This window comes from Enhydra lutris, unplaced genomic scaffold (assembly GCF_002288905.1).
Source record: "Enhydra lutris kenyoni isolate GAN:26980312 unplaced genomic scaffold, ASM228890v2 scaffoldscaffold2, whole genome shotgun sequence".
In the NCBI taxonomy this organism is placed as follows: domain Eukaryota; kingdom Metazoa; phylum Chordata; class Mammalia; order Carnivora; family Mustelidae; genus Enhydra; species Enhydra lutris.
The window spans coordinates 74,772,475-74,844,563 of NW_019154086.1; the positions used below are offsets into that span (position 1 = coordinate 74,772,475).

At 35.5% G+C, this 72,089-nt stretch overlaps 2 protein-coding genes across 3 annotated transcripts; one reads left to right on the forward strand and one right to left on the reverse strand.

Moving 5' to 3' along the window:
* The first annotated feature begins 8,318 nt into the window (after positions 1-8,318).
* Positions 8,319-23,623, forward strand: LOC111151077 (POU class 1 homeobox 1). Of its 2 annotated transcripts, none has more exons than XM_022508838.1 (6): positions 8,319-8,463; positions 10,831-10,980; positions 18,950-19,174; positions 21,600-21,764; positions 22,490-22,550; positions 23,413-23,623. In XM_022508838.1, exons 1-6 carry the CDS (start codon positions 8,322-8,324, stop codon positions 23,621-23,623), a joined length of 954 nt encoding a protein of 317 aa, XP_022364546.1. In that variant the 5' UTR covers positions 8,319-8,321. The 2 variants fall into 2 exon arrangements, with proteins under 2 accessions (XP_022364546.1, XP_022364537.1); XM_022508829.1 differs by having other exon boundaries at positions 8,322-8,463; positions 10,909-10,980.
* A 4,801-nt stretch (positions 23,624-28,424) lies between these two features.
* On the reverse strand, positions 28,425-56,425 carry LOC111148914 (charged multivesicular body protein 2B). The gene is made up of 6 exons (XM_022505705.1): positions 55,920-56,425; positions 43,113-43,204; positions 38,970-39,164; positions 34,549-34,651; positions 30,301-30,407; positions 28,425-30,116 (listed from the first exon to the last, which is right to left on the reverse strand). Exons 1-6 carry the CDS (start codon positions 55,951-55,953, stop codon positions 30,006-30,008), a joined length of 642 nt encoding a protein of 213 aa, XP_022361413.1. The 5' UTR covers positions 55,954-56,425; the 3' UTR covers positions 28,425-30,005.
* Positions 56,426-72,089: the final 15,664 nt, after the last annotated feature.

The window sequence follows — 72,089 nt, forward strand, 5'->3', positions numbered from 1 at the left end:
CACTCAGAGATCATTAGAATTACACTCATTTAAATAACATGTTAGAATAACATACTTCAAAGCACTCAGGACAAATGGGTCACAGGGTAGATGCTCAGTAAACACTAATGGAATCTGAATTCATATTAGAAATGTCTTATTATCAAAAATAGTGTTTTCTAATAATTGAGTACTAAACAGTATGTGTGCCTATGTGCCAAGAACAGTTTTCATCATTATTATTTTTTTGAAAGACTTTACTTATTTATTTATTTGTCAGAGAGGGTGAGAGAGCAAACACAGGGAGACCAGTCAGAGGGAGAAGCAGGCTCCCCAGGGAGCAAGGAGTCTGACACTCAGTGGGACTTGACCCCAGGACCTGGGATCATGATCTGAGCCAGAGGCAGATGTTTAACTGAATGAGCCACCCAGGTGTCCCCTCAGTATTATTTTTAAATAATGTCTCCTCATTACTGGAATTTTTCAATGCATTTAGTTATGCTGCCACTTAATTCTCCCACATCCATCAAGGCATTCATTTTTTCCCCATTTGAATTATAGAGAAACATTTAGCCATATATGATTCAGAGTCATAGATTTATGAAAGTTTACGTCATTAGATCCTCTACTCCTCAGGTGATCACACAGAAATTTACAAAGATTTCATCTGCTGGTGGCAGTCTTGCAATATAAGTAGGAAATATGAAAGCAGCATAAATTATACTTTTAAACATGGTAGTAGAAGTAAACAAAGGATAAGTGGAAGAAGATACAAATGGTATAGATAACATTTTAGGATAAGGAGTGTTAAAGCAGAACATAGTATGACTGTCTTCTGAAAGCCTTCTCTTTCTTCACTGTGATCTGTAATAAGTCTTGCTTGCCTTCACTTTAATGAGAACATTGGGAGTTACACAGAAATGACTAGATTTTTTTAGTTGACATATTCTGCACCCCCACCAAAAAAAAAAAAAAAACAGCAAAACACTGAGGCAATCCCAAATAATCAAATGTAGCCTTTGATCTCCACCAGAGGAAATGAAACACCTTTCTTTCTCCCACTTCACACCCCTGTTTACCTTGTCTCCCTTCTACAAACCCTACATTAGATTATCTTGTATCATGAACTAAGCCATAGCCAGATGATTATAATTAAATAACCTCATTGCAGTAACTAAGGAAAGCATTCTGCTTCTTTCATCTTCAGAGATGCCTAAATGAAAAAAGGAGACACACTCCCTCAGCACAATATCAATTAATTTGCTGTGTTCTGTATTTATTTCTTGTTACACCATACGATAGGTGTGTGTCACTCAGACTGCTAAGGAGCTAATCATTTTCTTTCCATCATGAGTTTAAGGAATAAAAATATCACTTCTAATTCAGGTACCAATAGAAAACATCTCTTGTGAAAGATTTATACACTTCAAAATATACCTCTGTGCATCGTGTGTAAAATGCCGTCTAATGAAACTCAGAGCAAAGAGGTTTCCCAACTAAATTAATTCAGGTGTGGCAGTCCATTGTTTAGACAAGACTTACTCTCTTTAAGTGAGGGAGACAATGATAAATCTACCCATGAACTGTAGTACCGTGGGGATACGGCCCTTGTGGACGAGCATCACTCCTAAGTCAGTGTCTCACCTTGACATTTATTATCCGTAAGTAATGAGTTTACCCTTTAGACAGCATTAAGAGAGCATTCATCTTCGGGAAGGTTGGAAGCCATTGACATTATCTCTTCCTTGGGCAATAAAGAACCTTGATTTCTGGATCTGAAGGAATTTAAGTAAGAATGAGCTGAATAATGCACACAGTCATCACTGTTTTCACAATCAATAAAGAGCCAAACATGGCGTGCGTGACTGATGTGCACTTTAAATAATGTCTGCTTCCAGTGTGACGGAGTTCCTTTTCAAGCCATATGGTTGTATAATCTTTTCCTTAAAACACTTCTTTGAGTAAAATTTATCATCTTTTCAAAAGTTATGAGTTGTGGGAATTCTATATTTTATTGCCACTAAGACTATCTGAATAAATTAATTTAGATTCATTTTCATATCCTGATGGGAATCCCCCATCTCAATTCCTTTTTCCCTTTTCTCTCTCCTCTCAGCATATATATCTGTATATAAATACCTATAGATAACCTATAACTATATACAGTTATAGTTAACTATACAGTATTTACTATATATAGTATAGATACAGATATATTTATATAAATATATATATATATATATATTTATATATAATGGCTCAGGTCATGATCTCAGGATCCTGGGATCAAGTCCTGAGTAGGGCTCCCTGATCAGGGGGACGTCTACTTCTCCTTCTGCCCCTTTCTTGTGATTTCTCTCTCTCTCTCAAATAAATAGATGAAATCTTAAAGTATCCACAAATTTGATTCAGTTTGAAGTGCTTTGAATTGTAAGTTGAAGAAAGAATTATTAATATCAGTTAAACACATTATTAGATAGGGTTAAATTATTCAGCAGTGTTAGTCCTTTGCCCTGTAAGAGGCAATGTCTATATTATTCTTGTAATATACCTGCATACTCATATAGGTTTATACAACAATCTGGATGTTGAAAAGATAGAACACTATATCTTTTAAAGAGTTATCCTTTTTCCTGTGTTTTCTCTCTGAAGCCGTGTGACAAACAAGAAGTCTGCATATAGAGGTACATGGAGATAGAGAACAGACTTAGATACATCTCAATATCAACATTTTCCTTATATAATAAAAGGCAGTATTATGTAGCTTGCTCAGGCTTCAGATGGCTTGAATTCCTACACCAGCTCCACTATTTACTATATGACTTTTAGTAAAGCTTTAGGCTCTCTATGACTCAGTTTCTCAGTCTGTCCAATGGTGCCTATCTTACTGGATTCATGTGAGGTTTATGTGAAATACCCATAACATATGCAGACTTAATAAGCATAAACACTATTATAAAAAGTTACTTATTAATGATTACTAATATTTATTGAGAGCTTATTACACACCTGGCATTCTTCTCAGTGAAACGAGTATTAGAATTGTCTCCATTTTATGGATAAGATAAACTGAGACACTGAAAGGGGAAGCTAACTATCAGTCATCACATAGCTGCTAAGGTGTAAATCTTGAGTTCAAGGCCAGACAGTCTGGCTCCAGAATCTGTCTATATGTCGTATCATTATTCTATAGTTTTCAGCTCAAACAAAAACAGAGAAAAATTAGCTATTATTTCTTAATAGCATGTTTTCTAGATTTGTATGTTTTTCTCAAAATATGATCATTCTGCCAAAACTCAAACAGTATATTTAAAAAAAAAATTCTTGGCTGAACTGAAGAGGAGGTACGATGAATGAACAAAACTAACAAATCGGCCTGGCCAAGATTTCAGCTGTATTTTCCTTTATTACTTTAACCTGATTAGACTTTTTATTTATATGATAGTTTTCAAATTATGCTACAGTATTCATTAGTATCTAAACAATTATAAGGAAACTCTAGAAACATCATGAATATGGCAACTTAAAACGTCAAAAGGAATTTTTAAGGCTCCAAAATAAAATACAAAACAAACAAATATCTGGATAAGTGGAGCCTGGGTAGCTCAGTCATTAAGCATCTGCCTTTGACTCAGCTCATGATACCAGAGTTCTGGGATGGAGACCTGTGTCTGGCTCCCTGCTCAGCAGGTAGTCTGCTTCTTCCTCTGATCCTACCCCCAAATCATGTTCTCTCTCTCTTTCTCTCAAATAATTTTTTTTTAAATCTTAAAAATAAATTTAAAAAACAAAAACAAAAATTACTGGGCAAGAGAAAATGTAAAAAATGTAAAAAATGTAAAAAGTTTTACATTAAGAAATGTAAAAAGAAAAGATCAATGTATTTAGTTCATACCTAACCTATTATGTATGTCAGTGTCCAATATAAATTTAAAAGACAAACAAGAAATTAGGAAAATTTCAATTAAAATAAAAACACTAAAAATTAACATTCTTCATATATTTTAAAACACACTAGTTGATAATAAAACAAAAAGATATTAAATAATGGGGTGAAATATATTGCTAATCAACAAAACAATAAATATAAATAGCTAATACAGATATAAAAAATAGCATATTAGCAATAAAAATGTAAATTAATTAGTAAGATGCCATTGTCTTAACAGACTAATATTTAGTATTAAACCTAAGTATTTAGTCTTTTATTACTGACATGGAGAATGCAAGAAAATTGTCAATTTCACTCTACTGGTGCTTTTGTAAAATTATAGAATAGCATCACTCACTTTTAAGAACATCTTCCCAGATAACATTCTATTCATCATCGTCTGCAAATGCCTGACTGCTTCCAATGCAAACCAATCCATTCATAAATTTGGGCACCAGGAACAATGTTGTACTTCTAGAACATGTACTTAGCCATGGCCAATCAGGATGTTTCTCTCATAAATGTAGACTGAAAAGCTTTCGCCTGGCTAAAAGCTTTAAGACATGATCTAGAGATAGATGGAGAATCAGTCAGGCAGGGAGTAAGGAAAAGGAGATAGACAAGTCAGAGAGATTTGGCAGATGGCTTCCCATTTTCTATTTAGCATCTCCCAGTGGCCTGACTTTCTTTTTTTTTGTGAGTTCCAAGAAACCCCATGTCTCTTAATAATAATTATTTTTTGCTCAACTTGTTCCTGATATTTGAAACCAAATAATAATAGAATAAATTGCTTGAAAAATTAAGCCAAAGACTGGAAGAAAATATTTGCAAAAGAGATATCTGAAAATGGATTGTTACCCAAAATATACAAAGAGCACTTAAAATTCAACAAAAAGAAAACTAACAACCCGATTTAAAAATGGGCAAATTACCTGAATAGACACCTCACTAAAGAAGACATACAGTTGGCAAATTAGCATATGAAAACATGTTAAACATCATACGTTATCATGGAATTACAAATTAACTTAATGAGATACCACTGGACACCCACCAGAATGGCTAAGACCCAAAATAGTGATGATGCCAAATGTGGAGCAACAGGAACTCTCATTCATTGCTAGTGGGAATACAAAATGCTACAGCCACTTTGGAAAAACCAGTATTTCTTACGAAACTAGATATGCACCTACCATGCAATCCAACAGTCACATTCCTTGGTATTTACCTTAAGGGACTGAAAACATGTCTACACAAAAATCTGCACACAAATGTTTTTAGTACCCTTATTCATAAATGACAAGACTTGGAAGTAACAAGATGTCCTTCAGTAAATGAATGGATAAACCAACTGTTGCACATCAAGACAATGGAATATTATTCAGCACTAAAAAGAAATGAGCTATCAAGGCATGAAAGACCCAGAATTTAAGATTCTTAAATGCATATTACTAAAGGGAAATATGCCAATCTGAAAAGGCTACATACTATGAAATTCAAACTATATGACATCTTGGAAAAGGCAAAACTATGTAGACAATAAAAAGGTAAGTGGTATCAGAGACTCAGGTCATGATCTTGGGGTCCTAGGATGGAGCGCTCAGCAGGGAGTCTGCTTGAGGATTTCTCTCCCTCTCCTTCTGCCTCTCTCCCCTATTACTGCACACTCTGTCTCAAATGAATAAATAAATAAATAAATCTTTAAAAAAATAATGGTGAGTGGTACCAGAGGTTAGAAGGGAGGGATGAAGAGGCAAAGCACAGAAGATTTGTAGGGCAGTGAAACTTTTCTGTACTTTTCTGACACTACAATGGTAGATTCAAGTAATTACACATTCGTCAAAACCCATAGAATATATTATAAGAGGGAACTGTAATATAAACTGACTTTGGGTGATAATTCTGTGTCAATGCAGATTCATCAGTTGTAACAAATGTAACAATCTGGTGGATGATTTTGATAGTGGGGAGGACTGTACATGTTTGGGTATAAGGGGTAGATGGGAACTCTCAGTACTTTCTGCTCAATTTTGCTGTGAACATAAAGCTATTCTTTTAAAAAAAAAGTCTTTTTTGAAAAAGCAATTTGGGAATGTTTTTTAAGACCTGTAAAAACCTGTTAAGACAAACTTAATAATCCCACCTCTAAGAATCTACCATCAAGAGGATATTTAGATTATATTTTGAAATACAGATTATATTGTGAAAACACATTGTGTTAAAAAATGTATAAAAACATTCATTGCATTGTTATTTATAAAAGCGAAAAGCAGGTGATACAAAACACCCAACAATAAGGAGATGGTCAAATTATAATACATCCATACAATTCAATATTATGCAAAATTATAATTGTTTATGAAACTGATTTTAAAAACTGATAAATTAACTGTTAATAGTACTAAGTGAGAATACTGTAGTGGAAAAGTCTATTTTCTGGCTTTGCACAGTTTTAACTGGAGCATTCTCATTCGCATTTCACGGCCCAAAGAGTTAAAAATTTTAAAACTGTTATTAAATGATGTCTAAGATTCAACTGTAAAATTCTATGTAGTATGACAAACTGCTGGGAAAGCTTTTTGCTTTGTCCAGGGAGGTTTTACAATGCCCCTCATTACCTGCCACTGGGTTGATACTCTTTATCAGCATATTCCAAGGACTCTATCATTTAGCTTATTTTTTTTTATATTCAATGCCCAATAAACTTATTTTTATTTAGTTTTCTTAGGAAATTCTCTGCATACATACATTGAAAAACCTGTAAAACCTTTTGTTTCTTTGCTTATGTGGTCTGAAAATTATATAAATTCTGCAAGTGTGAAATACATACTTTTGGTTACCTGTAACTCCTTCTCTCATTTAAAGAAAACAGAGCTTCAAAGATATAGAATTCAGAATGAAAAAATATGTCACTTTCACAATAAATATTTTTCAGGCAATATTTAACGATTTGGGTAATCTTATATTTTCCAAAAAATATCAACTGGTTACTAACAAAATGCTCAAGTTGCAAGTTTTTTGAGATAGTATTCTTATCAACACAAACATTAGGTTTAGCACAAAACAGCCAATTCCAAGTTATCTGGAAACATTCCATAATACAAAATTTCAAAAAAGCTAATGGGGCATGGCCCTTGCTTAGAAAGTCAGGAATCTCTATGACCTATGACTCTCAGTTTGCTTCTGTTTTATTATCCCCAGCAGACATTCTAAAAATAGTATTGCATTCACTCATTTATTTATAGAAATCATGGTCATTGTATTTGATGCTAATATATTTATCTTTGAATGAACTATGTAGTATATATATATATATGTATGTATATCCATATATATATATATATATATATATGTATATCCATATATATATATTGTTTTTCCCCCCCATGCTCACGTGATGTGGAAGGTTTGCACCCAGCGCTGCCATAGTTACTGTAGGCTCTGGGGCAGAATGGTTAAGATCAGGGGTTCTGGAGGAGTTAAGCATAGTGAGGACAGTATGGCAAATAATTCACACGGATGTGAGATTTGCATGATGTGAACTATAGAAAGTGCCTAGGATAGTGTCAGCATCTAGTAAGGGCTTCTCACTAAGCCCTAAACTAAATGTTCGTTCTTAATGAGTAAATTGAAATCAAGGAAAAATGATACTATCAGTCATGTTTGTCTTCTCTACACAGTACTACAACTGTATTCAAAATTTTTCTATTTTCTACTTATAATATATAACAAATTAGTTTACATGATTTTTCACAATTGCATGTTAAGTCTGAATCAGTAGTTGGCAATACATTCATTCTCAGATTGAGTTTTCTATGCATCTTTCAATTTAAACTTAGAGTTTTTTTCAATTACAAACTCAAATACAGTTTCTTAAATAGAGTTTCTTAAAAATTGTGTAATATTTGTTTTATGCTGTTTTGCAGATTGAATGAGAAGTTATCAAAAATAATCTCCTGTATAAAAATTTGTTATTGTGTTAGTAACCCAGAGGCACCTAGTATTTTTCAATTCATTTTAGGATTATTTCTTGGAGGGACACTTAACTTCTGAAGCTCTTGAATCCTTTCTAAAAGGTCTCAATCACGAAAGTTCTCCACTCAAGTTTCAGATTTCTCCCTTTCCCTCCATCTATACCCCAGAACCAGGGTCCCTCTTGGGCATGGATTAGGTTCCGGGGAGAAGGAAGACGGTTCACATTGATAAAGCAATACCCCTGGGAAAAGACGATTAACATGTATAAAGGGATTTCCCTGCAGTATAAGTACCAAGCACGCGCCCTCCTGGTGCTCTGGGCCTTCCTGATGTATATATGCAGGGAGTGAGATTTGAAACGGCCCTTGGAAACAGTAATAGAATAAAAGTCTGAGTTGGGGAGCAGCAGTTCTCAGCTTTCTACTGTCTTGTGGGAATGAGTTGCCAACCTTTTACTTCGGCTGATACCTTCATACCTCTGAATTCGGAGGCTTCTGCAACGCTGCCTCTGATCATGCATCACAGCGCTACCGAGTGCCTCCCGGTCTCCAACCATGCCACCAACGTGATGTCCCCAGGTACGGACTCCCCTACCAGTCTGCCTGCGGCCGGACGGATGCTTTCCATCTTGTTAGTTTAGAATCTCTTTGCTTCTTTTTTTTCCTCCTTCATTTTAATTCCCTTTACGTTAAATATGAAGGCTATTTAAAAAAGGCCAAACTACCTTAGATATTTTTAAAGAATATTATTAAGCGTAGTAATTTCAATTGTTGGCTTTATTGTAAAGAAGATCTATTTTCTACAAAAGTAAACAGCAAACCTGGGTGTTTTTAATCCAGAAAACGTTTCTATGTAAATATTTATGGGTGAGGAACAAAACTAAAGGGATAGCTGAAATAATTTAGTGTTTAAAAGGTGTTACTTATTTATCTTAGAGATTTGCTTGGTTTTACTACGTCCAAGAACATCCATAGACCTTGTAGTAAACACAACTGAATGATTCCCAATACCAACAACAGTGGATTTCAAAGAATACTGTAATTAAGTGATTTTAACAAACATTATTAGCATCATTCAAAACTCAAAAATCAAAGCTAGAAGCAATATGTAGCATTTAGAGCCCACAAACTGAGTTAAAATATCTTAAAACTGAGTTCCAAAGAGTCTTCAGTCTCTCTAACCAAGTTTTAATATTTTCTTATGTAATTTTCTAATGTAAAAAGTAAGCTTGAAAATTGAATATATTGTCTCAAATGCAATCAAATAGGTATGTGTTGCTAATGTGTCCTTTATGTGGTAATGAAGTAGCTTTATAAATTGACAAAGTCTTGGATTGAGTAAATTTCTTTCATATGTAAGTTTGGGATTAATCTGCGGCTGAATTTTTAAAATCTAGAAAGTGGATATCTGGATTTGGGTGAAATCATTAAGGTAGACAGTTTTTTGTTTTGTTTTTCATCTACCAAAGAGTCTCATAATTTAAATAAAAAGAAAATAATGGGAGTTTCCCCAAACATATTTTTTTAGAAAATAGAGTATTTTAACCAAATTTTGTACTATAAGTAAATTTAAGCAATTATCACATAACTGTTTATATATTTTAAATAATAGATATGTCTATTGTAAATAGACAAATAATAGTATTTAAATACATGATAATAGCATCAGTTTTATAATTTTTCCATCAAATTATAAATTACTTAGTAAGAAACTAGAAATATTGCTTATAGTGAAAAGAACATTTGGACATTACATGGGTTTCTTGTTTATTTGTTTAATTTTAGATTGCATAGTAAGATATTTACATGTAATCATTATAATATAAAATATCATTATACTATAAAGTGACTTCATTTCTTTCTACATGTCAATTGTAAAATGAAAATTTGTGCAAGTATTTTAAAATATTGAAGATTTTCAATATTAAGAGAAAATGTTTTGCTCTCTGAAGTGAACTCAAGTCTTTAATCACTGGATAGCATCTCAATATTGTCAAAGGATTCTAATTCTATACTTCTAATATCTCATATTTATTCAAGGATTTATGATCCTATTATATTTATGAAAACCCACCATTATATTCAGGATATGAAGGAAAACTGAGAAAATAGAACACATAAATGATGGTTTTATTGTCAATACCCAAACTCTTAGCTGGTGATTCATGTTTAAAGCTCGATTAAAATTTAGTATTTTAAATTTACTTTCATAATATACATTGATTCCACAAGGCAAGTAACTATGAATGGTTATGTTTATATGCTGGGTTCAACATTTATAGATCTCAAGTCATTCAACAATCAATTTTTTTTTACCAGCTTTTATTATTTTATTATTGTAATTGTTGAACTGATTGTGTACACGCAGAAAACATACCACCTCTTGGTTTCAGCATCAACATAAATGCATCATGCACTGTCACGGATTTTTCATAAACCTCTGAATTTACTGGGATTTTTATGATTGTATCCAATTAGAAGCTAGTTGCTTGGCCATTTTCTTTTGGATAGAAGAAATTGTTAGGAGAATAAGCAAAAATAAAGATTATTCAAGAGTTGATTTCTCTATTCATTCTTCCAGAGAAAGACCACTCCATATTACCATATTACATAAGAATTTAAAGAGATTATTCCTCTAGTCAGTTTATTGTAATGTTTATATGAGATGGAACCTACAAGAATTCTGCAACTCCCAACTGGCCAACATCCAAACTGGTCAGTCACCCCTTCACAGAGTGCAGCATAATTAATGAATGCTATCATCCACACTGATGATTTATGATCTGATTACTTGAGGTGAACTTTGATTCCTGCTTTTAATCTACTCATCAGAGAATTTCCATTAAGAGAGAAACGAACTATGCCATATAACTTTAAGAATCACATAAATGTGTGTTTTTGCAATGAAATGAATGTATCTTGAATCCTCATACATTTTCTTACCAGTCCCGTCTATTTTGTCTTTGATCCAAACTCCTAAATGTTTGTGCACATATTTCTCGGTGACAACGTTGGGAAACACAGCAACGGGACTTCATTATTCTGTTCCTTCCTGTCATTATGGAAACCAGCCATCGACCTATGGAGTGATGGCAGGTAAGAAAAATTATCTGCCTATAGAGATTGAGTTTGGGAACACTTAGATGGATTTCTTGGGTCTGAGGGAATCTTGACCAGAGCGTATCATGAAATTCTCATCTCTTAACTTTGGAAATTGCTGGTAAACCACTATTTATTGAAATGTTCCCTGATAGTGGGATGCATTCAGTGATCATAATGATTAAATCTCATTGCCCCTGTTCTCCATAGACCTGAACTTCTGTGCTTAACTCTTTTATTTGCTTTGTATGATTTTTACTCTAATTGATGACTATCAAATGGCTGACTGTCACTTGATGTTATCAGTGGATTCGATTCAGTAATAATACAGCAGTGACTAATCTCATGTGGTTATTTCAAATTTTTTTATTTAAATTCAATTAGCCAACATATAGTATATCATTAGTTTTTGATATAATGTTCAATGATTCATTAGTTGTGAATAACACCCATTGCTCATCACATCAGGTGCCTTCCATATGCCCATTACCAGGTTACCCCATTCTTCCACCCAACCCCCCTCCAGCAACCCTCAGTTTGTTTCCCAGAGTCAAGAGTCTCATATGGTTTACCTCCCTCTCTGATCTCTTCCCCTTCAGTGTTCCCTCCCTTCCCCTAAATTATTTAAATTTAAACATAAATTAGCTCAAATAAAGTCAAATTTAAAATTGAGTTCCTCTGTTGCACTAGCCACATCTGAAGGGCTCACTAACTTCCTGTGGCTACCAAAGCAGACAGCACAGATTTATAAAACGTCTTCAGTGCAATATTTCTTCTGGATGTGTGGTCCAAAGATAAATAAGACATTGAAAGCTAAGAGTCAGTTGCAGTGGGTTCAGTGATATTCATTTGAAATTCTGGCAGCTCAGAGTTGTCTTAAATGAGATTGAAGAGTTAAAGTTACTTATGTTCCTCCTCTAGATAAATAAAGCATCAGTAGATCAAGGTTAATTATCTATTGATACTTGTATGAAGGCAGTGATAACACGTTCCTTAAAGAAGAGGAAAATTTGACCTAATCCATTGAGAACAAAATTTATAACTCAATTTTAGGATATGGCCAGAAAAAAAAAGATTTTGATGGTTTAATAAAGTACACAATTTTGTTCACCTAATTTTTTTTTTTTTTTTTTTTTTTTTAGCTATTCTTTGATGTTTTATATTCACTGCTACAGCAGGGAGAGAAACTTGATGAGTGACAAAAAACTACTGGGGCTCTGTGAGAAAATAAGTGTGTGTGTGTGTGTGTGTGTGTGTGAGAGAGAGAGAGAGAGAGAGAGAGAGAGAAAAGCTTTAGATAAAGGAATCATATAATAGGGAAATCTTTTCTCACCGCTGTGTCTTGTTATCATCCATAATAAGTGATAGGAAAAAAATGGATCTATGACTATAAATTTGAAATAAAACTGAATAAAAAATTAGTTCACTGGCATTTAATTTCTCCATATTTTTCAGTTTGAGACTAAATAAAACACTAAAACTTTAAAATTAAAATATTCCAGAATAAATTAGCTTCACTTATATCCTACCATGCAGCATTCTTTTATAAACTAGTGTTCTCACTTTTATAGTAAAATGAAGACTGACCTGTAAGTCCTAGTGTCTCTTTTTTTTAATAATTATGAAATAGGGACAACCATATTTTCCCCTTTGAAAACTGATCATTTATGATTCATATATTTAATAGCTAATCAGTATTCATGGTTAATGAAAGTAGCCCTTTTTGATGATAAACTACTTTCATTATAAAAATAGTAAATTGTGCATTTAGCCACTAGAGGGGCAGGAAAAATGCTTCTTGTGGCCCACACTACATTTTGATTATGAACATAGGAATGACGAGCACGTGGCCGTGTGCTGCTGTCTCTTGGAGGGGAGTCCTTGCTATTCATTCACAGTAATTCCCACAAACTCAGCTCTGCATTTAGGCTCCTTCTAAACCCAGTGACAGGCAGCCATGGATTGAGGTTAGCACAAAGGTAACATCAGTCACAGTCCAAATATCTTTTTTTTTTTTTAAGAGAGGGAGGGAGAAAAGGAAGTGGGGGTTGGTGAGAGAGGGGCAGAGGGCAAGGGAGAGAGAATCCTAAGCAGGCTCCGTACACAGTGCAGAGACTCATGTGGGGCTCGATCCCAATCCTGAGTCAGGAACTGAGCCAAAATCAAGAGTGGGACACTTAACTGTCTGAGCCACTCAGGCACCCCCCCAAATACTTTAACATGGTTTTTGCTACCACCTCCCTCCCCACCAGATGAAGGCCACTGGCTATTAGCCTAGTGAATTTGCAGCTGGCCTGAGAATTCTGACATGTTTCTTGTTTCTGGGCCCGGGTTCACAATGAGAGTCTACGGGCAGCTCGGGCTATATTACCAAGTCCTCTCAGCAGGCACTCAGCAAACCCACTTTCTCACTGCAGCTGGAAAGGAGAGGCCCCCAGAAGAGCCCTTTAAAGTGCCCCAAAGCCTGGGTGGTTAGTATCATGAGGAGCAAAAATGGTTATCCTAAGATTTGAATGTATCACCGTAGTTCTAAAAGCAAATATATGTTGTCCCTGGAAGAAAAACTCACCATGGCAAGCATAGAGATGATATTTGAATATTTTTTGAGAGTGATAACGCTTTATTATTGGTTAGAATGTCACTATTTTGACATATGTTTGGTGTGAGAATTTGCATCATAGCAGATTAAACCTCAGAGAATCTGAACTCTCCTGTCTTTATCCCCAGAGAGGCTATACAAATTGAGTTATAAAACACAGGAATCCAAATATAAGAGAGCAAAGGTATAAAATACACAAGAGAAACCTGGTTAATGTCATTAGAATTTTCCAAGAAGTCTCAAAGCATTCATCAAATCAGCCACTGCCACACAATTCACAGAAGTATCTTATCATCTAAACAAGGACAGGTTCATTGTCACATATGCCATATGAAAGGAAAGGTACAGAAAGACCTATATTTCAAAGCGTATGAAATTGCTTTATTTTAATGTGGCAACCTTAGAACCTACAGTCTGATGCTTCCATTAAGCTTGAGCATTTCCTTGAATGAATAAGAGCTATAACTAATTTTTTGTTAAGGTTGAGAGAGAGGACTTTGCAGTTACCAGATGAATCCACTGTGTCTTATAGTCCAGGAGTGGACACACTGAAAAGAATGACTAATTGGGAAAAATGAATTAGTCGCACCATGAACTAATTAGAAACCTTGTTCAAGTCCCTTCACCTCTCTGAGTTTCCGTCTCTCTCTTTCTTTTTTTTAGACATACACCCTTGTGTTTCACATTGTTTTTATTAATTTTTAAATATATCTTTCTGTTCTTTTTTGACAACGTATAATGTGTTCTTTGTTTTGGGGGTACAGGTCTGTGATTCTTCAGTCTTACACAATTCACAGCACTCTCCAGAGCATACACCCTCCCCAGTGTCCATCTCCAGAGCATACACCCTCCTCAGTGCCCATCCCCCCAACACTTCCCGCCCCTCCCCTCCAGCAACCCTCAGTTTGTTTAAGTCTCTGATGGTTTGTCTCCCTCTCTGGTTTCATCTTGTTTCATTTTTTCCTCTTTTCCCATATGCTCCTCTGTCTTGTTTCTTAAATTTCACCTATCAGTGAGATCATATGATAATTATCTTTCTCCGATTGATTGATTTCGCTTAGCATAATACCCTCTAGTTCCATCCTCCTCCTTGCAAATAGTTTCAGCCTCTTCGTGGCTGAGTTGTGGTGAGAGCCACCACTCCGCTGAAGCTGGCTTGTGGCAGATTTGTACCAGCTCTACCTGGTTTTTCCTATGATCTTCTCTTTCGATACACTTCCAACTGAATGTCTTCTATGCCTTCATTCCTGAGAATTTAGACCCTTCAACAGCCTAGAGTGAATTAAAAATGCTCTTCAAAAGTTCTTCTAGATAAACACGCATTAAAATAACAACAACAACAAAAAAAGCCCTCCGGAAACTCTAATTCTTGGGTATCTGAAATTGATTCTGTTCTCTGGTTTCCGAAGGTGGGTGAAGTTGGGAAACCTGCTCAGCGGGCTGCCCACCCTGCCTGCCCATAATCTCAGAGATGTTGGCAGTTACATGGGGCAAGGCCCCAGTGTTGAGCCAGCCACCTCTGCCTCCCCATGGCCTGCTTGAAAAGATTGACCTCTTCTCCCACTTCTGCCACACAGAAGTATATACACACCATTGAGAACGGCTTTGGTGGATTAATCCACAATGTGAACATATACTTTGGGCTATAAATAATGTGCAAACGCTTCCAGGCTCTTTCACTGCGTGCTTCTCTGAGGCTTACAGATAATTTTGCTTTATCAATGTTTTGGAAATGGTTTACGAGACCTCTACTGCACAGGACTCCCTGCTGCTTTTATCTTCTTCTTCTTTTTTTTTTTTCTTTTTCAATAATCCATGCCTTAGAAAGGTTTTAAAACTATTTTGCCATAGTTACCATACCATAGTCACTCTCCACTCTCCCCCAAATACATGATCACGGGATAGACACTGCCATTTGTTTGGCTGTGCCTGTGACTGTCATGAATTTCTGTTCAAGGCTGGTTAGCTCCAGGAAAACCATGTCTGTGTGCATAACTATGGATATAGTCACTGAATGAAAAATACAAATGTATCACACATCGTGTTTTCCTTTTTGCTCCGGACACCAAACCTCTGAACATGGCGTCTTCTGTGCTCTTCTCATGGACTTGTGTTCAAATTTATTTTTTAAACGTTGATTTTTTTTTTCCCCAGAGTGTTTACAATGTATAAACTACATTTATAATTTTCCAGAAATAGAGGTGACTATCTTCTAAGATTTTAATAATTATAATATTTTTGTCTGAAATCATCTGTTTAATGTAGCCAAATGTGTTTAAACTGCAGATGTCTTTAAAAGAAAGTCATCTGGTTTACCTGAGGACAGACTGCCGGAAAAATGAATGAGGTTTTTGTTTTGATGTGGTTTATTGAAGTGATCATTGGACTTCAATTCTGGTTTCAACTATATCGTTGACTCATTGTGGCACCCAAGGGAGGTTATTGCCTTTTACCTAAATTTTCTAAATTTTAAGTTGTGAATGAAAAAAAATTCTTTCTAGCTTTTATATAAGGCTAAGAAGATGACAAATGTGAAATGAATACAGCACAAAGTATCACATGGAAGATTCGTCGTGGTGTGTGACTATGGTCAGCAAGAGAAATTGAAAATAGTGACCAAGATTGCTAACAACTTCAGAACTTATGGCTTATCATATAAAAGATATGTAACAAACTACTTACGGACAATAAAAATAATTTGACATAGGTTAAATGAGTTATCTAAAATGCCTTAAAATACATTAAATGTGCAAAAATCAAACAGTAGTGTGCACATATATAGAGAGAGATATTACTCAGCCTTAAATAAAGAATGAGAGGGAGCACCTGGGTGGCTCAGTCGGTTAAGCATCCAACTCTTGATTTCAGCTCAGGTCATGATCTCGGGGTTGGGAGATCGAGCCCCAGGTCAGATGCCATGCTGGGTATGCAGCCAGCTTCAGATTCTTTTCCTCTCTCTCCCTTTGCCCCTCCTCCCCCTCTCTTGATGGCCATTTGTGATAACATGGATGGACCTAGAGGGTATTATGCTAAGTGAAATAAGTCAGAGAAAGGCAAATACCATATGAGTTCATTTATATGTGGGATCTAAAAAGGAAAACAAATGAACAAACAAGGTAGAAACAGACCCATAAGTACAAAGAACAAACCGATGGGGGCCAGAGGAAAGTGGGTGGAGAAACAGACAAAATGGGTGAAGGGGAGTGGGAGATACAGGCTTCCAGTCATGGACTGAACAAGTCACAGGTTGGAAAGGTACAGCCCAGGGACCATAGTCCACGATACTCTAATGGCATCATCTGGCGATGGATGGTAGCCATACTTACAGCAGGCAGAGCATAACATAGAGGGTTGTTCAATCACTATGGCGTACATCTGAAACTAATGTAACATTGTGTGGCAACTGTACTTCAAATTAAAAAAAAATACAGTAAGAAAGAGAAAAAACCCAGCAGCCTCATTTTTGCTCACTGCTTTTAGTCTTTCTCAGAGTAGCTCATCGTTAAGTGTCTTAAGTGGCATGTGGTATTTTTGAATCATGAAAGAAGCAAAGATTTTTCATATATCTAACATCCAAGTCTGAAAGCCTAAGTGAAAACAAAATCTTGAGATAAATATCAAATAAACGCTAAAATAAATGTGATCAGTGTTCTTTTAATGTAGGTTAGTCTTTTACTTCAACTAGCAGAAATCCAAAATGAATAGAAAGCTGAAAATAACCCCCAAATTAATAATAACCATTTTCAAAAGTTAAACTATGTAATGAATTAAAAATTCAAAAACTTCTCTTAAAAATGGTATCTGGCCTGATCAATATACTACCCACTAAAGCATAAAATGGACGATTAACTGACTTTTAAAAAGTAAAACAATAATATTGGTTTGTAAAAAGTAGCATGGATTTTTTTTTTTTAGACAGAAATGATTTCTTTCACATATTTTTCACATCAGCTGAATTTATTTTGTGCTATTTTGTTTAACCCCTCACTTGTATATTTACTTTTCTTCCAGAAAAAATATAGTCTATTGGAAAGGGGTATACCTTATAATTACATATTGTCATATAAATAATACAAGCCAACAATTTGCTGACTTACACTATTCTTTGGTCATTACATATTGATATATTAATGTAAGATTTATATATTCTGGAAAACTACATTATTACTCATGTCTTTGATTCGTGAATTAAAATTTATAGAGAAAATTTATAGAGAATTAATAGGTAGCATAAACTTGATAAATTTTTGCAGTGTTTTCAAGAATGATTATTGCCTATATCCTATAGCAATTTATTTTTAGTTTAAATATTTATTTATAATCATAAGAAAAATGAATAATTACCAAATATTCTATTTATATTAAAATGTGTTGGTTATACAAGTGTCATTTAATATAAATCAAAGTGAAATCTCTACCAATAAAAATGTGATATATTGATGAGGAAAACAGAAATAAAATGTATGGAAATTTGGCTTATGCTATCCTCTAGCCAATGTCCCCAATTGAGAAACTCTTCTTTTCTAGTAAAGAATGAAACCTGGAAGCAATTTTTTTAAGAATTAGATCTTTTTTGGTCATTTATCATTTAACTCAATCAACTGATGTAATGTTTCATTTATGGGTAAATGCCCATCATATCTAGAATTACACCCTTCCTGTCACTTACTTTTGTTTCTTAAATAATAACCAAGAAATGATTCCATTATATTGTATACTTTTAAAGAAATCTTGATGCTGACTTTTTAATAGAACTTTAGAAATTACTTTTTTCTATTCACTCCTTGAATCTATTTAAGCATATTAGTGTACTTTATGTTCTCATACTTTTCTTTTTACCTGCCTTCATTCAATTTTTAAAAAGACATGATTATTTCCCCTTGAAATTAAGCACTGGCTGATAAAACCATGGAGTTTCTTAATATCATAAAGTCCATTTTCGAATCCTAAGAAAACTTCCCAGCATAGCACTTAACCATATGCCTTGATTATAATAAACATCACAGATTGTGTAATGAATTAAAACAGAGGTGAAAACATAACATCCGGGTTTCAGTTGAACCTCAGATTCACAGGAACAGGTGTCTTTTAAGAGAAAACAAAATAATGGAAAACATACTTCTGAGAGAATTTGCTCTTTGGCATTATTTTTGTTTTCACTGCTCTGAGGAAGGTGGAAACGAAATAACCACATTTATACTAAGCTACTCTGACTTCCATTTCAGACGGCTGAATGTCAGTTAACCTTGTAGAATCGTGATGGCTGCAGGGGAATAATGGGTTCTAAGGTGCAAAACTTTTGCTTGTATAGAAATGGCGGATAATTACAAATGGCCCTTTTCTTTCTCTTTCTTTGTTTATTCACAGGTAGCTTAACACCTTGTCTTTATAAGTTTCCTGACCATACCTTGAGTCATGGCTTTCCTCCCATGCACCAGCCTCTCCTGGCAGAGGACCCCACAGTCACTGATTTCAAGCAGGAACTCAGGCGGAAAAGTAAATTGGTTGAAGAGCCAATAGACATGGATTCTCCAGAAATCCGAGAACTCGAGAAGTTTGCCAATGAATTTAAAGTGAGAAGAATTAAGTTAGGTATGCACTTCTTAAGGGTAATGGGCGTACAACTTGGTCTGCAAATCCTTGATAGTACTGGTCAGTCTCTTATTCTCTGCTCAGAAGTCCACGATACTTCTCATTCTACATCTGTGCTGTGGATTTAAGTTAGTCCAATTATGAAAATCCTACAAAAAAAATCCTTTATTTCCTCGTTAATTCTATATATCCTAAATACATAGATTTTTAAATTGATATTTTTTTCAATTTACCTACCTCAAGATTAACTTTGAAGTGCTTGTTTTTCTCCCTATTTTGTTTGAACTTTTTTGAACAGATGAGCCATTCATATGATTCAAAGGCATAAAGGGTATAAGTGAAATGTATTTTTTATGTTTGTCTTTCCTGTTTATCAATGTTGTTGGTTTCTTTGCATCCTTCCAGAGATACCGTTTGCACATATAAGCAAATACTTATATATCTTCAGATTTTTTTTATTTAACCATTTATCTGATAGAACTTTCCTTATTAATTTTTAGAGAGATTTTTTAGATAGGTCTATCAAATTCCATTTCATGAATACATTATTTAACCAGTCCCCTACTGATGATAAATTTATGTTGTCTCCAATCTTACATTGTTAAAAACCACCCTACAATGATTCATTCCATTGATGGCATTTTGTACCTGTATAAATACACACATTTTTTTTAAGATTTTATTTATTTATTTGACAGACAGAGATCACAAGTAGGCAGGGAGACAGGCAGAGAGAGAGGAGGAAGCAGGCTCCCTGCTGAGCAGAGAGCCCCATGCGGGGCTTGATCCCAGGACCCTGGGATCATGACCTGAGCCGAAGGCAGAGGCTTTAACCCACTGAGCCACCCAGGCGCCCCAATATACACAATTTCTTAAAGTGCACGTGTATTTGTAATTCTGATAGATGTTATCAAATTGGTCTATATAGAGGTTATGCCAAATTTTACCACCACCGTGAGTGTCTCTTGGCAAACTCCTTAGAATATAATTTTTATGAAAGCAGCAGTTTTTTCTTTATCCATTTTTATTTTTCCTTAAAAGCATATCCACAGCACTTAGAACAGTGACTGGCAGCACATAGAATAAATTATTGAAGGAAAACTATGGTCTAATCTTTTGGATCTTTGCAAATCAGATAGGTCAAAGTGGTTCCTGCAGTAGGTTTTTGGGTTTTTTGTTTTTGTTTTTTGTTTGTTTTTCTTGAGAAGGGAAGAGAGAGCGCGTCCAAGTGGTAGGAGAGAGGGAAAGGGAGACAGAGAATCTTAAGCAGGCTCCACATCCAGTGCAGAGCCCCACATGGGGCTCCATCTTGTGACCCTGAGATCATGACCTGAGCCGAAATCAAGAGTCCAGTGCTTACCTGACTGAGCCACCCACATGCTCTTGTGGTTTCATTTTAAATTTATGAGTGAAGATTGAAAAGTGTTATTTCATGTGTTTTACAGTCATTTGTAATTCTCTGCGAACTGTCTGTTCACACACTTTCTATTCAATAGTGTTTTTAACATAAAATAACTATAATTATTAACCTTGACTTGAATTCATGAAGTAGTGTATCTTTTAAATGGATTGAAAATGATAGTTCCACCGTCTGCACTTGTGGCATGAAGCACAGGTAATTTTGTAATGATATTTATTGATGGGCATTGTACGTAGCTGTTTTATGCATACAGGTATATATAGCTTTAGGCCCTGAATTAATATGCAGTTACTATATGGAATAAACAGAGCAGTGGGCATCTTTGTAAGAGCCATTTTCAGTTTGCTATTCATATGGCTGTATTTCAAATTCTGTGTTGACGGTTGATACTAACCTGTACTCTAAAAATATTTTGGGACAATCTGAACAGAGCTTCGGCCTGAAGATAGAAGCATTACCAAATGATAAAATGAATATGCTCAGAAATACATGTAAATTATTGGGTGATCCCACTGTCATAATAAACACATTTTCAGGGAAAGTCAGCATAATTCTTATTTTTATTTGGTACCCTTTAACAATATAGTTGAATTTTATACTCTTACAGTTGAGATAAAAATATTTATATCATTGTAACTTATGCATTATATTTAATATACTATATTGTTGAGCATGTATCAGATATTTAATAATAGTAGAAAGAATTTATAAGTATCTTATATATAACATGTTTATGACATATCTATCCAGTTTCACTAAATATTGTGAATGGCAGGGGTTCCTGTCTGAATAATTTTGACTTCTGGAAAAAAATAACGAAGTCTTTTTTAGAGTACTGAGCAATTCTGCACTGCACTTACTAAGCAATTCTAAATTGCCAATGAATATATGCTTTAAAGCAATATGTAATAGTTGATGAAGAAGGACACAATTTCTGTGATAACCGGCCAAAATGAATGCTTCTAGAAGAGCTCAAGCTAACAGATCTCTCCTGCCCTTTCACAGGCTACACCCAAACCAACGTCGGGGAAGCCCTGGCAGCTGTGCACGGCTCTGAATTCAGTCAAACAACTATCTGCCGATTCGAAAACCTGCAGCTCAGCTTTAAAAATGCATGCAAGCTAAAAGCAATATTATCTAAATGGCTGGAGGAAGCTGAGCAAGTAGGAGGTACTGAAGTTATAGGCTCTGTGATGTCTTAACCTAAAAACGATGGCTACCTTGCTAGGATTTCAGCTAAAGCAGAGAGGTTTGCAGTTTAGTTGGCTTTTTTCTCTTTCAGATGAAAAATAAATGTTTCATATTCCCGAAAAGAGGGAAGCTCATGCATGTACAGAAATGAGTTTCTTGAGAAGGTAAATATAGTGAGAAAAGAAGCTGCATAAGGACGCTTTCTGGATAATGTGGCAGAGGCGTGAAGTGGTGAAATGATTTTTTTTTTTTTTAACACATCCAGATTTTCTGGCTCTGTTCGTACTGTAGTGATCATACATGAATTTTTATAACCCGATATTACTGTAACCAGAGCATTTGTGCACACCAGTCTTCCAAGTAAGTACAGAAGCAATTGCTAATGTAATAAAATTATCTACTCAACTAATGAGAAGGCTGGATAAAAAGCAAGGCTTGAAAGCATTTAAAGCAAGTGTTCCAAGAAAAGTATGGTCAGAATATCACTAATAGACAGTTGTCTATGCAAAGTTAATATTTCTGCATTAACATTTGTATCTTGGTCTTGTACTATAAAATAATGTAGAGTGTAAAAATCTAAGACAAAAATGTATAGTGACTTTATTTTGCATCGCTTTACAAAGAAAATTTGAAACTCAAATCTGATTGTTTTTATTTTGAACCTGCTTTGTTTTTGTAATCATTTCTCTTTTCCCACATTACAGCTTTGTACAATGAAAAAGTGGGAGCAAATGAAAGAAAAAGGAAGCGAAGAACAACAATAAGGTATTGAGATATTAAAACATTCAGAGGAGATGGAATATATAATATAAACAGAAGAGTGAGGATAATAATAGGTAACAAAACATAAATGTATGGTGAGTAGAGTCAACTGAAAAAAACAAGATTGGTGAAAAAGCATAATTTAGTAATTTAGTAGTGAGAAAGGGAGAGCTAGTAATTCTTAACATTTGATAGAACAGTAGGTTATTTGATTCAAGAACACTTGCTCTACAAGTCTTAGATAAAATACAAACTGAACAATCACTTTTACAAAGAATGATCATTTCTGCTGTCCTTTTCGATACATCTTGCTCTGGCAACTTAGTATCTATGTTATTAAAAACAGCAAAACTAGTCATCAGTGTTTCAGTCTCTTAAAGTCCAACATGATACCTTGCATTTCATACCAGAAAGATTGTTGATCTTTTGGTAATTTGTGTGAAAAGTACAGAGGAAATTCTAAAATACAGGTTTTGTTTTGGTCAATGAGTTCACTGAACACTTTGTCTATTGTAAATAACAAATGATTTCTGAGAGACATTTAGAAATGCCTGCACCAGTGTTCATTTCCTTTTCAGGAAATCAGTGCCCTCTAGTGGCACAAAGTGGGATAAATACAGAAAGCCCAGAACACCTTACTACTTTCCTCTTGTTACTTGGCTCAGCATACCCTGCTTAAGACAAGCATCTAAATATTCTACAGACTGCATATTTAGCTTTGTTGACGCTTTGGAAGGGTTTTCAAAGTCTTTAAACGGTATTAATGTTGATATTTAGTATATTCAACATTACTTAATTTTGATCTGCCAAAACATCATAAAAACACTATCATCTCACCCTTCTTTCTCTACGCCCCTCCCCTCAGTATTGCTGCTAAAGATGCTCTGGAGAGGCACTTCGGAGAACAGAATAAACCTTCCTCTCAAGAGATCATGCGAATGGCTGAAGAACTGAATCTTGAGAAAGAAGTAGTAAGAGTTTGGTTTTGCAATCGAAGGCAGAGAGAAAAACGGGTGAAAACAAGTCTTAATCAGAGTTTATTTACTATTTCTAAGGAACATCTTGAATGCAGATAAAATTTATTATTGTGTGACAGCCAATTTTTTGTTTTTCATTCCTTTCTCTTCTCCAACGAAAATAGAAATTAGTTATTTGGTTGGCTTCAAAAATCATTTTATATCAGTAACTTTTACAGAAGCTTTTCTACTTTTTTAAGAGAATACAACTTAAATATTGATGAATTATTTTCTTTAAAGGAATTATTCTCTGAAGCCAAACTGTGCATGTTTCAACCAAAGATACCAACAGGAATAAAACAGTGATCCTCTCACATTCTTTCTCTCTCTCCCTCTGGCTCTATCTACAGACACACACATGCACACGCACACACACAGTGTGCATGTGGTCTTCTAGTCTGATTCCTTTTCCAAAGGCTGTTTATTAGCTTTTTAACATTTCAGTCACAATGCCAAGTAAAGAATATCACAACAGAAGATAAATTAGAAAATTGATTAACCAATGTCCTGCTTACTATCAGCTCTAATAGTTTGAACTGAATAGTTTGCACTTAAGAGCCAGAGGTGCCTTTGAATTTTATTCGTGCATTTAGAAATAAATCTTTTTTTTTTTAAGATTTTATTGATTTATTCAACAGAGAGAGAGAGAGAGATCACAAGTAGGCAGAGAAGCAGGCAGAGAGAGAGGGGGAAGCAGGCTCCCTGCTGTGCAGAGGGCCTGATGTGGGGCTCGATCCCAGGACCCTGAGATCATGACCTGAGCTGAAGGTAGAGGCTTAACCCACTGAGCCACCCAGGCGCCCCTAGAAATAAATCTTAATCAGAAGCGACACTTTTTATCTTTTTATTCTTCCCAGAGATTTAGCTTTTTTGATGTTTATTTATAGAAAATATCTTTTATGGATTCTTGAACCCCAAACAGCTCTTCTGTAAGCTACAACAGCGCAAGAATGATACCTGGTTTGTTTGTCTTTGTTCCTCCATTCCCCGGGAAAGTGTTTGCGCCTACTGGGCATACTATCTTTGTTAAATCAACAAAGGAGTGGGCTGTTAACAACTGCTATGAACTTGAAGGGTGCCTAACTTAATAACATAATTTAAGTCTCACAACCCAGAAAATCATCTGCAATCCTATCAAAAAAGACTATCATTTTGGTTTAATTGGTTAGAGTATGATTTATTATTGATGAAAAAGCTTGACTTATTAAGTATTTAAATTTGGGGAATTAAATCCAAGGAACATATTTATTTAATTTATAAGAATGCACTTCTTTGAAACTTGCAAGTAAGTAGAAGCAAACTATAAGGTAATATCTAAGTGGCCTTTTTTGCATTTAAAATAATCTGCTGGCAATGTTTATCTAACTTATTTTATATAACACAAATGGAAATAATTAGACCAACTTTTATTACTGATTTAGAATGCGTACTGAATAAGTTATACTGTCCAGTATCATGGTTTTTATATTAATTTAAGACCAAGCATTGTACAGGTCATAATCTCTATAGATCTTATGTGTTCATGCACACATAATCACCACGAATTGGAAGACGAGAAATTCTGATGTGTTATTAACAAAAAGAGATCTTTTTCAGTGACTTAATCATCTATGCTTAAGTATACATCTAGCACCCAGGAAATGCTGAACAAAATATATATATACAAAAACTTATTATTCAAGAGTAAATTCCAAATTATTCAGCCATGTAGATATGTCAGTTCCTTCTCTGTATACTTCACCAGCTTACCACACACACTGATTGCAAAGGGATTCTTTAGTTTGCAAATGGGAGGGATAGGATGTATATACAAACATATATACATCCTATATACATACAAAAAAATGCAAATATGCATGTAGAAACAAAATGTAATGCAAAATAAGAGTAGTGACTTTTTGCTCTTTATGAATCTGCTGGAAACGTTTAATCTTTAATCAGAAATAAGCATGTATGTATGCTGTTATCATCATCACATATATATATGATCATAATCTTATCAGACATTCACCCATAAGGTCATTCCAGTTTAGATACAACAAACATTGGGAAGTAATTTTTCTCCTTAAAAGGAATTATTTTGAATCAATACTTAATATTGAAATAGCAAATCTTTATTCACAAGTTAGTTTAAGTGTACTGGTATTTACTGTTCACGTATTTGTATTAATGAGATATTTTAATAGATATTGATCTTTTTATAAAAAATAGGTAAGTTATTTAGAGTGCTAAACTGCAATTAAACAAATAGCAAATGTAATTTCCGAGGCAAATTTGGGAATATTATTTGAGAATAAATGGCAAAGCTGACTTTAGTCATAGTCTTGCCATTCTATGTTGTTGTGAACTCTTCAGTGGTAAATCTTCAGGAATTTAGTACAGTCCATTAGAACAGATTTGTCAGTTATACAATTCATACATTCAGTTTTATCTGGTAGAGGTGGTTGTCACTCATTCATAAATTTACCTTTCCATCTCTAATGGTGGAAAGATTGATCTAGTAAAAAAATGTTTTCATTTACTAGATCCATCAGGATTTTTTTTTTTTTTTTAAAGATTTTATTTATTTATTTATTTATCAGAGAGAGAGAGAGGGAGAGAGAGCAAGCACAGGCAGACAGAATGGCAGGCAGAGGGAGAAGCAGGCTCCCTGAGGAGCAAGGAGCCCGATGTGGGACTCGATCCCAGGACGCTGGGATCATGACCTGAGCCGAAGGCAGCTGCCCAACCAACTGAGCCACCCAGGCGTCCCCCATCAGGATTTTTTTAGTAAAGATTTTTTTCTAGTAAAGATTTTAGTAAAGATTTTTTTTACTAGATCCATTTTCATCCATCAGGGATGGGAGCAGTGTGTCTGTGTGCACCTGCATTCAAGTTCTGGGAAGTGTGGGGGGGCAGGGCGGAGTAAGGGAACTGTCTGTTGTGTGGTGCTCCAACAATTAGAGTGCCTTAAATCAAACTTTACAATCCCCAGGCTTCCCCTAAGGTGAATCCAATCCAATTGACTTTTTAAAGGAAATAAGTATGGAAGAACGGTCTTAAGTCCCTTGACAGGACTCAATTTCTACAGAGAGGAAATTGAAAAGCTGATCCATTTTTCTGCTGCTCCAAAAACCTAAATAATGGCATCAAAGGAGGAAGCCATCATTGGTCTCTAGACACACACTGTGTTTTAACAAAGGAGTATCTAAAATAGGAGCACATATTTAAATTAGGCCCACAGGGATCAGGCTAAAAGTGTGGCTACTGAGCTAGTAAGGGATGTACTTGGGGCTAAGGGGAGAGTACAGTTCTCTCCTAAAGGCACTCAAATGCAAGTAATAAAATATGTATCACTGTGCAGGTTGAATAAAATAAAGCCCAAGGCTACCAGATTATCTCTGGTCTTAAAGGGTCACAATCTTGAACCCCTTTCCACTGGGCCTGCCATTGCCAGGGACTCCTCTCAAGAGCACAGAATGTAGTCTACACAACACAATCATCTGACAGATGGTCATTTTATGTTTTCTAAGGCTAGCTATTATTATCATCAGTACTGACATTTTCATACCACATTCCACTTCTCTGATACCCTGAAATCTCCACCACCCGTGACTTTTTTTTAATCTTTTTTTTTTTTTAAGATTTTATTTATTTATTTGACAGAGAAAGATCACAAGTAGGCAGAGAGGAAGGCAGAGAGAGAGAGAGAGAGAGAGAGAGAAGCAGGCTCCTTGCTGAGCAGAGAGCCTGATGCAGGGCTCAATCCCAGGACCCTGAGATCATGACCTGAGCCGAAGGCAGTGGCTTAACCCACTGAGCCACCCAGCGCCCCTCACCCCTGACTTTTATACCCAGTAATAGAGTGTGACACTGGGCTGCATCCTTCTTGATAACAGAGGCATTGCTCTGCTCTCTTACACTCTATTAGCAACCTCTTGTTTGACAACAGTTGTTAAAGTAATCCTTTTGCCAAAAAAGAGAAGTTAGGGAAAGCAAGGCCAAAAAAAAAAAAAAAAAAGTCAGTGCAGTTGACCATTGAACAACATTGGTTTAAACTTTGCAGGTCCACTTACATGCAGTTTTTTTTTCAATAGACAGTACCATATATATATTTACTTTTATGATTTTCTTAACATTTTCCTTTCTCTATCTTACTTTATTGTACAAAATATAATACAGGTAACATACAAAATATGTGTTAATTGACATGTTATTGGTAAGTTTTCTGGTCAACAGTAGGCTATGAGTAATTAAGTTTTTGGGAAGTCAAAAGTTATGTGTGGATTTGTGACTGCATGGGGTCAGTGCCCCTAACTAGTAACACCCACATTGTTGAAGGGTCAACTATATTTTCATTGAATTCAATGTATAATAATTCTTGTTTTCTAATTTAAGGACTGAAAATAAGTTTTATTTTTAGTAAAGGATAGTGTAACAGTATAAAATTTATGACTGTGAAAATGGACCACAGGAGCATTTTATAAATATAGCCAAATCAGAATGGCTCCCCTCTCTCCTTTGGGTCCCAAAGCCTTCTATAGTATCCATGCTTGACTGAAAATAAAGGAAATCACTAAGACTTACCTGTTTAAAAATAATATTTAAAAATGTTTATCCCCTGCAAGTTCTAGAAAAGGAGTCATCATATCAATTTCATGCGAAACCACCAATTCTTAGGCTTACTCCATTCATAAACATCAGTCCTGTATCAGCTGCTAATTCATAGAAATGACGTTTGTTAAAATGTAAAGAAGACAGTTACCTAATTTTCTTTCTAGGAAAATAATAAAAATCATTCTTTTGAAGAATTACCAGATATGCATAAAAATGTTAATTTAGCAGAAGCCAATAATAGAGTAAAAGATAAGGGAAAAAAGCATAATAGCAATAAATCTTTATTGGAATTTTTTTTAACAAAATAATTTTTAAAAACAAAAGCCCCTGCATGTAAACAAGAAAGTAAATAAAGTTAGTTGGCATCATTAAGTACATCCAAGAATCAAAACAAATTCTGGCTTAACATTCTATAATCCAGTAAAATGTTTTGACCCATCAATGGTCAGGGAAACTATTTAATACTACCAATAATGCGACCTGATCTTTAAACATCATACAATGGTTTATGAATTATAAACAATATAAACTTTACATTCTTCCCACCAATCCATATGCCACATGTAGACCCTGTCATAAAATGGGATTTACATTGTCGATATTAGACCAAAATGTCCATCCTCATTAGCTGACCAAGTTTACACCTATCTGATCTCTACAGTTTTTATGCTAGAACCCATATATTACAATGTGACTTTTTTAAACAAATCTAATCCTAAATTCTATCCCTAACTAATCTGCCATTTTCTTTTTTCTCACTTCCTATACATACATTAAATACCATAGCAACTTCACCTTAAAAAATACTGCTAATACATTAATACACATTTAGGCAATAATTTCTGACAAAGTTGTAGTTTATTTACCAAGAAAAAAAATGCTATTTTTTATTTTAAAATTTAAGTCAAGTATTGTCATAGTAATGTCATAGTAGTGTTAAATTAAAAAGGATGGCTTCCATTCAGAGGGTTCAATATACACATTATTGATCAAAATTAAACAGAGATTAAATTATATCTTATATGGGGAAAGTTTTCTCAGTTCTTGGAAGAAAGACCAAAATACAGTTTTATTACTATAAAATGTTATTAATTCAGTGCCTGTTTTTGCTAATTCATTCAATTCACTTTCATAAGCTTTATAAAAGAGAGCCAGGATAAGTTTTCTAAGAGGCCTTAATTTCGGTTTAAAATTTAAGTCTTTTCTGTCCATTAAAATAACTTAAAGATGTGCACAATATATTTGTGCTGTTTAAGGCAAGTGCCAAGCACATTTTGAAAGGTAATAAACTTACCAACTAGAATGTTCTCCCAAAGGAAAAAAAAGAAAAGAAAAGCTCATGACTGTTTTTAGGACAGATGTTTAAACAGCACTCTTCTTTTGGATCATTTAAAAATAATTTGGCAGCTGAACTGCCTATGGCCATACTACATATCGCTAACAAAGGACAAGCAACAGATACAGAATTAATGATATATTTCTAATATTTTTACATGTCTCTTTAGTTGGTGCCTAGTGGCTTTTAACAAGATTTTTGTATTCACTGCAAAAAGACAGAACATAAACACTAAGTAACGAATATAATTTCTCTATGCCATGCAGAAGAGAAGTCAAACATTTTACACATCATCACTTCTAAAGAGTTCTAATTAAAATCCAAACTGTTCCCATTTTTGCATCCTTGTCATTCTTTGGTAAAAGATTCAAAATAGTCATGGGTTAGAAAACAACTGTTTGCTCCATGGTCTTCATTTTTGCAAATAAATGTGTTTTGTAAAAGGAATCTGTACTGTGCCTGGTTTATACTAAATAATTATAAGTAAGCAAAATATTATGGTTTTTCTGACTAATCTACTCCTAAAGCTTTGAGTTGCCGTTCAATCTCTTCATCGGAGATTGTAGCCTTTGAAGTAGAGGCAGATGGTAAGCTTCGGGCAGCTGATGGAGCTTTGGCCATCTATATTAAAGGAAAAGGAAAAAAAAATGTGCATTATCAAACATCTGGGCAAGGACACAAAAGATATACTACAAAAACGTTTGTCATTCAAATATATAAAAAGATGCCTCTAACAGCAAAAGCTAACTTTAAGTGACAAAATTGGTAGAATTGATTTCTGACCGAGGATGGAAGACATTCATACCTTTCCAGAGATTTCAATTCCAATTTCATCAAGAACTTGATTTACAATATCTTGGCTTTCTTCTTCATCATCAGAGCCATCAAAGATGTCATCAAGTGTGTCATTGACTTGAGGGAAAGGGGAGAAACAAAATTACAGTTACTATCAAACAGATTTCAAGTTAGATTTGCATTTTTATTTATTTATTTTTTTTTTTTTTTTAAAGATTTTATTTATTTATTTGTCAGAGAGAGAGGGAGAGAGAGAGCAAGCACAGGCAGACAGAATGTCAGGCAGAGGCAGAGGGAGAAGCAGGCTCCCTGATGAGCAAGGAGCCCGATGTGGGACTCGATCCCAGGACGCTGGGATCATGACCTGAGCCGAAGGCAGCCGCTTAACCAACTGAGCCACCCAGGCGTCCCTAGATTTGCATTTTTAGAAGGTGGCCCAAGTATGTACACATATTTGTATATTACTCCAGGGCAAACTTAGCTGAACCAACAAACTACAAAAGTCATTTTCAAAAGTTAGTGAAGTTCACTTACACATTTTTGAGTTACGAAATCTGGAGAACTTTTCATTGCAACATAGATTATCCTATAATAAAACAAGTCTACTCTGATTTTTAAAAATGTGTCTTTAATAAACAACAAAAGAAATTCGCAGCCAAAGTTTTTAAGTAATGATTAAAATTAAAGTTATGATAATGATAAAAATTAAAATATTATTATTAAAATAATCATTATAATATAAATATATGTAAATATATATTTATATATATAATATATATAAATATAAACCATTATAAAAATGATAAAAATTAAAGTTTTTAAGTAATGATTCCAAAAACTATATTCATTGAGCAAGTTAGTAGCTGTTTAATCTGACCATGGAATAATGTTCAAGAATCAAATATCCTGTAAATATTAGGGAGACAATTTACTCTTTTTAGATCTATAATTATACTTTTAACTTAAATTTACATTCAACATGTAGGCAGAATATTCTAACAAAGTCCAAGGTTCAATGTTTTATTAAACTTGTCTGAAGAATGACATCCAATTTAATCTTGCAAAGATTATTACTACTATATCCCTTTCTTCCTCCTTTCCTTTCCTTCCCAAAATATTTATGGGAAAGGTTCTGTATAGAAAGTATCATGTTAGGATTGTCATATTTACTTCTGAAACAAAGTGCCTGGGCAACTGTAGTATAGTACAACTGCCTGGGCAGTTGTAGTACAACTACAATTAATGGACAGAGAAAAATGAAGACCTCAGGTACTTTACATTTAAGCAGAAAAGAAATTAATAATCAGTATAAATAAGAAAGATGATAAAGGGAAGAGAGTACATCCAACTGGGAGGAAGTACATGTGAGGTGCTCCTTGAAGGATGCACAGGATTTGACCAAACAGCGATAGAAGAGTACAGAATGAGTAAAGACTTGGTGGAAGACAATAAGGATTCACTCAAGTAGGGCAAGTTCTTCTGTTGTGTTTTTATTTAAGGAGTATGAATGGAAAAGGCGTATCCATTATTCTGGGTCAAAGAGTTTATGTTTGAGATGGGAAAAAAGATCTGGGGAATCATTTGGGATGTTCCCTGTTTCACATGTACATTTTAACTGCTTGTGTCCTTGATATAATTAATAAAGCTTGACACTGGTTAAGATCTCTGGTTAGTATGAGCATGACTGGACAACCTGATTTTTTTGTGTTAGCTCAACAGCATAAAGTACATTTGGAAAAAGCTATATTATGTTCAAGGACAAAAAAAACCCATAGTATCATCTCTGAAGAAATAAAAGCAAATGTTAACCCTTCAATTAGAGTTTCAATTCTTCCACTTAGTGTAGATTCAACTTTTGGAGAAAGTCATTTTACTTCTCTGGGCCTCAGTATGTTCACTGGCAAAATAAAGGGGCCTGACATGAAAACTGCTTTTGATTTACATGTGGGGGTTTTACTTTATAGTCAGCAAGAAGCCACTAAAGGAATCTCACTGGAATCCTCAGAGGTAAGTTTCTGGGAAAATAATTTAGATGCAATTAAAGCAATAATGAGGGTAGGGAGTACAGGTCAAAGTTTATAAGGGACTCAGTTAAGAAGTAGCTGCAGAAAAAATGAAAGAAGGGGATAGATGAGAAAAGAACAGGGAAGTATAATTAGGGATTAACAAAGAAGGATGCTTTTGGAAAAAGTACAACAAAATTAACCATATTTTATATATATATATAATTTATGTATTTGAATTTATATATATGTACTTACATACATATACATATGTATATAAAATGTGTGTGTGTATGTGTATAAAATACAGATTTTTCAAAGATCCTGTTTCCAAAATGGAATGTGAACAAGTTCTGGAGTAGTACTGTACAATATAAATTTCAATTAGAAATAGATATATCCATTTAAACCTTGAATTTACCTTTGGATGAAAATACTAATGTTAATGTACTTTACTACGTCATAGAAGAAATGAGTAATCACCAACAATTACTACTCTTTCAGACCCATTTGCAAAGTACTAAAATACAAATGAGAACTATGACAGAAACGAGTTGTTTGAGCCTATTGATCCTCTTCATTATAGCTTAATGGAAAAATTAATTCCTCTAAAATCTGCTCACACCTGTGCCATCACTGGAAATCACATACACGTTAGATACTGTGATCATTATATAAATGACAATCTCACAGTCATTAAAAATTCACTAATGATGTTTCAAAAAAGTCCTATTTTTCAAAGCAAAGATTCACAGTCAAAGCTAAAGAATTGCTGAACTATCAAAGACACACATACACTGACATTAACTCCTAAAAAGGAAACAGATATTCTGAAATTGAATACTTGAACAGTGGTGAGTTTAGTATTCCTGGTAATTTAATTAGATACTATTTAATTGTACACTATTTTGTTCACCAAACGCCATTAAATTAAAATGCTGACAGCTAAGCAGAGCTAAACTGGCATAGCTCTACATAGTTGCAAAACAATAAGACAATAACCTTTGAGAAACAATGATGTCAGTTGTGACAAACGATGTTAAGTAATGTTGACCAGGATTATTCATTAGCAGTAAAATAAAGGTTGGGATAATCTTTCTGGGAAGAATGTGGTATGAACCAAAAGGCTTATAAAAGTTAATACTCTAAGAATATTTTTAAAATGTAGTAAAAAATAATATAGAAACATTTATCAAAGGATTAGCAAATACACAACAAATTTTAAAACAATGTTACTGACCAATGTAAGAATGGTTCAATAAATTAAGACTGATGTTATTTAATATTGATGTTATACAGTATTAAAAAAAAAGACTTCAGAGAAGATTTAAGGTCATGAGTACATGTGTATATCATACTATTATGTTTTTTAAAATTAGGATAAGGTTCAAAATTGTACATGTAGTATGATTTAACTAAGATATGGGAAAATACAGGAAAGAAACATATAACATTAACAGTAATTAAATAATAAAATTAAATATTTGGGTGGTGGGGCGCCTGGGTGGTTCAGTGGGTTAAAGCCTCTGCCTTCGGCTCGGGTCATGATCTCAGGGTCCTGGGATCGAGCCCTGTATCAGGCTGTCTGCTCAGTGGGGAGCCTGCTTCCCTTCCTCTCTCTCTCTGCCTGCCTCTCTGCCTACCTGTGATCTGTCAAATGAATAAATAAAATCTTTAAAAAAAAAAAATATCTGGGTGGTGTGATAATAGATTTTTTAAATAAACTTTGTTCCTTTGTGTTCTCCATAGTTCCTCTACAAAATGAAATTAACTTGAAATCAAAAAGAAGAAAACTAAATATTAAATAACTCCGGGAAGGAAAAGGAAAAAATGAGAACAGAAGCACTTCATTATCTCTACCTCCAACAGAAATAGGGATCTTCTCTAGTATGAAAGAATCAACACAAAACTCTGAAACTACCAAATTCATACCATGAAGAGTTCTTTTATTCACAAGTTGGTTTTGGTCCCCTCATCAATGAAGTAAAACCGCTGGGGCCAATATGGCATAAAGATATAGCATATCATATTTTATATTTTTCTTTCCAGTAAAGTTTGATAGGATTTGAGCCTTATATTTTGCAAATTTAAAAATACACTGGAGTTATAATATAGACATCTTTTCAGAAGGCTGCTGTATCATTGCTTTTTTCAACATTTGTGCTTTTATGGATTAGAATACGAGGTTGCTAGTAAATAAACTTGGCTGATTTAAAGATAAAAAACTAAATTTCATCACAAGTTATTAAACTCACTCATTTCTTCAGTCATTTCCATTTTCATGTTTTCCTTCTGGAAATTCTGCATTGTTTGTAATGTCTTTTGTGGATCCATCTTCTTGTTAACTGCCTGCATTGTCTTTAAATATATGAAAAGATTCATGTTGGCTACATAAATGTGACATTTTTACTATGAAATAAGTCCAAAGAGAACAAACCAAATTAGATACAGGCTTTCTAAAGATATACAAACTGCCATAATCAAACATAAGACTGTTCAGTATTCTAGAAAAAATGAAATACTCACTTGGAAACCATCTGCTTAACATTTATGTAATAAAGACCATAGTGAAAGAACTCATATGAACAGTACGCCAAAAAAAAAAAAAAAATTAAAAAGCACTGTCAACAAAAAAATCCATTGCTATTCAAATGGGACAACTACATTTGCCTACTCTATGGCAAGCACGTAATGCCTAAATTGAAAAGAATCACAATTTAAATTTTACAAAATTTTTTCATTAAGCTTTTGATGTCTAAACTAAAAAGGGGGACACACAGTATACACACTTAATCCATTCACATATTTTAAACCATGTTTTAAAGAAATGAACAGAACACTGAGTTTTATAGAAATAATCTGAAAAGAATCCTCTTATGTTTTATATTCACAAGTTATTTCATTAAAAGAGATTAATGCTATCTACTATGGCCAAAAACACTATACAATAGAAAATACATCAGTTTCAAAGATACTAAGCAGTCTTTTCCCAATCTTTTCCCAATCTGTATACAATCTACTGCAAAAGTAACTTTGGTTACTTTGCTAACTTTGGATACTACAAAGTTACTTTGGTAACTTTGCTAATACCAAAGTAACTTTTAAGTGTAACACTGGATTTTCCCCATCCCCCTCTAGCCCACACAGACATTGAAGTAGGATTCCATTGTTCTTGTATCAAAAGCCAAAATCTGTAATTCACTGTGAGACCAAACACCACTGAACTCTAACAAGCTAGTCTTATGGTGTACACTGCCCTCCAGCCACACTGATCTTCCACTTCCTTAAACGTTCCATACTTTCTCTTGCTACAGGACCTTTGCATATGTTGTTTTACACATGCTCTTCTCCATTTGTTTTCATTATCAACACTTCAGATTTCACCACTTTCCTAGGGAAATCGTCCCTGACACCCCTGATTAGAATAGATATTCCTGTTAAATCCTCCTCACTACTGATGGAATTCCCTATTTACTGATGTAAGTTATATTACTTCTCTTGCAACTTATAGTATTATTGCAATTAATACTAATAACAATGATGATAATAATAATAAAGCAGTAAATGCCTATAGAGTCTTAACTATGTTTCAGACACTGCTCTAAGCACTTTTATATATAACATTTAACATTAAAAGACATTTATTCAAACCTGACAAATCTTTTTTATGTGCTAGGTGCCATCGCTGTTCCTGTTTTAAAAACGGATAATGAGGGGCGCCTGGGTGGCTCAGTGGGTTAAGCCTCTGCCTTCAGCTCAGGTCATGATCCCAGCTTCCTGGGATCAAGCCCCACATCAGGCTTTCTGCTCACCGGGGAGCCTGCTTCCCCCTTTCTCTCTCTGCCTGCCTCTCTGCCTACTTGTGATATCTGTGTCGAATAAATAAATATTAAAAAAAAAAAAAAACGGATAATGAAGGCACAGAAGGGCAAAATAACTCGCCAAAAGCTAATGAATAGAAGTGAGATTTGAACTCAAGTAATATATATTTCTAATTACCACACTAAACAACCTCTCAAATGGGCTGTTTTTGAAATAGACTCTACAGGGGCACCTGGATGGTTCAGTTGGTTGGTTAAGCGTCCAACTTAACTCTTGATTTCAACTCAGGTCACGATCTCATCAGGGTGCTAGGACTGAGCACTGTGTTGGGTTCGAAGCTTAGCATGGAGTCTACTTCTATTTCTCCCTCTGTTCCTCTTCCCAATTTCTCTCTCAAATAAATAAATAAATAAAATCTGAAATAGACCGTACAGTTTAAACCCTTGCCTGGTTTTGCTTTCCACTTCATCCCCATCATTTGCTGTACTTCCTACCTATATAGGGTCTAAACAAATATTTGCTGAATTAACAAGTATCTAAAAAGATTAAGTGAAAATTCTAGTTCAGATATCCCTTTAAGGTAGGACCATATTCCGTACCTTTTCCTGGCCTACCACCTGCAAAAAACAGCAAAATAAGTAGTTCTCCCCTTAACATTATTGAAAGGTTACCCATCTCAAGTATGTGATCATCACATACGATCTTTTCCTCAATTAGATGTTTAGTTCCGTTTGTGAAAGAAAAAAGGAAAACAAGTTTTTGTCCTTAACTATATTTTTCTCTGTAAAATGACAAAGATCCATCAAGAGTAAGTTAACTGACAGAACTAATATTGAAACTTCCTATTTTTGAAATGTCCTTTATTTTTTTAAAGAACATAAGGTGTCACTGCACTTACCGCAGCTAAGATGAATAAATTCTATTTTCATGTGCTCTGTAATCTACAACACAATTATAGTTGCTCCTCATTATTTCTGGATTCCATATTTGTGGATCTGCCTACTCACTAATATGTATTTGTAACCTCATACCAGTATCATAGAGCTTTTGTGTTCTTCTGTGGACAAGTAGAGAACAGCAAAAAATGTGAATTGCCGAACGTGCTTGTTTGCAGCTGAGGTCTAACAAGGTGACACTGTGTTGCCTTGTCTCAACCCTCATACTGTAAACAACTATCCTTATTGTGGTCTACCTACCTTTTGTTGGTGACTTTGCCTTTACTAAAATAGCCTCAATCATAGTACTAAAGTGTTGTGTAGTGTTCCTAAGTGCATGAAACTATAATGTATTCATGGAGAAAATACATGTTAAGCTTTGATTAGGCATCAGTTCAATGTTAATGAATCAACATTTATTAACTGTGGTGTCTTTCAACAGAAACATATAAAACAACCTTAGGTATAAGCTGGTTGACAAAAACATTGTGACCAAAGGCTCACAAGAACCTAACCCTCTATTTCCCCTAGGAGTGATGGTTTGATATTCACTAATCGAGTGTTTCCAACTTAACAAAACATTAACTACTTCAAATAATGAGAATCAACTGTAGATACCATTTTTCTAATATGAACCTCCTACTTTCCTCTGCGGCTCTCTTTTCTCTTGGTCTTCATATTCATACTCCTCCTTCCTTATATTTAACACCTAGTGGTAATTTTTTTTTTAAGATTTGTATTCATTTATTTGACAGAGATCACAAGTAGGCAGAGAGGCAGGCGAAGTGAGAGAGGGGAAAGCAGGCTCCCCGCTGAGCAGAGCCCGATGTGGGGCTCGATTCCAGGACCCTGGGATCATGACCTGAGCCGAAGGCAGAGGCTTTAACCCACTGAGCCACCCAGGTGCTCCCACGTAGTGGTATTTTTAAGACCTAGGTCTTCTGCAAAGTCTTTCAGATCATTCAGTTCAAAGATCTGTACAGTTCACTGAAACTTAGCACACACTTAGCAATGTTGATATATGTAATAGGTAGTTTCCCTGTCAGATATAGCTTAACCTCCCACCCCATCCCCAACTGAACAATAAAATCTGTAAGAACAGGGCTTTTGTCTTAAATATCTTCTTATTCCTTATAGTACTTCATATCTATCCAGGGACTCATTATGATTTTTTAATAAAAAATCAGGCACCTGGGTGGCTCAGGCAGTTAAGCATCCAACTCTTGATTTCAGCTCAGGTCATGATCTCAGGGTCGTGAGGTCGAGACCCATGTTGGGCTCCATGCTGTATGTGGAGCCTGCTTAAGATCCTCTCCCTCTCCTTCCACCCCAGCACCGAACTCTGCCTCTCTAAAAACAGTTCAGAGTCCTTTAAATTCTATACAGATTTTTTTTTTTTAAATATAAAGACTGGAAGTTAAACATAAGTTCCTGATAAAATTAACTGATAAATACTTCTGACAGAAATGATGTGTCCTTCTGACACAAACATAAAAATGAATCAAGAGCAAATTACTAAGTAATTAAAACTTACAGCTTAATGAAATAAGACCAAAAATCTAAGAATTTAAGGGAAAACAGCAAACAACATTTTAAGTCAATTTAAAAAATTTAGATGCTACACATGATCTTGGAAAAATCAGAATGTCCTGAAATAAGAAATTTTAATGTAAAACATATCAATAAAGAATCTATGTACATGTGAAACTAATTTAATGTTGTAAGGTAATATGCTTCAATTAAAAATTCTAGAAGTAGTTATCTGGATTACCTCATATTATAACTCCTTTTACTAAACATTACACAGATTCTGTACCACATATACATCAGGAGGTACTTTTAAATCTGATTTGAATCCTTTGAATCCTTAAATGTCTTAAATAAAACCATAAATGTATGGATATAAAATTTCCACTTACTTTTGCTGTAGTAGACATTGCTCCTGCCATCTTCATCTGGGAATTCATCACTTTCGTTTGTGTCGACATAGAAGTGACTTTTGAACTTACAGCAAAAGTTCTTGTTTTTTGTTTCCGTAGATGTACAAGCTGTTTGGCTAAAACTCTGCAAGCTTCTTTATTACCAATCTTAGCCATTTTCTTAATTTCTAACTCCTAAGAAAGGAAATAAAGAGAGTATTAGGAATAAAATCATTGATAGGTAGGTAATCCCTAATGATTTACTTCAGAAAAAAAAAATTAAAAATCACACACACATTATATACCTTTTTCTCCCTGATCATGAAGAAAGGAAGAGGCAGTCATAAAGTCACAGAAAAAAACAGTTTTTTTGAGTGGGCAATTTATTCCACATGTTTACAAGGGACTTTGTACCTTCATCTACGAATATAAAGCAAGTCTATAAAATTGTATTTACAAAGAGCCCGAAAGAAAATGAGAAAGTTCAACCCAAAAGTTAGTAGAAAAAAGGAAAAAAAAAAAAAAAAAGACAAAGAATTGGTGGGATAGAACAAAAAGAGCACAGTGGTTGATTTAAAGTGAATAATAAAGACAATATACCAAGTGAGAAGGTTCACCTAAAACCTCAATAAAAGTTGTCATTTTATGTAAGAATATAAACTATACTGTATGTTATGTCAAGAAACCAACTTTAATTATAAAACCGAACCTACGTAAAAGGACAGAAAACATATTCCCTATAATTACCTACTAAAATCTGAAAATCTGGAGTGTGCCCATTAACATCAGATAAAAAAAATAAACAAACAAAAAAAACCATGAGAACAAGGAATACTACCAGAAATAAAAAGGGGGATTTCATAATGACAAAGGAATCAATATATAAAGATTTTGTTAAAACAATCCTCTACATGCATGCACCTAAGAACAGTGCTTCAAATATGTGAAGCACAACTGACAGAACTGAAAGGATAAACACACAATTAGCATGAGGTATTCAACAACTCCTCTCCAGTACACTGCTATAATTGTTAGAACAAGTAGATAGAGAATCTGTAATGATACATATTTACAAAAAATACTATGATCAACCTGACCTAACCAACATTTATAAAAACGCCACCACCAATAGCAGAATACTTTATAAGTGTACACTAAAAAAGAAGGAAATCACCAAAACACAATATATTTTGCTCAGAAAACAAGACTCAATAAATTGAAGAGGACTGAAAGCATACAAAGTATGTTCTCTAACCACAATGAAATTAAACTGGAAATCAGTAAGGGAAAGGAAGGAATATTATAAATAAGCAGAAATTAAACAACATGGTTTTAAGTAAGTCATGAATTGGAAAAAATCTCAGGAGAAATAAGATAGTATTTTGAATTTAATAAAATGAAAATGCAACATATCAAAATGTGTGGGTTACAGTTAAAATAGCTCTTAGGGAGAAATTTATAGCATTAAAGCCTAAATTGGAAAAAATAAATATCTCACAAGCTTGAAAATTGAGAAAGTAGGAAAAAGTAAAACAGTAAATACAAGTAAAAAATAATATAAGCAATAAAAGAAATCTATATAGTAGGAAAGAAAAATATAGAAAATTGATGAAATCCAAAGCCATTTTTCGTAAGAGACTGATCAAACTGGCAGGCTATTAGCCTGGGAGGGAAAATGAGACAAAGAGAACACACAAATTACAAAGATTAGGAATGCAAAGGAGGGATGCCTGGGTGGCTCAGTAGGTTGGGCATCTGCCTTTGGCTCAGGTCATGATCCCAGGGTCCTGGGATCAAGTCCCACATCAGGCTCACTGCTCAATGGGGAGCCTGCTTCTCCCTTTGTCTGCTGCTCTCCCTGCTTGTGATATCTCTCTCTCTCTCTCTCTGACAAATAAATAAATCTTTAAAAAAAAAAAAAAAAAGAAAAAAAAGTGATACAAAACAGGGCATCCCTTCATGTCCTAAAGATGTTAAAGGATAATATGGGAATATTATGAATAACAGGTCATTACATTTTAAAATTTAATAGACATTGACAAATCACTTGACAAATGTTAACTACCAAAATTCATATAAAAAGACAGTTATCCTGATCCATTCTGTATCTGTTTTTTCCTAAAAATTGAATTTGTAGTTTAGAAACCTATCCACAAAGAAAATTTCCCTCCCAATCGCTTTACTGATGAATCCTATCAAACATTTAAGGAAGAAATACCCAAACTCTTCCAGTAAAGGAACAGTAAGAGAAACCAACTCATGCTTTAAAGTCAGCATCACTCAGATGTCAAAACCAAATAAAGACACCGCATGAAGAGATGACTACAAATGATTATCTTCCACGAACATGGATGGAAATATTCTTTGCAAAATTTCAGCATACTGAGAAAAAAATATTTTTTAAAAAAACATGTCTTACCAATGGAGCTTATCCTAGGAGAAAAAGCTTGATTCAACATTAGTAAATCAATAAATGTAATTCACTACATTAACAGACTAAAGAAGAAAAACTACATGATCATCATCTCAACAGATGTTGAAGTGAGGCTCTACCCTCACCTGATAACACAGTAAAACTTAATATGGTTCACAGTCCTAAATATAAGAGCTAAAATATAATTCTAGAGGAACACATAAGAGAAAAACTAGCAACTTTGGATTGGAGAAAGCTTTCCTGGGACACTAAAAGTACTAATCACAGAGAAAAGGGATAATATATTGCACTTGATTAAAATAAAAATCTGGGGCGCCTGGGTGGCTCAGTCGTTAAGTGTCTGCCTTTGGCTCAGGTCATGATCGCAGGGTCCCGGGATCAAGCCCCACACTGGGCTCCCTGCTCAGCAGGAAGCCTGCTTCTCGCTCTCCCACTGCCCCTGTTTGTGTTCCCTCTCTCGCTGCATCTCTCTCTGTCAAATAAATAAGATCATTAAAAAAAAAAAAAAAAACTTTAAAAAAAATAAAAATAAAAACAAAAATCTTCTGTTCTACAAAAGACACTATCAGGAAAATAAAAGAACAATAACTGAAGAAAGTATTTGTAAAATATATATTTAGTAAGGTACTTGTATTTGAAATATATAAAAAACCCTAATAAATAAATAAACATTCATAAAAAAATGGGTAAAATATTTTAATAGACACTTTGGCAAAAGACATATAAATGGCAAAAAGGCACATGAAAAGATGCTGAACATCACTGGTAATTAGCAAAATACAATTTAAAATGACAATCCACTATACACCACCAGAACGACTAAAAGTAAAAAGACTGTCAACTCTAACTATTGGCCAGGATGTGAAACAACTTTACTTTCATATACAGCTGGTTGGAACAGAAAACATTACAGCCAATTTGCAAAACTTTCTAGCAATTTCTTACACAGTTAAACATACATTTACCCTATGATCCAGCAATCCCACTCCTAGGAATATACCCAAGAGGAACGAAAACATATGTTCACACAAAGACTTCAATTGCATCCTTATAGCAACTTTACTCAAAAGAGCCCAAACCTGGAAATAACCCAAATGTCCACTAGCTGATGAGCAGATAAATAAACTGTGCAACATCCATACAATGAAGTAAATAAAAAAAAATTAATACTGATTATGTTACAATACTGATTAATCTCAAAATTATGATGAGTGAAGGAAGCCATATTAAATACACATTTAAAAACATAACATAAAAATATTTAAAAATGGACAAGATAATCTATTTTTTAAAAACTACACTCATTATCACAGACACAATGATCACCAAAAATCAAGTAAGATACCTATGAGTCCACATAATTATTTCTTGTAACCCTTTCTTGCTATTCAGGACTATTTTGTCTTTGTTGTTAACTGAGAATGAAGTAGCTGTGTTTTGAGCAATACTTCCTCCTAGGCATTCATGACTTCTACAAACTGAAGAATAATTTGATTTTATAACCAGCAGAATTCACAGAATCCTGATAAAAGTGAGCAGAATGACACAATAAACAAAGGTAAGCTGAAAATGCAGGAAGACGGTAAATGCCATTTCTTAGTAAATCACTTACCACCTGCCATGTGTCTTTTTCTTAGTTAGCTAATTATTCTGACACTAATTTCCAAATTTGTTTGAAAAGTTAAACTGAAATTTAATGTTCTACTTACCAGCTGTTTTTCTTGTTTCTCTAAAGCTGCTCGATCTCTGATTATAGCCCTCTGTGTACCTCGTAATTCTCGATTCTGTTCCTTTATTACATCTAAGAGAACCACAAAAGACACCTAAATGTATGAATTCCAAAATTTTTTCAATAATAATTGAAATATTAGACTTGGAGACCTTAATTTAAAAAAAAGAAAACTTGATTTACTAGATGTTAAAATTTTTGCATTCAATATACTAAAAGATTAGTCAAATATTAATACTCGGATTATAAATATTAATTATATAAAGAATTATAAAAGTACAGATATGCTATAGTCAGAAGTTTAACCAAAAGTATATATAAATCACAATAAAATACTCCCTTAGAGAACTGATTGTATGCAATGTTTTATGTGGCACACATATATGTCTCTCTCTCTCTCTCTCACTCACACACACACACATTTTTCATCTCTTCTTACTCTAGTATTTTATGAAATTCCAGGAAGGAAGACAGATCATGTGTTTATTAAATCCTTTTTTCTACATTAAGTTATTATATAATAGCGTGAAGCAGCAGACCTTCTAATGAGGCAGACCTGGATGTGAATCCTCCCTCTACCATTGGCTCATTGCATGATGATATCTCGGCAAAATCAGTTAATATTCTAAACTTCAAATTTCTTATTCATAAAATAATGACAGTTGGAAAGGTATATTTAACATACATAATTGCCCTGATACACTATTAAATTTCCACTCAATCATAATGTTTTTCTAATTTATTTCAACTCATTTGGATTCATTACTCCCATCTTTTGAAGAATTAGTATTAGTCTAGGTCTCATGGATCATAATTTGGGTTAGTTGTTACTAAATAGTTATTTCTTTAAAAATCACAGATATTGATGGTAATTCTTGCCAAAACTGATCTCTCATTATCAGGAATCTTGCTAAGTGCTGTACATGCATTATACAATAGTCACAATAATGTTATAGAGTTGGTTTTTCTATTATTTTATACTTGAAGAAAACTGAGTGTTAGGAAGTTTAAATAACTTGCCAAAAGTCACAAGGTCATAAGCAGTAATGCCAGATTTGGATCCAGTAATCTTAATTACTTCATTAGAGTTCCTTTCTAGTCAAGAAGTAGATTTAAAAATAGAAATAACAACAACACAAAGAATACTCTCTTCATCAAATGGCACTGGGACAACAGGATATCCACATGAAAAAAAAAAAAAAAAGAAATTGGGCCCCTACATCACAGTGTATCTAAAAATTAATTAGGGGCACATGGGTGGCTCAGTCAGTTAAGGTCCAACTCTTAATTTCGGCTCAGGTCATGATCTCGAGATCAGGCTCCATGCTCAAAGTGGAGTCAGCTTGAGATTCTCTCCCTCTCCTTCTGTCCCTCCCATTGCTCATGTGCCCATGCACAATTAATAGTAATTAAGAAATAAATACATAAATAAAGTCTTTTTTTTAAAAATTGACGCAAATATAAAAACTGAAATCATACAATTCTTAAATACATAGGAGTAAATCTACATAATCTGGGACTTGGCAACAGATTCTTAGATATGACTCTAAAAGCATGAGCAACAAAAGAAAAAATAGACACTTCATGCAACTTAAAGGCTGTGCACCAAAGGACATTATCAAGTGGAAAGATATTCCACAAAAAGGGAGAAACTATATACAAACTATACATATGTTAAAGAGTCAAGCATCTAGGATATATAAAGAACTCTTAATAACTTAAAAACAAAACAATCTAATTAAAAATGGTTGAAGGACCTGAATAGATACTTATCCAAAGGAGATACAGAAATGGCCAATAAATACAAGAAGAAGATGCTCAGCATCATTAGTCATAGGGGAAATGAGAGACACTACACACACACCAGAAGGGCTGTAATGAAAAACAAAAATGGAAAAATACAAGTGTCAATAAGGATGTGAAGACTGGTACCCTTATATATTGCCAATAAGAATGTAAATTGTTTCAGACACTGTGGATAACAATTTGGTGTCTCCTCAAAAAGATAAACATAAAATTACCATATGACCCAGCAATTCCACTTCTAGGTATTAGAGAGATGGAGTGTAAAAAGAAAGGGAGTACTAACACTCACTACAACGTGAATATCCAAAATCTCCAAAATATCATACTAAGTGAAAGAAGCCAGATATAAATAGTTACATTCTATGACTTGTTCATATGAAATACCAAATTATATAAGTCCGTAAGGACAGAAAGCAGACTGGTAGTTTCCAGGGGTTGGGGAGAGAAGAGAATGCTGAGCACTGCTTTACTTGTACAGGATTTTACTGTGAGGTGATGATAATGTTTTGGAACTAGAGGTGATGGTTATATACCATTGTGAAATTACTAAATGCCACTGAACTGTTGTTCACTCTAAAGTGGTTAATATTATGTGAATTTCACCTCAAATAAAACAACAGAGCCAACAGCCATTATCCTTTTGCTGATGGAACATCACAACTTATTTCTACACATTCCTGTGTATAACATACAACTTTACACAGAATAAAGATAGGTGCTTACATTGAAGAACAGGCAGCATACTAAAAGGTTTACAACAACCACAAAGGTAGGTACTGTTATCTCACTTATTTCAGAGAAGGGAATTGACATTAGGTGAGGTAATCTGCCCAAGGAAGAAACAGTACTAGGATTCATATACAGGCGGTCTGATTCTAGGGCCTCTGATTTTAACTACTGTATTATGCTGTGAAGCCTTTCAGGCAAACAAGAAATAAAGTTATCAGAGACATAATCCTTATAATATAGATTTGTATTAACATTTCAAGTCATTACATAAGATATAACTAATCAACTACAATGACTTTCTAAATAAAAGTTACGATGCCAGAGCTCCTCCTTATAAGACATCTATTTCCCCACCTTTGCATACTCTGTTTCTCACTAACATTATATTGGTGGAGCACTGGCTGTAATTCTATTGTCACAATTTGTGTTTCCTAAGACTGCTATAATAAATATCACAGACTGGGCAGTTTAAACAAGAGAAACTAATTTTCTCACAGATCCGGAAGCTCTAAGTCCAAGATTAAGGCATTGGCAGGTTTGATTTTTCCCCAGGCCTCTCTCTTTAGCCTGCACATGGCTGCCTTCTTGCTGTGTCCTCATACGGCCTTTACCTGAGTGTGCCCATCCCTGGTGCCTCTTTCCTCTTCTTACAAGTCATCCTCCTATTGGATTAGGGCTTTGCCTTCATAATCTCATTTAACCTCAATTACCTCTTTACATACCTTATCTCCAAATACAGTCACATTGGGTTAGGACTTTAACATATGAATTTTCGGGCATACAATTCAGTCCACAGTACACATTATCTTTCCTCTGGCATCTGTAGACACTGAACAGCAAAGTTCTCATTTCCCTAGATTTAAAAGCAATTATCGGCCTTTTCATCCTCAATACTACCAATTTTCTTCTTTTGAACTTAGCACGCTATCTTGCCAAAGCCAATGAATTGGTATAAAAACATTCACCACTTACCCTACTCTTTCAACAGAAAATATATTTTGTATTTAAAACTATGAAATTACAATGAACTCTGGAGTTAACATCTTTGTGTATGGACAACTTCCTAAACTCACCTAGCATGAAATGAAATGGTAACAATGAGATAGTGATGAGGATCTTCTAAAGCCATAGAGTACAGAAGTGAAAAGAAGCCACCACACTGACAAGTCAAATTGTGATCAAATAACTGACACAGATGCAAAGCAATTGCTGAAAGCCTTGACTGCTAAGATCTCGAATTCTATCAATATATATTTTTTTCATTATAGGGTGGTATAATATATAATAAAAAGTATGCATTTGATCTTTGTCTTAAGTTCCTGGCACAGAACTCCTAAAACCCTTGGAATTTCCTTAGTGGTAGGAGTATCTTTTAACTCAAGAAGGGGTACCCGTAGGTAGTTTCTGGAGGGGACTGGTTACCAGAAAGACCAAATGCTTGAATAGAGGGTAGAAGTTCAGCACCACTCCCCTCAACCGACCTCAGGAGAAGGGAGTGGAACTGAAGACTGGGTTATAAAAACTCCTGAATAAAGATATTAGGACAGCTTCTGGGTTGGTGAAAAACATACTGATGTGCTGGGAGAGCAGCATGCTTGAAAAGGGCATGAAAGCTCTGTGCCACTTACAACCTCCAAAACTTTGCTTCCATTTGGCTATTCCTGAGTTCTAACGGTTGTTCTAGCAAATTTTCAAACTGTGGAGGAAGTTATGGGGACTCTAGAATTTACAACGGGTTAGTCAGAAGTACTCCTGGCCAACTGGGACTTGTGACTTGCATCCAGGATAAGGACAGTCCTGGAGGCCTGAGCCCTGAACTTGCGGTTTCTGTGTTAACCCCAGAGTGTTAGGATTGACTGACTTTTTGGTCCCAACAGTTGATGTCAGAGAATCAGAGAGCAGAAAATAGATATAGCCATCTCTGTTGGCAAAACACTACTTATGACACGAAATTTTACCAAAACATGTACTTTAATCAAAATAGTTTTACTTCTCTTTTCTTAATTTTATATAACTATGTGTACCATAACTGTCACAGTACATTAGAGAAAGAAAAATAAAGAAAATTAACTACTGCATATTCCATAGCCCCATAGTTAATAGACATATTAATATTTAAACAGTTCTAAGCTATAAACTGAGAAAGCACCTAATGTTGCATACTAAAATATAGTCATAACACATTCAAACATATTATGGTAAGTAAGGAAAGATAGTAAAACATTTTCTTCATATAAGATGATAGGCATAATCCTACAAAACAAACATATTACTCTCAACTTTTTTTTTAAAAAAAGCAATCCCTATGTTAAATACACATTTAATGATTTGGTCTTCTAGATAATTCAGAGGAACTAATAAGAGAATGATTCTGAGACACTTTTAATGGTTTTAGGCCAAGTTTATTTTCCATTATATTTATTTTTTTGGTAGGCTGGATTTCCTCCCAAGATTACAAGCACTTTAAGAGCAAGGAGCACAGTATTTTCTTTATTCTACTTGTATTCCCACCACACTTCATGCCAACTACTACCCCAATGTATATTTAGCAGTGACCTGCAAAAGTACAAACATATATTTAAATGTAAAAGAATGTGCCTTACTGGCATAGTTAATATATTTCTTTAAGATGTATAATAAACTCTACTCTTTAAGATGTATAATAAACTCTACTGATTACCAAGATAATTGGTAATTGATAATTGATTGATAATTTAACCATGAACCTTGACTATGTCAGATCTCTTTATACAATGGAAAAATAAAACACTGTAATAACCAGGTATTTCCCTTACAGTTTTTTGCTTTTCCCTTTTTTCATTCCAAGTCGAGACCATGACAGAAACATGTACTGGGTATTACTGAATCTAGGAGATAGAGTGCTTGGCTCCTGTCCATCCCTGCTTCTTTCTCTAGGCAAAAGAATATGCCCAAATTTTTATATTCTAGCACTTCATCTACCTTGTGGGGTTGCTGTGAAGTACTTCATAATAGGTGGTAATAAAGAACTTTCACATTGTGAAAATGGCAATGATACATGCCTGTGACTATGATATGTTCTTTGCTACCATTTGGTGAGGCAGAAAAGAGTTCAGAGACTGCCCCAAACCACCACCGTCTTTCTCACCCATACTCAGCACAACACTTAGAAGACACCCAAGCCAGCTCTACTGTAGGCATTAAAAGCCTATCTTAAGCCTTTCAGGCTCTTTTTACTGAGTGAAATAAATAAATAAATATATACATATACATATACATACATATATATATGTGTGTGTGTGTATATATATATATATATAAATCACAGACTCAAATTTTGGACTTAAGATACAGAGAGAAAAGGTCATTCTGCTCTCCTTAGTTCTGAATCAATAAGATCTATCTGCTTACAGAAAAAAAAAAAAGTCAGAAAATAAAAAATAAAAACAAAATAAAGGGGGTCTCCATATGGTCCAGCCTAGCTTACTAGAATTCTCTACTGGGGTTTGAGGCTAGGCCCCAACTTGAATTATGGCTGTCCTTCCTGGCCTTGCTTATTTACATACAATTTGCACATTTAAGGATTAAAGCAAAAATTATCAACTCTAGATACAGGCATTCATTTCTTTGTGAGTTATATTTTAAATATGTTTAAAGTGCCTTTCCTTTGGGGAAAAGGAGGTGGCCCATCTCAAGCTTACAGAGTAGTTCAGTTTTCTGCCCCAGGAGCCTTGAGGCACTGGTGTACTAGACAGCATCCACTCTACCATATACAGGTTTTATTCTTTACTATAAGGTTATGTTTACTCTAATCCAAGATAGACATTTTAATCTAATATATCATATTTTCTGCTTTTAAATGTATTTCTTTAAAGAAAAAAAAAATCAATTGGATCCGTACATTTTTATTGCCTATCAGTTATCCTAAATCCAGTGATCACAGGGACTGAAATAGGAGCACAGAATAAGTAAGGCATATCCTGCGTTACCATTTTTATTAACTTGTTTTGGAGACTAAGACCTGAGAAGACAGGGAGCTTTTCCTTTAGATTTTATCTGCAATCTCTGCAGCAACTGTGAGTTGAAGCAGTGGGTCTGCAGCTCTGGTACGGCAAACTAATGGGTTATTAGCTACGTCCTACTACTTACTGAACAGAAGAACCACCTGTGTGAAGGGGGTGTGGTGGAGCTCACCCAACAGTAAAGAGGAAAGGCATCCTGACTATGCAGGGACTTACCAGCATCTTGGGTGGATGAGAAGAAGAAAACTGCAAATGGTACAAATTCAAAGGGCTAAAGGGTAAGAAAGAAACATTTAAGGTCCATTCCTAGAAAACACTGGCTCTGGAAACCAAAGTTACTGACAGGCAGAGGGAAAATGACAATGAGAGGAATGGGTGAAGGAGGAATCAGAACTTGGAATGTAAGCAAATGTTTCAAGGGTTTGGAAACTATGTATCAAAAAAATCAGGGAGGAATGGCATCGGCTTAATTAACTAGTTCTGATACATGGTAAAGGAAAAACAAGAACAAAAAACAACTAGGGGGAATCTGAAAGGACTGTGGAGGATTGTGCCAACAGATTTCTCCTACATACAGTCCTGGGAGCCAACCAGCCATTTAAAAACTAGGCTGAAGTTGAAAAACTCAGCAGGACTTTCTTGGAAAGAGGAGGTGGAATACTAAAGAGAAAATAGGAGTCTAGCCCTATGGTAGCATAAAAGGAATGCTCCCCACCCTCCCCCCAGTAAAATCTCAAGTCACTCAAATACTGAGAAATTCATTCAGATTAGTTTATTAGTAAAATATCAGTGTTTTCCAGAGCTGAAGGAAGATCTTCATATGGGCTCTGGTAGTAGATCTTTAGGTCTCATGTGGTCCTCAAAGAGACAGGCTTTGGTACCATCATCAATAACAGCTTCAGTTCAGAAAATTGTGAAAGAACATTTTCTCACTTTAGATAAAAGTGGGAACAAGAAGGAAAGATCCTATAAAAGGAAAGTTTCAGACCTATGAACTTGAAGGTAGAAAATAGTAGCATGAAAAGAAATACCAGTCTTTGGGGTCGTGCTAGGGATGCAGAAATACAAAGGGGAGACATTTTCCTACAGAAATATCTATGGATGGTACCCATCCATCTCCATACCAAAAAGTATGGAGAACTTTAACTCAGAAAAATTCTCAAAAGAGAGTACTGTGCTTCTGAATCCCATGTTCAATTATTTTTCTTTGGTATGCCAAGAATGTAGGGGCCAAACAGTAAGTAAAATTTGAGTTTTTAAATATTCAGAATAATAAGCACTAAGAGAACACAAAGCATCCTAGGGAAGATCTAGGCATTCCAGGTAGCACCAGACTGTTCTATCTTATTTGGAAGAAAGTAGAAAAGTTCTGGAGGGGATTCAGTTATATAGATGGTAGATTTTCTTCTCTCTTAAGATAACACAAATGTCTCAACTACCTTTTGACAGGAGATTTATCCCAAGTTAGTCAAAACTTCACACATTCTGAACCCTGGACTACTAGCACACATGGATACAATCCCAATACCGCCAAAACCAAGAAGCTTACTCCTCTTCTATCAGTAGGATTCCTCAAATTTTGGCTAAACTTGCACGGAGGTGGCAGTGATACAAGGATGTAGAGTATAATAAGCTCTGAATGCCGGAAACACTACTTTTGGTTAGTAAATACTATTATTTTCAAATTTTGTCTCTAAATGATAAACTGCTGCAGAGATACTTTCATGTATGCTGAAGAGACTCTGCTACCTTCCATAAATGCAATGTAGGAAAAACTCTGAATAAACATAATCCAACTTTGGAAGTACACAAGGATCTCCTTTAGTTCCAGTGAATGCAAGTCAGGAAGCAGAGGCTAAAAAAAAGGAGAATACAAGAGTGAGATACTTAACACAGTTTGAGGTGTGTTCTCAGAGAAGAAAAACACCTGACATAGTACAGGTTAGCCAGAGGAAGGAAAAAGATGGTTCTATGCATTTGGACATCATGACCAAAAACATGTCAGAGAGAGAAAGAGTTTGGTATGGTATGTCCTGATGAATATAAAGACAATACTGCTGAACAGTAAAATGTTCAGAAACATGACAGGAAGACAGGGACGATCAAGGAGGCCACATGTGCCTTATTAAAGAGCTCTCATTGATCGTGTTGGTACCAGTGATATAATAAAGGGGTTTACACTGAGGAGTAGCACAGTCTGATTTGGGTTTCAGGTAGATCAAATCACAAGGCAACTCTGTAGATGAACAACTTAAGAGCTATGAAGCTACAGGAAAGAAAAGCAGAAGGTGATGTAATAAAATTACAAGAAAAATGGGATCTGTATTAGAGCAGGAGTTGTAGGCAAACAGTGGAAAATCGTGTGCGTCAAATACTTAAGAGGCAAAAGGAGCAAAACGTGGTAACTAATTAAAGGTAGGAGGCAATATCAAGACTTGCCAACACTGGAAGAGGAGACTCAGGAAAGGAACTGACTTAAAGTAGTTGGTGGTGAATTGTCTGGAATCTCTTCAGATTGGGGTACTTTGGGACCTCTAGGTGGAGATACTCAGCAAATCACTGGTCTGAAACTCAGAAAAATAGAACTAGAGTTACAAATTTGGGATCCATCAGCACTTAGGTAATAACTAAAATAGTAAGACTTTGGATAAGATCATGCAGGGAGAGAGTGTACAGTTAGAAAAGTGGCAGCCCAAGATGGAAGCAAGGACAACACTAACATTTAGGAAGCAGGGTTAAAAAAGGAAAAAGGAAGGAAGGAAAAAAAAAAAAAGCCTGAAAGGAGAAAGAAAAAGAGGGGTTAGAGGAATTTGAGGAAAATATTAAAGAGTTTCATGAAAGCCAAAAGAGAATTTCAATAAAGAAATTATTATTAGGATCAAATGCAAAACATAGGCCCAAGAGCTGATCACTAAAAAATGGCCATTTTGACAATCGAGGAGTTATTGATCATCTTAGCAAGATCTCATTGCTTAAGCTGTAAAGCAAACTGCTACAGAATTTGGGGGCGGTCTGAGAATTAAAGGGGTAGGAATGGGAGACAACACTACTCCTTCAAGAAGTTTACAGGAAGAGTAAAAAGACAGTGGACAATACTTCCTAAGAAACGCTGGTCAGGGGGAGAGTCAGGGAAAGGAGGGTTTTTCTAGTTCTACTACTATTTGAAATTAAATTTCTACCACTGATTCCAGGGAAAAAGAGCCTGGTTCACAGATAAATGGTTACCATTACACAGTACCTACCAAAAGTTGAGAATTCCATATACTAGGAAGAACAGCAAAATAAACCGTGCCATAGGATCTCTAATAAGAAAATATTACCAATGATAATACTCAAGGGATGACGTCCTGGTTCTGCCACTATGTTGTGTAACCTTGGGCAAATTACTTAGTCCTTTGTATCCCAATTTCCTCACCTACAAAGTGAGGATGATAGTAGTACTTACTTCTAAATTCTCTGAGAATTAAGTATAAGATGCTGCATACAAAATGCTATCACAGTGCTGGCTTAGAGGAGGACCTCAAATTTGCCTTTATTGAGGAGAACAGACAACAATTATATAATGCTTAAAATTTTTCACTTTTTAAAAGACATATTTAGTTGTTCATTTATGACAAATCCTCATGGCATCCTGATTCACAGGTTCATAATTAGTTTCAATAAATAAGTCACCATTAGTCCACTTGGGGGAAAAAACAACAACACTGTGAACACTTTAACCTATGTATATGTGTATACTTTATAAATAGGTAAAAGGAAAACCAAATACTCAACTGTAATTTCAAATTCAAAGATATCTTTATCTTCTATGGCATTGAGGTACAATTCTCATTAATTTCTGTAACAAAGTATACACTACAGAGACTTGTTCATCTTTGTGTCAAAATGAATTAAACATAACTCTGAATAGTAATAAGTGCTGTAATGTTGTCTCCCTTTCTAATTTACAAGTGCAGTAGTCTTTAATGATATAGTATGCAACTCTTCCAGCCAATCCAAAGAGACAAAAAGATTCAATTATTCTCCAGATCTATGTGGTTACATATCTCCCTTATATATCAGAATTTCATTACTGCTGAAACAGATAAAAAGGCAGCATACAGCAAAAGATCTTATGATCAATAATCAACGAGTCCAAGGATCTGCAAAAAATCCATAAAAATACATTACATTTCATAATATATAGCCTCATTACTGCTAAGAAGAATGCTGTCACCTTTTAAACAAAACACCTTCTTTTTAATAAAACAAGGAGTAAAAACATTAATAAAGCTCCATATCAGAATAAAAGTACAAACCTATAATTAAAATGGCATTAAGTGATCTGAACTGACATAATAATGTAAAAAAAAAAATCAAGTATGTAGTTTGGTAGTTATAGTAAATGTACATGGTGGCCAAATTTATATTCAGAAATTTCACATGCAGATCTTTATATCTGTAGTACAGCTCCTAGCTAAAGTCCTTAAGACTTTATTTTCACAAATAAATCTATTTAGCAAAAAACATTATTTCTTGGATGAATTAACCCAAGTGCAAATGAGTATACAGTTAAAAATCCTCACTGCACATCTTCACTTTTTTTTAAATTCTGTTCTATACTTCAAGTACAATAGTTACTAAGCTGCCAAAAGCACCAAGAAGCACAGTGATGAGAATATAGAACTGATATTTATATCTTTGAAAATATCTGACATATATTAAGCAATTAAAGCTGTTTGGCCTTTAATATTATGATGTTTTTTAAAATATAATTTGTAACGTCACAGTAACAAAGGTACAACTCTTTTCCTCTGTTTAGTAAATTCTTGCTATATAAAACTGAAACAAAAGATAAACCTGTTCCCCCCTGAAGTACTATACAGTAATTGGAAACCACAATACTGGTATTGAAACAGTGAAGTGCCCCCTTAAAGATTAGAAGGCATTCTCAAATAAAATCCATTTCACATAATTGTACTATATCCTACACCAACTTGAAAGGTATGTCCAGGTCCTGTAAATGGTATTTCTTAGTTAATAAAAAGACCATAAATCGAAAAAAGGTTTTTCACCCACTCAAGGTAGGCAAAAATGTATTATGCTGTGTACTAAATCAGGACTAACATTACATTATGTGTTGAAGTGAAGGGGAGAGTGGCAGAGAAAAAGTGATGTCTTTGTTATCCTCCCCAAAATAATGTTGCTGGCACTGGAACAGTCAATACAAAGGAATGAAGGAGTTACCCCAGGTCTGGACTCAGCACCCTGTTTGTACCAATCACTGTCTAGCTACCACTGCTCCTTTTGTGGCTGGGTTAGACCCTTACAAAGAAGTGATTCTTTGGTTGAACCAACAGCAACCTAGACTCAACATGTAATAGGAAACAGAATTTTTAAATAACTTGAATGAATTTGATTCCTGGTGGCAGTCAATGAAAATATCAAGAGTAATTAATCAGTGTTACATATACATTACAGTAATTGCTCATAAACACCAATTTGTATATTTCTCTATTCATTTTTCCCCTTAATATGACACTGAACTAAATGTCTGAAACCATGCCAAATACATAAAAATGTAAACTTCTATGCAGATAATACATACCACATCTTACTTTAGACAGCAAAAGATAATCACAGGGAAGGAAAAATACATTATGAAAACTAAACCCAAGGCACTTCCCTTTGGTTTCTCCAGTATTTCTCCTGGAGTCAGTAAAGAAGCAGCTGTTTCACATCTCTCTTGATGGGATATTCTTAAGGGCAAGTCGACCCCGACCCAGGTTCATTTTCTTACTGAAGCCTGTTATCCCCTCCCCCAGCTGAACACAGTTTTCCTGTTTGTAAATCTGTATAAGTAATACAGCTCCAAACTGAAGAAGCAACAAACCAACAGATGAAACCAACAAGAAATTCATCAAATCACCGTCTAATGACACTCAAGGGCCAGCAGATCCTGTCTCCTCGAAATGCCCAAGGTCTCGCTAAAGGAAAAACGGGGGGAGGGGGACGCGAAAGGGGGCCGATAAAGGTGGTGTGTGTGTGTGTGTGTGTTACAGAGAGAAGAAGCCAGATTATTCAGGTGAGGATGAGGTGTGGCGAGTCAGCAGAGATGGGGAAGCAGAGAAGTGACGCACGAGGGCGGTCACCTGTGGGGCCACTTGATCCAGCCCCGCCCCCAGGGACAGCTGAAAGAACCATGGCCGGAAGCCCCCAAAACACGCCAGGGAAACGCAGAGCTGGGCCCCTTTGGCCCGGCCTGAACTCACCATCCACGGTTTTCTTCTTGAAGAGTGACGCCATGGTCAGGGACCGCGTCTGGGCTGCCCGGCTCGGCCCGGTCCGGTCCGACCCCGGCTGGGAAAGCACAGGAGGGAAAGAACAGGCCCTAACTGGGTTTGGTGTGGCGGAGCGAAGGGCAAGAGAAGAGGGCGGGGTCTCCAGACAGGACCCGCGGAAGGCTGGTATTCGCGAAGCCTACCGCAGCGGAGTCGCCCGGGGCTCAGGTGACCGAGAACTAAGACACTTTTTGGAGAAGTCACTTCTAGGCGGCGCCTGCGCATTAGGCGCAAGCGCCTGCGCACTGCGGCGCCTGAAGCTGCTGCCTTTCCCCTTACCTCAGCTGTTGCCCGCTTTTCCAGCGTGCGGGCTCGCGGCGTGGCGTGTCAGGCAGGGGCTTGCGGTGGTAGCAGAGCGTGGGAGACCGTCGGCGGTGTCGGGAAGCTTCTCTCTGCGGGTTCGTGGGGGCATTCTAACGGAGATTAGCCTTGGTTAGCCCTTTCTTCCTTCCTTGGAGGAAGCTGGAAGTGGGGGTCTCCAGCGTCTTAGGACAAGTGTGGGTCGTCCCGGAACCAGTTGGTTTACAACCATCCCGTTGCTGTCAATATCGGTACTTTCATAAGTGCAGGGGTTGATTGCAGGGCTGTGGTCCGAGCCCTGGTGGTGTTTGTTTCCGAAGTTCACGTTCTTTTCCGCCCTAACTCGTCAGCAATCTCCCAGGCGCTCACCCGCGTAGCCCCCTGTGGGTCCGGAGGCGTTCACCTGCCTGGCTGGGCCCAGGGTGCCGACCACTCGGTGTGTCTCTGGGAATCCTGTTGCTAGGCTTGAGAATGGCGGGGAAGGGAAGGAATAGGAAACTTTCTGAATGCAACACTATTTACTATTCTTGGCCGGAAACAAAAACAAAACAAAACAAAACAAAAATCACCCATATTTGTATCCTGGCTTAAACGTCTCCAATTCTATTTCTTAAAAATTTCGATTTCTTGGAATTGTTCAGGAAAAATTCATGAGTATACTATGAACCTATTAGAATGCTATATAGCTGGATCTTGGTGCTTAATGTGGGGAGAGGAGCCCCTAAAGGAAAAGCATAATAAATTATTTAAAGAATACTTGTGCATATAAGCATAAATATGGAAAACATAGTCTTTGGAGCAAGACCTTAAGTTCATTGTTTTACTTCATTGTGTGTGTGTGTGTGTGTGTGTGTACACACATACCTCAGTTTAATATATTATCTCGCTATTTAAAATCTTAATTCTGCTGTGAACTTTTTTCCTTTGAATCTGTTAGAGCTTTAAGAAATACTTGTCTTCCACAGGATAAAAATAGTAGTAGCCTTTGTTTCGTGTCATTTCCGCCAGGGAAAACACTCCAGTAATAGTGTCAATAATATTAGTCACCTCTGGCTTTATGAATCATGTCTCAAAGATTTCTAAGTGTTTGTGGGAGTCAGAATTTGCTTCCCCATTTTTTTCTCATCTCAAAGTCCTCAGGGCCATTGATAATCCTACTGTTGTTGCTAGAATGTAGCTAAGAGACTGCTCAGGAGAACTTTCTCAGAGTGACATAGTAAAATGCAAAGTGTAATTGTCTCATCCTCAAATTATTCTAGATATTACGGGACAATAAAGAAGTACAGATATGGGGAAAAAATGTAAACAAGAACATGTAGGCTCTGCACGTAAGGCCTGGCCTTTCTGGCGAAAACTCTGTGGCAAAAGGCGGTTTACCCTGGCTGCCTGTTGTAATGAATGGCACTGAGCTGTGCTTGAATGCATGAGAGGCAATAAGCTGTTATGTGCGTAGTAATCGTACTCCTCCCTGCAGCAGTCACCCTTGTTTTATTACTCCTATACAATCCCCCCCACTGACCCAATTGTAACAGTTGGGAAAATGCCAAAATACTTAGCAGCAACCATATGGAAGACCCTCCAAAAGTGCACAGCAGGAGCTAAAGATAGGGCTTGTTCATTACAATAAAGACAAAATAAAAATATGTAGTATTTAAACTCAGCACTCTAATAGCTTGATTCTCCCATAGTTTGAAGCAGGCAGATATTAGCTGATATGCACCAGACTAGCCGGCATTCACTCTGATTAGTTGGCGACCAAACTGTACCTGTTTATATTTTGTATCTCACTCCTAATTTAAAGGGTATATACACTTTAATATAGCTGAGAAGCTGAGACTTAGGACACCACGGAGCCAAAAACTAGAATACATGGGTATTTTTCATTCCTTTAAAACCATCACCATAAATGAAACAAAACACAAACAAAAACTCTCACCATCATCACAAACTCACTGAATCAGTAAGACATCTATATAAGCATGATGGGTAGAGAAACCCTTTCAATTGTATTCTTTTACACTCTCATTAAGAAATGATGAATTAATAACCTATGGTCACATCATTCTGACCCAATGCTCTTCTTACAAATTGCTCAGATAGCAAAAAAAAAATATTTATTAAACACCTAATGCTACATACCATGCTGTAGACAGGGGACATACCAGTGAAGAAACAAATACGGTTCTCCCCACTCTTCTCTTAACCACCTTTCCACCAGGTTTTTCATCTTTTCTCATTCACTTGCCACAATTCTGACACCAATTCCAATATGTGTGTATTTTTTCCCCGACACCAAGCAAGTCTCAGACACCAGCTAGGTGTTCCATGATTCAACTCCATTCTGACACTCTCCTTGGAGATTCCATAGGTTAAAGTTTCAGTCTTATGGACTGCCCCCGCTTCAGATATCAATCACAAATCCAGGTTGTTACTTGTGCTTCTGAATGACTAGCTAACAATCAGAAAATCCCATACCCTTCCCTCCAACCCCCGCCATAGATTTGAATAATTTGTTAGATGGGTTCACAGAACTCCGGAGCCCTGTTTATTCAATAGATTGCTGGTTTATTGCAAAATATATAAAGGATACAAATCAACAGCCAGAAGAAGAGATACTCAAGGCCAAGTTTCTGGATGCAGGAGTTTTTGTTCCCTTGGAGTCAGAAGCCCCAGCACAGTGTCATATAGAGGCATTATGATTTCACCAACCTGGAAGTACCCTCAACCCTGTCCTCTTGGGTTTTCACAGACGCTTTGTAACATTGCATGACTGTTTAAATCACCAGCCAGTGGTGACTCAATTCCATCTCGAACCCCTCTCTACTCCCCAGAGGTTGCAGAGATGGGACTGAAATTTCCAGTCCTCTAATCACATTATTGGTTCCCTTAGTGACCCGCCCCCATCCTTAAGTGTTTTCTAAAATTCACCCCATATATTCAACGTAAAGTCAAGTGTGTTTGAAGAGGATTTGTTGTGGAAATCATCACTTAGAAAATTCCAAGGGCTTTAGGAGTTCCGTGCCAAACAGGACAAAGATCAAATATTTATTTACTTTTATAAACTACAATATCACACCTGTCCATCACAGAGAAGCAGGTTTTGGCTCATTGTAAGAAAAAGAGCTATTCTGGGGCACCTGGGTGGCTCAGTGGGTTAAGCCTCTGCCTTCGGCTCAGGTCATGCTCGCAGGGTCCTGGAATCAAGCCCTACATCGGGCTCTGCTCAGTGGGGAGCCTGCTTCCCCCTCTCCCTCTGCCTGCCTCTCTGCCTACTTGTGATCTCTCTCTCTGTCAAATAAATAAATAAAATCTTTAAAAAAAAAAGAGAGAAGAAAAAAAGAGCTATTCTAAAATGGGATGAGTGCTGCCTGAGTTATTAAGTTCCTTGTCAAGGAACTGCTCAAAGAGGAGCAGGTTGTTGTAGACAGGATTCTTAAAGGAATCAAAGGCTTGATGAGAAAGTTTCTAAGGTTTCTTTAAAATCTGAAATTTATTTGGCTAACATAGAGTTCAGGCCAAATACCTTGGTGTATTGTGTTTTACACCCTACAGCTAATACTACCAAATCCTGTTGGCTTCACCTTTAAAGTTATTATAAAGCCAAAAAGATAGAGTATTTCATCATTTGGAATCATCCTGATTCAGGTGACATTTATCTCTCATGTGGATCATCACCTATGTTATTTCCTTGCATCTATCCTGACCTCATTCCACTTTTGTCTCAATATAATATTGCAGGATTTCTTTTCCTTCTTTCTGTGCCTGCGGTTCCTGGTCACGCCACTTTGAAGAATGAAGAAGTAGACAAGATAGAGTTCTGGGCAGCAAAGCAAGGTTTACTCAGAGTAAAACAAAGTTGACTGAGTGATAATACAAAGCTCCCAAAGAGGTAATGGACCCAAGGGGTTGCCACTAGAGTTTCTAAGTCTAGGGGATTTTATGCAATTATTGGAGGACTGTTTTAGTTTGATTAATCCTCCCTATGCTCTCATTCAATTGGGTTTTTGTCATCTACCTATCATTCGGGGAAGGGTGGAGGGCTCCTTCCCAGGTGGTGTAAAATCCTTTTAAGACTGATTTCCTCTTAGGGCAGGGGGGGCCCCTTGTCCCTGCCTCCCTTTCTTTCAGCTATCCTTCATCAATAGCAGACAGAGTGGTCCTGTTAAAATATGGTTAAAATATGGATCAGATCATGCTGTTTCTGTTCCTCAAAAAGGATCAATGTATTCCCAATTCTTAGGTCTGGAGCTCACACACATGTGTGCACGTGCACACACACACACACACACACACACACATACACACATCTGTTCTACAGACTAAACTTCTGTTGTTTATCCATAAATGTCCAAATTTTTACTGTCCATGTTGCCCTCCTAATTATTTGCTTTCATTATGTGTCATTCAGGTGGAACATAACTATTTAGATGCAATCTTAGAATTATACTATCCATTACTGCCCTTGTTCCATATACTGTATTTCTGACAGCACTCCCTTCAAGTGCATTAGCATTCTTTGAATCATATCAAACTTTTTTAGTCAAGTAAAACTTTGGCATTTTTTAAGAAATACAAATTCCTGCTTAGTCCTCCCCATCCTCTATTTAATTGATGGATAATTTTAACCTAAAAAGCTAAAAACAAAACTTTTTGTGCATCACTAGAGACATCTATTCATCTTTTTTTTTTTTTTTCATCTATTCATCTTTGTATTTACTCAATTATAAGCACTTCCGAGGCATTGTAGGTATCTCTGAATCCATTTATTCTAAATCATCAAGGTTTTATTTAAATTTCAGTTTTAGGACCATTTTGAAGATTTTTGTAATTTTTAATAAGACAGAAAGACATTTCTGTGAAAATTAAGGTAACTCACGCCTATGTTTTATTCATACTTTATCAGTTATAGCAACCATAAAGATAAAAGAGATGAGTTGAGTTTGGCATAATTCATACCTAAGGAAAAAATACTCCATATGATCAATGGTTTCTTTCTCAAGTATTAATAAAATATAATTTAATAATCTGTTTTAAATTGTTTTCTAGAGTATTCCATAACATAGTTTCCTCTTCTTTGAAAACTGGTTATTTGCCATTCATTTGCTTTTAGTATCTTAGGTTAAAAATTTTTTTTTTTTTAAAGATTTTATTTATTTATTTGACAGACAGAGATCACAAGCAGGCAGAGAGGCAGGCAGAGAGAGAGGAGGAAGCAGGCTCCCCGCTGAGCAGAGAGCCCCATGCGGGGCTTGATCCCAGGACCCTGAGATCATGACCTGAGCTGAAGGCAGCGGCTTAACCCACTGAGCCACCCAGGCGCCCCTTAGGTTAAAATTTGAATGGATGCCCTTTTCTACTCTGTTGGCTCTTGATGTGTACAATGTCAAGGCTGAGAGTGCTGACTCTGGACACAAACTGCCTGGGTCTGTAATCAACTCTGCCACTTTTCAGCTAATTAGACCTAGGGCAAGTCACTGAACCTCTCCATGTCCATTTTATCCATATAAAATCACCTTCATATATGGCTGTTGAAAGAATTAAATAAGCTAATATATACAAAATGCCCAGATTAGGCCTGACACATAATAAGCACTAACAAGGTATTACCTAATTACCTATCTTAGTATTGTTTCCAGCCTACCTTTCCATGTTTCCTCAAGAGTAATCTCTCTACTTTGAAATTCACTCAGTCCTAGATACATTCACTCTATCAGCTATTCCTCCCCATTAGTCTGTCCTTCTCCTTAATTAAAAAAAAAAATCTGTTTTTCTTGTCCTTGATTCTATTATTTTTATGGGAGTTGACTTGTATGTGTAACATTGTTTTTCATTATATTTATTTATCTATCTATTTATTAATTTATTTGAAAGGGAGGGGGCCAGAGGAGGGAGGGAAAGGGAGAGAGAATCTTAAGTAGCTCCATGCCTAGCATGTGAGCCCAACGTGGGGCTCCATTTCACAACCCTGAGATCATGACCTGAGCTGAAATCAAGATTCTGGAGCTTAACTGAGCCACCCAAGTGCCCCTTGGTTTTCATTATCTTAGGAAGACTCATTACAGGTTTATTTGTATTGTTGTTTTTAATTCCTGGCATCAGCTCCTAAGCTCCTTGGGTTCAGAAAGGATGTGTTGTCATACTCTTCAATCATTTCCCTATTGTAAGATACATATATTTTTTAAATATAACAATGCAGTAACATCTTTGTATATCTCTGTTGTAATATTTTTAATGGGAAAATGACATATGTAATATGTAACATATATGTAATATATGACATATATTACATATATGTTACATATTACATATGTCATTTTCCCATTAAAAATATATATAATAGAAATACATAGAGATATATAGATAGAGATATACATATATATCTAGTATATTTGTATTGACTTGACATACTCAATTTCAAGCCTCCCTATATACAAAGGGCATCCAACATTATCCATCTCTATAAACAACATAGATCTAGAGAGCCCGGTTCAAAATCAATAAATAATTTTGTCTAGCTCTAGGTAAGGATTTTGTGTGGATATCCCCTTTTGTATTTCCTGTTATTTGGACATACTGTAAGATATTTTGCTATTCTATTTGCTCTCTTATATTTTGGTTTACATTTAATAATGCTAGTACCGGGGTGCCTGGGTGGCTCAGTGGGTTAAGCCTCTGCCCTCGGCTCAGGTCATGATCTCGGGGTCCTGGGATTGAGCCCCACATCAGGCTCTCTGCTCGGTGGGGAGCCTGCTTCCCCCTCTCTCTGCCTGCCTCTCTACCTGCTTGTGATCTTTCTCTCTGTCAAATAAATAAATAAAATCTTTTAAAAAAAAGATTTTGAATAATGCTGGTACAAAGTATGACTTTATAAACAAAATTACGACTAACATGTCAACTTATATAGCATTAAAAAGTTTAACATTGCATAGGACAGAAAGAGTCACTGGCAAAATTTTTAAATCTCTCATTTCTTACAAAAGGTAAAAAAAAAAAAGACAACAGAGGAATGAAATGGCTTTTCAAAGTCCTATAGCTAGTATGAAATTGAGTCAGAATATGTGAGGACAAACTCTTTTAGTATGTTTATACTTCATAGCCCCACGTAGGGTCTGTTTGTCAATTCCCTTGCGACTGTAACTAGACAGGTTGTATATGCTCGGGGGGCAGGACAGCCAAGAACGTGGACTAAGGTTGCTACTTCCAATGATCACTCAGCAGAGGCATACAAGGTTTGATTTCAGGGAAGGGTCAGCTACCTGAAGGATGCCCTGTTACCTCCCCTTCTGGCTCCCCTCTCTTCTCAGTGTTCAACACCTCTTCGTGGATTCCCTCCCCCAAGCCCTGCAACCTCTCCAAATTCAGAGCAGCTAGGCAGCACTTACTTTACTTGACTAAAGAAAACACTCAAACGAGATTAGCTCACACAGATGGATAATTTTTGTGCATTTAAAGCCAAGTAATGTGTGCACCATTGTCTCATGTTTCAGCGTGTTCACTATGTTTTAATGTTAAAATGTGGAATTTTTTCCTGTAATTTCTGAATCCATGCTTTCTAGTTCCAGAAATTCACCTCATTTCTCTCTTTGTCAAATCTTGCTTTTAAAAATATATGCCATAAAGAACAAGTCAGACTAGTCAGACATTTAGTCGATGAAAAAGCTAAATGAGTAACCTAAATGTGTGTGGCTGCACATCATTGGTTTTATGGTCTAAGAGAGTTCATGTGTTATTTGGAATATGTAACAACATGATCCTTTTTGAAAAATAATATAAACTTTGCCCTGAATTCCTCACGGTGTTAATAGTAGTTGCACATGAGTAAATCAAGACAGAATTTGTGCCCCCTGGCACAACAGAACATATGTATATATTTGCTCTTCAATCCAATAAGGACTCTAGAGTGCAGAACTACTACCACACAAAATAGAAATGAACTTCAATATAGGGGTAATGGATTTGAATCTTCAATAAAATAAACCTTAATAGCTATCTCACTTTCTATTTCAAATGAATAGAAATTAAGAGAGGCTCTGGATGTGAGGTCGTGGTAAATTAGTAAAATAATTTGCTAAAACAAAGGCATTGTGTTTTCTGTACAAATAAGGTGGCCTTTTAATAAGGCCCATTTCAAGCAACATTTAAGCAGTCTTCTCTTCATGGTTTTGTTCAGTCTTGTTAACACTTATAGAGCGGTTGCTATATAAAATAGGTGATGCTTGTTAGTAACTCAGAGGGATGTAAAAATGAAGTAGATAGGAATTTTGTTTTAAAGAATTTAGAAGTCTAATAAAGATATTAATAAGGAACATTCAGAATTAGATGACAAGGGGGATACCTGCATGGCTCAGTCAGTTAAGTGTTTGCCTTTGGCTCAGGTCATGACCCCAGGGTCTTAGAAAGTCCTGTGTTGGATTCCCTGCTCAGTGGGGAGCCTGCTTCTCCCTCTGCCTACTGCTGCCACTCCTCCTGCCTGTACACTCTCTCTCTCACTGATAAATAAATTTAAAAATCTTTAAAAAAATAGAATTAGGTGACAAGGAAAAATATGTGGCTATAAAAACTTGGGGCCACAAACAAAACTATGTAATTAATTGAATTTATAACTATAAATTTATAACTGTAAATTTCCAAAAATATTTGGAAATATTTCAGATAGCTGGACTATAATTAATGTATTAAATTAAGAAATGTATCTTCATTTAAAAACTAGGTTAAATGTATATCTCCTTTTACATTTGTTTCTCTTAACGTTCAAGGAGGTGATCCAGAAGTTCAAAGATGCCTAAGAGGAGATGAAACATTAAAACAATTTTGAAAATAATTTTGGACATTTTTGAACAAAGAAATATAAGAATGTCCAAAGTGCAGAAGTCTGAACTTATTGATAGATAATATAGTAATAATAAATAATACCTGATTGTATATAATGTTCAGATTCCTAGAGATGACTATATTGTATTTACTTGGTTTAATAGGAGGACTGCTTATCTTTGCCTTCTCCACTTCTACTGTAATTGTGAGAATTACAGTTTAGGCTACAAGCCACCATCTCAAAATATAAAATTAAAATTAAGAATTTGGGGCGCCTGGGTGGCTCAGTGGGTTAAAGCCTCTGCCTTCGGCTCAGGTCATGATCCCAGGGTTCTGGGATCGAGCCCCGCATCGGGCTCTCTGCTCAGCAGGGAGACTGCTTCCTCCTCTCTCTCTGCCTGCCTCTCTGCCTACTTTGCGATCTCTATCTGTCAAATAAATAAATAAAATCTTTAAAAAATAATAAAATTAAATTAAATTAAGAATTTAATACTACACTCACATTATAAAATTTTAAGATAATCATTCATAAACGAAGACCTGGATATTGTTTGTTGGGCTCTTCTTGTTAATGTTTTTACACGTAGTTTTGGGATTTCTCTCTTCTGAGACTAACTTTGATAAGATTCTTTAGATAACACAATCAATAATCATATTTAGTGATGGCCTACTCTACGTATAGTATAAAGAGATATAAAGTGTTAAGATAGGGTCTCTGCCTAATTAAGAATAACCTATTTTGGATGATGACAACCAACCCTACAAGCAAAGTTACTTGTAGTAAGAGGGTTAAATTTGTAGTTAACAATACCAAGTTGATCTGTCACATCAGAACAGACTTTATCGATTACACCAGTTTTTATGACAATAGTTGTTGCCTCTGGAGATGTAGAGAGTCTCAAGTACAATTTGGAGATTAGCTGGCACAGGCTCAAGTTTGTAAGGGAGCCTGTTTAGAAGCTGATTTTTCCTGATCTCTCTATGGAATGTCTACCTTTTGTTTTACTACCAGAAGGATGCTGTATGAGTTTGCTATTTTTGCTCTTACAAATTAGCACAAACTTAGTAGCTTAAAACAAGTTAAATGTATTATTTTATAGTTATGGAAGCAAGGAGTCCAAAATCATCTCACTGAACTGAAATCAAAGTTTCAGCAGGGCTATGTTCCTTCTGGAACCTCAAGTGGCAAATCTGCTTCCTGCCTTTCCAATTTTTAGAGGCTGACTGAATTCTTTGTCTCCTTGCCCCTTCCTCCATCTTTAAATCCAGCAGTGTCACATCTTTAAATCTGTCTCTGACTCTGACTCTCATTTAAGGTCACTTGTAATTGCATTGGGTCTCCCAGATATTCCAAGATTGCCTCCTTATTTTAAAGTTAGCTGATTAGCAACCATAACTCCATGAGCAATTTTAATTTTTCTTTGCCATTTAACATAACATTTTCACAGGTTCCAGGCATTAGGATGTGGATACCATGAAGGGATAGCATTCTACCTGCCACAGATGAGACTAATTTTTTTTTTTTAAGATTTTATTTATTTGACAGATAGAGATCACAGGTAGACAGAGAGGTAGGCAGAGAGAGGAGGAAGCAGGCTCCCCACTGAGCAGAGAGCCCGACTCGGGGCTTGATCCCAGAACCCTAGGATCATGACCTGAGCCGAAGGCAGAGGCTTTAACCCACTGAGCCACCCAGGCGCCCCAAGACTAATTTTTAAAAACAGTATGAATCATTGGTTCTGCATAACATTCTTTGGATTATTCTAGTTATAGACTATTTTTCAATGGTACCTAACACCTCCCATAGGATTATAAAGAGCACTGTTGACCTTACTAATATGCATATGCTATTCTTTGCTATTACTGTGCCATGGTTACATGTGTGCAAAATGGTCATCTATCTAGCCTTCATTTGGCAGGAGTATTTTTGATTCCTTCTCATATCAGACCTAACAGATTTCTAGAAAAGGGAGTAAAAGATATTTGGACAAAACTGACATGAAATTTTTCATTGAAACAGACTTGGTTTAATACTTTGTTCTAAATTCTCTGCCCTAGGGATATATTACATTAGTATTTAATCAAACTTTTATTTAATTGATATTTAATTTTGGACTCGAGCTGCATTCATGGTATTAACCACCAACATATTTAAAGTTTAAATAATGGACTGCTTGTTTTAATCCTTCGCATATATCTAGCACATAAGGATCCAATAAATATCTGTCCTATTGAATGAACAATATTCAATCAAAATTTAGGTTACAGTGAAATACATTTCAAAAATGCATACTTAAATGGCTCAATTTTATTGAAAGACAAACTAGGTAATCTAGATCAAAATGCTCAATAACTTTATTCAGTCATTAATTTCTTCACGTGTTCATTCACTTATGCTAAAATTTTAGAGGTAAAATGGATCTTATAGGTCATCTATTGTAAGCTCTTTATTTTGCAATATCAGGGATCCACAGCAAAAAATTGCTGAACCTGTTGGCCAGTGAAAGATTTACAGGTAGAGACTCAGATGACACAATTCTCAAGCCAATGCTTGTCCTGTCTCACAGATCTGTTTTAATAAGAAAGCAGAGAATACACAAGAAGAGATAAGATCTGGGAGGCAGTCTGAGAAATCTGCAGTCCTTGTCGATACATTTAAACATCTTAACTTATGAAGAAATGACAGGATGTTCCCTCCACCTTCAGTGCCGAGGATATAATTCATATAGTTCATTGAAGCTGGTTGTGTAGATATGAGGGGACAGACCTTTGGATACACTTCTAATTCTCTTAGGTACATTTGAACTAGGAATTGTTTTCTTTCAACAAATAATTTCTGCCATTCAATGTGGAGATTCAGGAGAGTACTCATTAATATTTTTATAAAGATAATCTAATTTTAATGAAGACAAAATTATTCTAAGTCAGAAGCATAAATAGGCAGAGGAGAGATCCGTCCCTAAAAGGAATGATGCAGAAATGGGATTGGGATTATGGAGATGGAATTTTTTTTAAGATTTTTGAAGATTTTTATCCATAATCTGCTAAGGAAATGAGAAAGTGATGAAAGCAATTCCACAAATGAGTCGGGATGTACACATGTACCCAGATCACCATTTAATTTCTAAGCCATGAGAGACCATTCTTAATTCTCACAGTTTTCTCAAACCTGGCCCAAGTTTATCTTATTTAGGGTGATGGAGTAAGGATTGAAAGAAAGAACTAGCATTTCCGTGAGATGTATATTCTACATCTGCATTGCAGAAGCCAAAAGCACAAAAATACTAAGGGCAGACATTTTAACCCCCAATTACAAAGATTCAACATATTTTAGGATATGTTTTCACACTGAAAAATAAATTACAACAGGTTTTATGTTAAGAGAACGTGTGATGACGAACTAGACATTTCCAAAATAGAAGTGTTGGTCAGTTACATTATATAATGCAAATATAAATTATGGTTCATCTTGGGACGCCTGGGTGGCTCAGTTGGTTAAGCAGCTGCCTTCGGCTCAGGTCATGATCCCAGCGTCCTGGGATCGAGTCCCACATCGGGCTCCTTGCTCATCAGGGAGCCTGCTTCTCCCTCTGCCTCTGCCTGCCATTCTGTCTGCCTGTGCTTGCTCTCTCTCTCCCTCTCTCTCTGACAAATAAATAAATAAAATCTTAAAAAAAAAAATTATGGTTCATCTTAATCACTTAGTAATATCTGACATTACAAGAGAGGTCATTTTATCTTTCTACATTTGCCCATAATCCATTACACGGTAAAGCAGACCTAAGCACTAGGTTGTGTTACCAAAGGAGGTTGGAGACTCTCTCCTTGGGGGTCATAAATATAGTTTTCCATCTGCTGGAGACTGTTTAGGTGAAACATGCCTGAAGTCAGGGGCTGGATCAGATGATCTCTGGGGGTCTCTTCCAGCCTTTTGAGTCTTTGAGAGAAATTTCTAATCAGCATGTTAATGAGTACTTTAAATTTGTATTCTGGTTTCCTTGAAGATAATTACCAGAAACACTAAGTGGAGAACAGCATTTCTAAATACCCATTTAAAAGAAGAAGATAAAAGAAAGAAAGAAAGAAAAAACACAGTGTTCTGTTTAAAGAGAGAGGAAAAAAAAGAGGTAATACAATGTGACCCACTTGATATCAAAGAAGGCAATTACTTGAGAAGGTAGTATGGTTCAGTGGTCTTGGTAACGTCTGAAAAAGTCCAAGGCTACTGGATCTTTTCCCTGTTCTTATGATGTCTTGCTGTGTGACCCAGGGCAAGTCACTTGACCTTAGTTTCCTCATCTGAAAACACAAGACCCCAGGAGTTGTGCTTGATTACCTGACTAATATCAAGCTACAGGAATTAAATGAAGAATGGAATTTCATTTTGGGCTTCATCACTACTGTGGCGATGACAGATGGGAATCGTATGAATGAGGTTAGCCCCTGCGCTTCATTAACTGATGGAAAAAAAGTCTGAATGACGTGGTAAACATGGTAAACTAAACTTTGAAAACCCTGGAAGAGATCTTAATTTCGATATTATACAGATGAGCATGCGGCAAAGATTTATTTTTATTTTGGTATTACGAAAAATCAATTGTGATATTATCCTGTGTTTCATTAATCTATTTACTCCAGAATTGGCCCTTGGGAAAATCATGTACTAGGTAGGCCAATATCTCTTCTTCCTGTACTTAAGTTTTAGAGAGAAAACAATCTTTTTATTACTATTGGCATATAGTTTTTTTGTAAGTGAGAACAAAAGTATATTAGTCCAAATTACTTTTCTCCCTGTGTCCGTCCTTTCTTTCCTACAGTAAAATAAATTTAATCTGAATTTTTATACTTGTCACAAAATATGATTTTCTCTGGGTGACTAAGCTGGCATTTCCTAAACCTAGCACCTAACGTTAAATGCTTAGTTCCATGCTATTTTCAATAAAATATTTTTTTTTCTCACCAGAGATTATGCTTGTTTTAATAAACATACCCTAAACAAGACATCACATGAGGTAGGAATTTTAAAAACTTATGTTTTGACACACTCTTTAGAGAAAACAAATAACAAATTAAAAAAAAAAAAACTAAGATGATAAAAAGATGAATTGATGTTATGTTTGTGACCAAGTTTGGAAAACTGTAACATCTATACCAGATTAGAGATACATGAATTCTACTAGTAACCATTATCTATATTTCAATACACTATGTATCTCCATTAAAGTGAAAGAGCCAAATCCATCCTGAAAAAGTAGTTGGCATTTCGTTAGAGATTGTAATTATATGCAACCTTTTGTTCACAAACACTAAAGAGAGGGCAGGGCTATCACTGGAAATACTGCTCTACCTAAAGGTTTGGGGAATCATAAATTCTGGTTCCTGCTCTGCTATTCAGTTTTTAGATGGCATTATATCTTAGTCCCGCCATCTGTACAGTATGAATAATCATATTTTGCTAACTCACAGGTGTGTTGTAAAGGATAGACAATAAAAAGTAACTCTGAACATATAACCATTCTCAGCGCCCTGATAATAAGGAAAACAAGTGGCTAAGAGATACAAAACAAATGCATTGAACTTTATAATAAAATTCTGAGAATCACATTTAAGTTCATTAAAATAATTTTTTTCTGTGATATTTACCTACCAAAATTTTCATAGAACTTTATTCACAAAATGTACATCATTTGGACTTTGGCATGAAATTCCAAATGAAATGAAATTCCAAATTCCAGATCAGGTACATTTTGTGAATAAAATTTCATTGCAGAGTCTTTAAGGGACAACAAAGGAGAAATAATATCCTGAACCTACCGAGTTTTTGTATCTCTCTGTGGAGGGATCAGGGAGATTCTCACTGTAAGTCTATGCAGTATTTAATATTAAGTTGCGCTTCTAATTGAAGGATTGGACAGTATACTTTATCAGAAGAGCAGGGACTACATCAGCTATTAAGAAACTTTTTGCTCCAGGTGTTGACATTTATTAACACGCAGAAATAAAATGCCCAGGAGCCTTTGTGTCTCAGCCTTCTGAAGTTTGAATTCTGAGGATACCAAATCAATATGCCCAATTTGGTCAAGCGTCTAACCCCAGATATTCAGAGTATACATACGGTCACTAAGCTCCCATTTTTGGTTATTCATGATCTATTCCCAAATATAGGAAGAATTGAGAATCACCCCAGGTAGTGACTTTTAAAAGCAGGTTACGCAAACTGATGGCTACCAGAGGGGAGATCAGCAGGAGGATGGGTGAAATAGATGATGGAGAGTAAAGAGGACACTTGTGCTGAGTACCAGGTATGTATGTTAAGTATTGAATCACTGAATTCTACACCTGAAACTAATATCACATGGTATGTTAACTAACTGGAATTTAAATAAAAACCTAAAAAAATAAAGTAAAAGCATGTTACTGAATGTTCATAATCTTTTGGTATAGGGGAGAAAGATAGTAACTCACACTTCCTTGTCTTCCTGCTTGAGAGAACTATTTCCTACTATTTACAACCCAATAAACACCTTTTTGTCTTGGCTCCTTTACCTTTGGTGGAAGAAAATCACGATTAAGACAGGCAGAGACGGAAGTTGCTTGTTTCTAAATTCCTTTCTTTTTATGACTTTCTGGGAGGATTTTGCCCTCAACATTACACTTTCTTTTACCAGCCTCTCTTAGTTTTTCTTTTTGTGAAATTTGAGTTTCCTAAAAGAAAAATTAGATAAGTAATACAAATAAATATGTTGAAGAGCTCTGCTTCAAGTGTTAGGAAAGTCAGAAGGAAAGAGAATGTCAAATGTGGGTAGTCAAAATTGTGAATATCATGCATAGTGAATGAAAAGCATGGGTCAGAGAAAAAGGCCATTTTATGATTATCATTGGTGAATTGTGGTTTCATTAGTGTAGTGCAGAAGGTCAAAATACTTTGGCATAAAGAACAAGTGATGGTGAGAAAAAGTGAAGTCAGCAAGTATAAAATACACTTCAAAA

Coding starts and splice junctions, on each gene's coding strand:
- LOC111151077 (XM_022508838.1), top strand. CDS start 8,322: ATGAGTTGCCAACCTTTTACTTCGGCTGATACCTTCATACCTCTGAAT. Junction 8,464..10,830: donor CACCAACGTGATGTCCCCAG/GTACGGACTCCC, acceptor TTTTCTTACCAG/TCCCGTCTATTTTGTCTTTG. Junction 19,175..21,599: donor AGTGAGAAGAATTAAGTTAG/GTATGCACTTCT, acceptor GCCCTTTCACAG/GCTACACCCAAACCAACGTC.
- LOC111148914 (XM_022505705.1), bottom strand. CDS start 55,953: ATGGCGTCACTCTTCAAGAAGAAAACCGTGGATG. Junction 30,408..34,548: donor GGAAATGACTGAAGAAATGA/GTGAGTTTAATA, acceptor CTTTCCCTCAAG/TCAATGACACACTTGATGAC. Junction 30,117..30,300: donor GAATTGAAATCTCTGGAAAG/GTATGAATGTCT, acceptor CCTTTAATATAG/ATGGCCAAAGCTCCATCAGC.